This window comes from Spermophilus citellus (genome assembly GCF_964194105.1).
Source record: "Spermophilus citellus genome assembly, chromosome: 5".
Taxonomy (NCBI): Eukaryota; Metazoa; Chordata; class Mammalia; order Rodentia; family Sciuridae; genus Spermophilus; species Spermophilus citellus.
The window spans coordinates 128458339-128530427 of NC_138186.1; the positions used below are offsets into that span (position 1 = coordinate 128458339).

The 72089-nt window shown below is 36.4% G+C and overlaps 1 protein-coding gene across 2 annotated transcripts; it reads left to right on the top strand.

The window, feature by feature from the left end:
- Positions 1-16723: 16723 nt before the first annotated feature.
- On the top strand, positions 16724-28651 carry LOC308649777 (gap junction alpha-1 protein). Of its 2 annotated transcripts, none has more exons than XM_081295605.1 (2): positions 16724-16923; positions 26806-28651. In XM_081295605.1, the coding sequence occupies exon 2, from the start codon at positions 26822-26824 to the stop codon at positions 27968-27970; it is 1149 nt and encodes a 382-aa protein (XP_081151731.1). In that variant the 5' UTR covers positions 16724-16923; positions 26806-26821; the 3' UTR covers positions 27971-28651. The 2 variants fall into 2 exon arrangements, with proteins under 2 accessions (XP_081151731.1, XP_081151732.1); XM_081295606.1 differs by lacking the exon at positions 16724-16923 and adding an exon at positions 18637-18827.
- The last annotated feature ends 43438 nt before the right edge of the window (positions 28652-72089 follow it).

Below are 72089 nucleotides of genomic sequence, written 5' to 3' on the forward strand. Positions count from 1 at the left end.
GCCCTTATCTTAACCAATATACAGTGACAGATTTCCAAATGTCCCAAGAAATAAACAGAATTGTCCCAGTTGTAAAATAATTCTGTCCTACACAAATGTTATAAATTATTGCCTGCTAAAACAAACACATATTATAGAAAAATAACAGAATCCACTATCACAACAATTTAATATTTTTAAAATATAATTAGAAATTGTCTTCCTTATGAAAATCCATATAGATGAAATGTATTGCCAATAGAAAAGAAAATTAACTACAAGCAACATTGAGATGAGCCAAGGGTTAGAAATAGAAATCAAGGGCTTTTAAGTTGTTATTTTAACTAATTTTAATCAAGTAAAACAAAATATGTATATGTTCACAATTGTATAAATCTCAGTCAAGAAATAAAAATAATTAGGAAAAAGAAAAAAAAAAGAGCAAAATGGAAATTCTGAAGTCAAAGCCCGGAAAAATACAATATGTAATTAAAAGAAGAAGAAGAGGAGAAGGAGAAGGAGGAGGAGGAGGAAAGAAAGAAAGAAAGACAGAAAACAGTAGAAAGGAGATAAGCACTATAGATGGTGAGACATACCTATAATCCCAGCAACTCAGGAGGATCACAAGCTGTTAATGTGATTAAATAAATTCAGTCTGAGCAACCCTGTCTCAAATTTTAAAAAATAAAAAGAGCTGGAGATATAGCTCAGTGGTAGAGCAAAACAGGGTTTAACACCCACCTACCACCATCAAAAATTAAAACAAACAAACAAAAAATTAACCAAGTTAATTCAAAGAAGGATCAAAAGAAATTCTGAATACAATTAATAGAGAAAAAGATAACAAAAAACGAACAGAGCCTCAGGAACCTGTAGGTAATTAGCAAAGGGTTCTATAAATATAATGGTTTTAGATGGAAGTGAAAAAGAGAACATGGTAGGAAAAATATTTAAATTGAAGACATAATGGACAAAATTTTCACTATTGAAAACCAAAGATAATGATCAAATCTTGAGCAGGTATGGTAGTGCTCCCCTATAATCCTAGCAACTTGGGAGGCTGAGGCAAGAGGATCACAAGTTTGAGGCCATCTTGGGCAAGTCAGTGGGACTCTATCTCAAAATAAAAAGGGCCAAAGATGAAGCTCAGTTGTAGAGTGTTCCTGGTTCAATCACCAGTACCACCAAAGAAAAAAAAGATCAAATCTTGAAAGTAGCAGCCTTACTTTATATTTAAGATAGTAATAATGTGATTAACAGCTCGCTTCTCAGAAACTATGAGGCCAGAAGATACGATACATTGTATCCAACATTGTTTAATGAGAAATGTTAACCAGCCAGGTGTGGTGGTAAACACCTGTTATCTCAACTCCTCAGGAGGCTGAGATGGGAACATTCATAAGATTGAGGCAAACCTTGGAAATTTAGCAAGACCCTGGCTCAAAGTAAATATTTTTAAAAGGGGTGGGAATGTAGCTCAGTGGGAGAGCAGTTGCCTAGCATGTGCCAGCTTCTGTGTTGGATCCCAGCACTGAGAAAGGTAGACGAATTAGACAATTTCTTTGAAATATACAAATTAACAAAACTGATCACGAAGGGAAAACTTTCATAGCCCTATACTTTCTACAGAAACTGATTTCACAATTAAAATCCTTCCCACAAAAATAACGTTAGGCCCAGATGGCTTTACTGGTAAATTCTATGAAGAATTTAAAGAAGAGGTAATATTGATCCTACATAAACTACTTTCAGAAAATGGGTGAAAGAAACACTTCCCAAACCATTTTAAAAGGATTATATTTTATGATACTAAGACGAGACAAAGAAAACTTTAGACCAATATCCCTTAAAAAAAATATATATATGACTGGAGTATATCTTAGTGGTAGAGTGCATGCTTGCTATACCAAGGATATGGGCTCAATCCTTGGCACAAAAAGAAAACATAGAGGCAACTATTCCTAACAAAACTGTATTAATCAAGTCCAGTAGGGAAAAAAAAAAGATTAACACATCATGGGATTCATTCAGGGAATGGAAGGCTAATTCATCATGTGACAAATATTCAAAGTATTTCACTGTATCATTAGACTTAAGAAGAAAACCCCCTGGGTATCTAGGTAGATTTTAAAAAATCATTTTAGAACATGCAAAGTCTATCTCGATAAAAACTCAGCATACTAGGAATAAAAAAGAATTTCTTCAACCTGACAATACTGAGGAAAATATATATGGCTGACATTATACTCAACGATGAAAAGCCCAATGTCTTTTACCTATCAGGCACAAGCAAGGATGCTTGCCTCATCAATTTCGTTCAGCACTATACTGGACTTCCTAACCAGTACAAAAAAAAAAGAATAAAAAGCATAAGATTGAAAAAAAATAAAATTATCTTTATTTGCCAACAATGTGATAATGTATATAGACAGATCTGGTGGAGTCTACAAAATAGTTACTAATAGTGCAAAGTCGAAGGATACAAAAATGATACATAATAAAAATCAACTTGTTTTAAAATTTATTTTATTTCTTTTTTAGCATTATAGTTACACATAATATTGGGGTTCATTTTGATGTAATCATACAAGTGTGGAGTGTAATTTGCTCTACTTCAGTCCCAGTATTTCTCCTTTCTCTCCATTTCCCTTCCTCTATCTTTTTGGTCTTTCTTCTATTTATTTATAGTTTTTTGAATTAGTGTTTTATAGATAAACTAAGGATCACTTGAGTTCTGGAGTATGGGGTTCCCCTGGACAACATAGGAAGACCCCATCCATCTCTAAGCAAACAAAAACCAATAAGGTGATCTGGAGCTTGAAAACTGCAAAATATTAAAGAAAACCTGAAAAAAATACATCATATGCAAATATTAAAGGAGTCAGTAAAGATATTGATGCTTCCCATATCCATAATTCTACAGCATCCTTATGAAAATCTCAGGTTCTAATTTCTGTTTAAAAAAAAACTGTGTGTGTATGTATGTATGTTTATGAAAAGCAAGAGGTTAATTTTGTTTTATTTTGCTTGCAGTATTGGAGCTTGAACCCAGGGTCTTGCACATGCTAAGCAAGTACTTTGCTACTAAGCTAACATCCCCAACCCTAATTTGAGAAGAATCTGACTAAATTGCATAAGTTATCTTTGAACTTGCAATCCTCCTGCCTCAGCTCACAAGTAATTGGGTTATAGTCATGAGCCACCACGATCAGCTAAAAGTTACTTTTTAAAACATGGATATATATTTCAAGTCAAGTATAGTCAACACAAGCTTGAAGAATTATAAAACTGAAAGACTTATGGTACCATGTGTCATAGTATATTATAAAGACATAGTAATTAAGAAAGCAAGTTATAGCATACTATAGTGACGTGGCCACATAGCAATTCACAATAGCTCAGCTATGAAATAAACTTAAGTCCCCTTCAACAGATGAATGGATGGATGAACAAAATATAGTACATGTCCACAACAGAATATTACTCAGCCATAAAAAAGAATTAAATTATGGCATTTGCCTTTAAATGGATGGAACTGAGACTATCATGCTAAGCGAAATAAGCCAATCCCCCCCAAAACAAAGGCTGAATGTTCTCTCTGATACGTGGATGCTAACACTCAATATGTGGGGGAGTGGAGGTTCACCAGACTGGATGGGGGGAAGTGGGGAAAGGGAGGGGGGATGGCAATGAGAAAGATAGTAGAATGAATCAGACATAATGTTCCTATGTTTATGTATAAATACACGACCAGTGTAACTCCACATCATGAACAACCACAAAAATGGGAAGTTATACTCCATGTATGTATGATGTAAAAATACATTCTACTGTCAGTATCATTAAAAACAACAAAATTTTTAAAGAAATTAAGTAAGTTATTGGGGTAAGGTAGATGTTGTGACTAATGGAACAGAATAGAGTTCCCAAATAGACCTACATACACATATACAGTCATATAATCTGTGCCCAAGAAAATATAACAATACAATGGGGAAAAAAAGGTCTTTGTAAAATGTTGGACCAACCAAGTTTCTCTATCTACAAAAATGAATCTTAACCAATTTCTATGCGTATATATGTGAGTGTGTGCATAATACCAATTTTGTTCTGGGCATGGTGGTATACTCCTATAGTCACAGTTACTCAGGAGGTGGAGATAGGACAATCACAAGTTCCATGTCAGCTTAGACAACTTAGTAAGACTTTGTCTCACAATAAGAAATAAAAGTGTTGGGTTAGCTGGGCATGGGTGGCGCAGGTCTGTAAGGCTGAGGCAGGAGGATCTCAGTTCAAAGCCAGTCTCAGCAATTTAGCCAGGCCCTAAGCAACTCCATAAGACCCTGTCTCTAAATAAAATACAAAAAGGTGCTGGGGATGTGGCTCAGTGGTTAAGTGCCCTTGGGCTCAAGTCCTAGTACCAAAAAAATAAAAATAAAAAATAAAAGGGCTGGGTTTATAGTCTAGTGGTAGAGCACTCCTGGGTTCAAACCCCACTACCACACACAAAAAACAATCAATTTTATACATGTTGCAGATCTAAATTTAAATGTGAAAGATAAAATAATAATAATAATAATAAGCTCTTGGCAGAAAACATGGGAGAATATCTTCTGGATTTTGGAGCAGATAGAGATTTCTTAAAAAGAGTATAGAAAGTGCTAATTACCAAGGAAAAGCATATCATTTAGAATAGACTAAATATGGTACTTTTGCTTATCAAAAAAAGTTAATCAATAAAATAAAACGTCAACCAAAGGAATAAAAGATATTCACAACACACATTCGGACGAAGGACTGAGCCAGGATAAAGAACTCTTCAAATCAATGAAAAATGGCAGACAACTCAGAGGACTCATACTAGAATGTTCAGATAATTATGATTCACAAAATTTCCCCTTTGGAAATTACTTAAAATCCCACTAACAGTAGAGAAGATAAATAAATCTTGTCATATCCACAAAAGGATGCATTATACAACATTAATAATGAATGATCTTTGCCTGACTATAGCAACACGAATGAACGTGAAAGAAATCAGACACTCAGAAGTATATACTATAAAATTTAATCTGAAGCCAGGCATGATGGCTCACACCTGTAATAATCCCAGTGGCTTGGAAGCCTGAAGCAGTAACATGGCAAGTTCAAAGCCAATGTCAGCAATTTAGCAAAACCCTGTCTCAAAATAAATAAATAAATAAATAAATAAATAAATAAATAAATAAATAAATAAATAAATAAAAAGGGTTGAGGGTGTGACTCAGTAGTTAAGCATCCCTGGGTTCAATTCCTGGTACTAAAAAAAAATAATAATTCAATTTGAAGATGCGGGGAGGGGAGACTCCAGGATAATTATTACCCTATGGGGAAATTAGAAGGTTACAAGGATGTTACTATAATGTTCCATTTTGTGTGCTAGAAAATGTTCAAATCACATACTTTGAAGCTAGGCATAGTGGCCCACATCTGTAATTCTAGTAACATGGGAGGCTGAGACAGGAGGATGGCAAATTCAAGGCCAGCCTGGGCAACTTAGCAAGACCCAGTCTCAAAATAAAAATAAATGAATAAATAATTGAAAGGACTCAGGATGTAGCTCAGTGGTACAATCTCTCTGAGTTAAGTCCCTAGTACTGCAAAAATGAAACATATACAACACACACACACATACACACATTTTGAATACGTTCCTCTTTCTGTATACTTCAGAAAATTGGCATTAAAAAAAAATGAGAGAAGGAATTTTCCAAAGCAAAAGTGAGCAGCAAGTCAGTGGACCTAGCTCCTTTCCTTTCTAGATTCCACAGAAGAGTAGAGGGGCTGAACAGAAAGTCCACCACAGAAGGGCATTGGGTTTGGGTCTTCTGTTTGGCAAGGGCCTCAGATTTGAAGTTTTGAGATAATTTCAAAATAAGATTATACATGTAGTTGACAAACAGACATTTGTGGAATATGTTTATCAAAAATTTTAAACACTGATGTGTATGCAGCTCATGGTAGAGCACTTGCTTATCCTACACAAGACTGTAGGTTCAATCCCCAGAACCACAAAAAAAAGGACAACTTTAAATTAATATTAGGAGTAAGATAATCACTTTGACTTATAATGAACTATTATGTAATTTTATATACTTTTAATCATATAATTTGTTATCTATATATCAAAATTAGAAAGCTTTGCAAAAATTTTAATTAAACTTGATAGCCACTTAATATAAATATTAAAGTAGACTACGCATTTTATAATCAGGCCTCGGTCTGTCTTTTTTTTTTTTTTTTAACGTATATTCGAAGCCATCCACCACCCAAAAATAGAAGTGAATCTGACTTAAACTCGAAGAGGCTGAGTTTATCAGGATTGCATGCACTCAACATCACAGAAATACTAAAATAAATAATAGGCTTTCCGTAACAGTTTCTTGAATTGAAATTCAAAATTGCCATTTTCATTGCCTAATTAAGGTTCAAAATGAAGATTGATTTTTATGTCCTAGCTTGTTTACTGGTAAATTCATTAAAATGTCTGTTAAAGCTGGCTACATTTTAGATTTAGTCTCTACACAGACAATATGCTGCCTTTCCATGGGTGAATATAATCAAAGGATTTGATTCACACTCTGCAATCTTTTCCCCACTGGATAAACTGTCTCATAAAAGGGTAAATTATTGAAAGACTTTACATAGAAACCCTATGAAACAAGAATCACATCACTGAGCATTTTCATGGCTTCTATTAATACTTCAGAAATATTTAAAATATTCTATTATCCACAGTAATCATAACTTGCTTTGTTTCACTTCCTGCATTTTAATATTTTAAATTGCAACATTTAAAATGCACTAGTATTTCAAGGATGAAAATCAAAGAGCTACTAAAATTAGGCTGCAGATTAACTCAGTGGTGGAGTGCGTGCTTAGCATGTGCTAAAACTACTAAAACTACTGGACATTTTAAGGTAATTAAGAAAAATCAGTTACTGGAATGAATCTCAATAGTACATGACTCTAAGAGATTAAAAAGTTGTCTGAACCTTCCAAACATATAAAATCTGCTATTTTGGAAATTCTATGAAATGAGATTATCAGAAGAACACCAAATACCAGCTGTCTCTGCTGCTAGCAAGGAGGGTGAGAAGTTGAGTGAGAACTTGGGGAGCTAATAATTAATTTTCTAAAGTACTGAACAATCACTGTAAAGCAGGGCCCAGTTTCCCATTATTGTGTTTTTTAACTTAATTTAAAACATTTCCACAAAAGCATAGTACTATAAATCTATGTTGGATAGTTTAAGCTACACATAGGGTAGCTTGATATTTCCAACAAAAACTTCATGGTTTGAGGGTGGGTAGCAAATGTCATATCAGAAAGGTCACCTCAGAGAATCTGTGAGTGCTTGTGTATCCATGCCTCTGAAGCACCCTTTCTTATTAATTAGTATCCTGAACATCCGATATGGATTTTCATCAGTGAAATTAGTGGTTTGTTAATTACCGCAAGGATGTTAGAAATAAATTCTCCTTGTTGAAATCAGTGGTATTCGACATCTGTAGGATGGCTATAATTTGGAGACCTTAGCATAAACAATATTAGGAAACCAGTGACTTTGACCCTCAAATGGGCCTCTATCCAGCTATTGGTTTGGGGGATCTGTGGTAGCTAAAGCCATCTATTGCAGTGCAAGTGCTGTCTCTGGAACAATGTCACTTCTACATAAAAGAACTTTATATGAAAGGTGGTAGCTTCATCATCTAAAATGAACAAAGTTAAGGTTTCATAAAGAAAAAGAAAAAAAGAAATAAAATGTTATAAGTAATATAAAACAAGTTGCATGAAATAGTGCTGGATGACTAAGTTTAAATAGTAATCTGTGATAGTTAGCTTGAATGGCCACAGAGTGCCAGGTTAAGTATTGTTTCTGGGTCTGCCTAAATGTATTTAGGTATTTCTAGATAATCTGTAGCCTAATTTTAGTAGCTCCAGAGGTGGCCCTTTCCAATGTGGTAGATATCATTCCTTCTGTTGAGAGCTTGAGTAGATTTTGTTTCCTGCCTTCCTGCTGGGTTGGGACATCTCGCCTCATCTTCTCTGTGTCCTGGGTCTAAGGCCTCTAGACTTGGACTGAACTGGCTTCCCTAGGTCTTCAGCTTGCAGATGGCAGATTGTGAGACTTCTCAGCTTCCATAATTACATGAGCAGATTCCCTCAGGTGAATGCATTAATTTTTTAGTAACATTTTAATTTTAAAATCTTTTCAAAAACCTCCCCTGACTCATGAATTAATATGCGTTGTTCAGATATTTATATTCCCTAAACTTAAATTTAGCCTTCTCTAGGAGTAGGCTTCTGGGCTCCTGGTGACTTAACTCTAGTCAGAGCTGGTGCTTCCAGGAGCCCTTCAGTCTTGATGTTGGGTATGATTGTGTTTCAGGAGAGCAGGGTCTGTTCACTCCATAGTGTCAGTGACTTGGAAAAAGTCTACCGGCAGCAAGCAGCTTCTATTCTTTTCCACCTGCACAATGTAGGTGCCATTACCGTTGCAGCCTATGTTCATATATCCAGGTGCTTGTGGAGCCTACGACTTTTCTCTTTTTTATTTCTGTTGCCATGATTTTTCCAGGGCTTTTCACTGCTCAGAGTAGCTGCAGTCATCAGGCCACTCTCAGGCCAGTAAACTATCAGGGACCTCTTGGTTCAAACTTCTCACAATCTCTTGAGGAAATAAAGTTTCAGTGGACCGGGATGTAGCACAAAGGGAGAGCGCTTACCTAACATCATTTGCTTGGTCCTGGGTTTATTATCATTTTTAATCTGTTTCACTTATTTATTTTCACTTGGCTGAATTTTTATTTTATCACTATTCATTTCATTCTCTAGGAGTCACTGTTGTCAAATACATGCATTTACACACACACACACACACACACACACACACACACACTACTGGTTCTGTTTGGCCAGGTCATAGCATAAACCCCTCAGTCTGTTATTCCCATCAGAAATTATATCCTTAGTCTTTTTCTTTTTTTCTTATTTTGTGGTACTGAAGATTGAACCCTTGGTGCACTGTCACTGAGCTACACTCCCCCGCCCTTTTATTTTTTATTTTGAGACAGGGTCTCACCAAATTGCCCTGGCTGGCCTTGAGAATCTGTGATTCTCCTGTCTGCTCCTTCCAAGTTACTGGGAACCTCAGTTCCATCCCTGGTACCACCAAAAAAATGTCACAAGAAACTCTGAGTACATCAGTCTGCTATAATAATTCTGGACTTTTATTTTATTATCAACAACCATCTGACACTAAAGTACTACTTGTTTTGAGTTGCTAGCAACAAGTAAACTGAAGGCTGTGGAAGGCCTATTAGGATTTTCAACTTTCGTGATTCCCAGATTTATGAGGACTGGAATATTTTTAATACATATAGGATTTACAGTTATTATGATAAATGATTTCTTGGAGATAATTATGTTGTTTCACAATACCCCAAATAAAAGTTCTATTAAATTTGGTGGTGTTCACAAAGGACAAATACTGTATAAAGCTGTCCATAGGTTCCTCTTCCTGTGCACCAAATGGACTTAGACATACAACAGAAAGGCATTTTAATGACTTTGTAAGTGGTACTATAACCAAGCATTGTAAATATTTCATTTGGGAATTTTTATCTCAGCTGACTTTGGAAGCAGCAACGCTGGGTCTTTCCTTCCCTTTCTTTCTTTTTCTTTTCTTTTGTTTGTTTGTTTGTTGGGCTTTTTCTTTTCAACAAGACTTTATTTTAACGTTACATTTGTTAAAATGTTTGTAAAAATTTTGCATATAAAAAATCACTTTTACTTATAGAATGTTCTCTACATTTTCTGTTTCCAAAGCATTGAGAACGATGCCAAGGACAAGATGATGGTGAATGATGATGGTGAAGAGATAACTGTTTTGCTGAATGGTTATCAAATAATTAATGTTTACTTTATCTGTTCTAAAATAAAGTAGTAAAGAAGCTCCCATTTGTTAATGGTCCTCAGCAAACTTATATTCCTTACATAGTCAAACCGTATTCAGACTGTCAATAGTACAAATATCTTGTCTCTCTTTTTAAAAAAATACTTTTATTTTTAATTGACAGAGTAATTGTACATTTTTGGAATACAGTGTGACATTTCAATACTAGTATACAATGGACAATAATCAGGTCATGATCTAGTTGTTCTCTACTTAGTGGTAACTAGTTGTTGTCTTTCTTCATGTAATCAAAAGTAATATACATGCAAAATCAAAACTTTCAGATCCTAGCTTCTAGTTTTTGCTCCTGGCCAAATTTTTACATAGAGTCTTAAAAATAGCACCCCCCTGTGGAACCATAGAGGAAAAGAAGCATATTCCCTTTTTAAAAAAACTGAACTAACATTCTCTTTTTCCTCTATGACTTGTTAGCTTCTTCAAAATTCTGTCAATATAAAAGCTCAATGAAATTCAACCTGATACTGTTCTTCAGTGCATAACTAAAAAATCCTCACTAGCGTCTACCATAGGTCCTGATACATAATATTTACTGAATGAATAAATAAATGAAAAATTCACAAGTGATAGTAAAAAAAATTAACGAAGCTTTATTAAAAAGGTGAAATCAAAAACACAAAATGGTAAACAATTTACCAGTTACTTCTTACAAGTTTTATTTTTCACTCTGTACAGAAGGTGGAGCCAAAGACACATTTATCCACTAACCAAGGGTTTTCTATTCAAGAAAGCCAAGCAAAACAACAAATTCTATCCTTTACAAATACTTTCTTATGTACCTTGCAGTAAGATTAACTTGGAGATAAATGTGGCTACAAGAATTTGTTAAAATTTTACCCCAGTGAAGTGAACTTTTGATCCTTAAATCGTTTTCAAAGATGTCAGAATGCTTAATAAATGAGAAGTAAATTTTTTGGGAAGTGCCTGCTCTTATCAGACTTTAGAAATTTATCTGTTGAGAAAGAATTCTAGTATAAATTTGTGTTATTATCTTCATTACTCTGACAGAAATATGGCTGATTAACAGTCCACATTAAGAGTACATCTTCTGCCAGGTGTGGTGGCCTGTGCCTGTAATCCCAGTAACTTGGCAGGCTAAGGCATGAGGATGGAAAGTTTAAGCTACCCCCAGCAATTCAGTGAGACTCTGTCTCAAAATAATAATTTTTAAAAAGAAAGAAAAAAGATAGGGAGCTGGGATGTAGCTCAATGGTAGAGTGGCCCCTGGGTTCAATCTCCAGGAAGAGGGGCTGGAGACTAACACATTTTTTGCCTAGTTTGAAAAATTTGGGTAAAGCATTTCTAAATTTACATACTATTGAGCTCCAAATTCACTTCTACTTATCCCTCCCTAGCAAACCAAGAAACAGTAATCCTTCCTATGTGATGCATAGGAAGGATTATTGTGATGCTAACAAAAGGAAATCTATAAGATAATGCCATCTTATCCCCTTACAAAATCATCTTAGACCTCCCATAATCTTAGATAATCCTTTTTTTTAAATTGCTTTTATTTTTTAAATACACGACAGCAGAATGCATCACAATTCTTATTACACATATAGAACACAATTTTTCATATCTCTGTTTGTATATAAATACAACTATGTAATGTTTTAGATAATCATTTTTGTTTTTTACAGATGCACTTGAATTCAGCCAGCTATTGCTAAAGTTTCAATTCTTACTTTCATTCCATAGTCAGATAACTCCCCCCATTTTGAGAAACTACCTTCAAACTCTAGTTTCCAATACTTTATCAGCACTACTGGTTCTTTACGGTCTGCATTTCACTCTTGTTTTAAGTAAATAACCCGCCTTTCAAAGTTAATGACTCCCCAGGTGGGCAAGAGATATTTTCCTTACAAATAAGCCCACCTGTAGCCCTCTTAAATACATTTCCCTTTCACAGACCTTCCCTCTTACTTCACTCTTTGTCTTTGCCTGCATTAAATGAGGAAATCCCGGAAAGCTTTGTGCTTTGTCTTTCTGGCACATGGCCTACAACCCATCTTTTAGTAATCTTATCTGTACCTGTGGCTTCAAATATCAATTCTTTGAGATTAATCATAAATCCTATAACTCCACAGCCATGTTTCAAATGTCAGCCACATATCTTTACCTAGATGTTTCTGTTCTTCATATCAAGATACTCCAAATTGAAATGATTATATCTCTGCCAGCATATTGGTCCCTCCCCCCAACTTCCTTTTTTTTTGTGTTAGCAAAATTTTTCCCGTGTCAAAACTCCAAAGTCAGTTTCCACATCCTCCTCTCCCTTATCCTCACATTAAATCTGTCATCAAGTTCTAATAATTCTACCTTCCTTTCCTTTCTTACTGCTAGCACCTTAGTTTAAGTTCTTATACCTCACTTCTCTTTCATCACAACACTCTTCTTACCAGTTTCCAATCTAATTTTTTTTTTTAAAGATGATCTCACTATGTTGCCCAGGCTGGCCTCAAACTCCTTGGCTCAAGTGATTCTCCCCCATTTGCCTCCCTAGATGGGACTGTAACAGATCACCCCACCCCTCTATGAGGCACTCCTCTTGACATGAATTGCATTTTATGTTCATACCTTTCATTATAGTGAGATTGATCCAACAGAGTTTCTGTAAAATGGGCACTTAATATCCTGAAACATTATTCCATCATCTCTTAAAGTTCCAGAGATTGGTATTTTGAAACAAAGGTGAAAAATGAAGTTGGTTCCCATATTAAGAAATAAAATTCTGAGCCATGTACAGTAGTACAATTTTATAATCCCAGCTACAAACGAGGCTGAAACAGCATGATTGCAAGTTCAAGGCCAACCTGGGGAATTTAGCAAGATCCTGTCTCAAATTTATTTATTTATTTTCTCAGTGGTAGAGTACTTGTCTAGAATGTTTGGCTTGCTGGATTTAATCCCTGACACTGGAAAAAAGAAAAAAAAAAAATTCTGAAAACTAATCTACCCTGCACTTTTCTAACACTGATGCACTTCTCAAATCACATAGCAACATGCAAAAAACAGCCTTTAAGGCCTGGCCCATGGTGGGGCCTAATGAAGCCTAAGAAAGGCCTGAACAAGACAGGAACTGTGATTGTCCCTTATTTCTCCAAGAGCAGTACCTGGCTAGCAAATTAGGCTGCATCCATTCCTTCTACATAGACAAGGCCTGGAATCCTGAAAAGACACACTTCTGTGAAGTGGTGTTTATAGTAATGAAATGGCATTTCCATTTGTGAAAATATGAGAAAAATACATTGTTTAAAACTATTCCACAAATGTAAAACATTCCAACAGAGATAAACTTCTAATGCCAGAGAAGTCAGATACTTTTTAAAATATTGTATTATTGGTCAAAATATAACTTACCAACACTGCTAGAGTTCAAGGCATAGAAGTTGCTACTGGTCTTCAGAGACCATGCTAGGTAGGTGTCCATGAGAGGAAATTGTGCCCTCAGTGTTCCAACAGGGACACTCTTCCTAGTAACTCAGCTGCCCTTGAGTATTATCATTTCTAGGTTCATATATTAACACCATTTTTTTTTTAATCTCATAAAATGTCTCATGTTAGCAAATGAAGTTAAGGTAAAATCATATTGAGAATTTTGGGAAAATGACCATAAGAAAATAATTTATTAAATAAAAGATATAGTACATTAAAATGCGAATTAAAAAATACAAATTATTTAATTAGAGGCTCATGCTATCACTCCCCCTTTAGCTCTGAAAATGTTTCAGATGATATCCAGGAATAATATAATTTGGCATAAATAGATTCTTTAGTTCTAATTCCAGTTGGTCATAGGTCATGGCTATAAAAATAAAAGGGAGCAGGATATCTAAACATCAATATCCATCTGTAGATCTAACAAAACAAAATTATAGAAATGAAATTCCCATTTAAAGAATTTTTTTTTTTGCTTTAAAAACCATGTTATAAAATAATCAATCACTGTTTCTCATGCAGATAATTCTGGATCAACATCATAAGTATGTATGTATTATTAGTAATAATTACACTTGACAAATATTATATAAAAATAAAGTAAAAATTATGTAAATCATATAAAGTTTTTTTTTTCTGAAAAAGTGAGGAAGAATGTTGGGGAAAAGTTGATTAATGGGTACTAAGTCATAACTAGCTGGGAGTCAGAAGTTTTGGGAGTTTTGATATGCTGTTGCATAGTAGGGTTACATGAACTAATATTCAAATGCTTGAGGCAATAAATAATGCCTAATTAAAACATGACATATCATACATCACATGATACCCTATAAATATGTATAATTTTTGTTTTATGTATCAATTCAAAATGGATATAAATAAAATCTAAAAAAGAAAAAAGTGCTTTACAATATGACAAGTAAAAAAAATTGTTTGAACTACTGTAGGTCCTTGCATTTTTATACAGATTTTAAGAGTTAGCTCATGATTTCTGTTAAAATGATCTTGTCAAGATTTTGATTGATACTGTATGAATACATAGATCAATGTGCATCTTAATAATATTGAGCTGTTCAACATCTAAGTGTTCTTTCTTTTTTCTTAGAACTTTAATTTTTATAAACATTGTTTTATAGTTTTAAGTGTAGAAGTTTTGCCTATTTTCTTTTTTGCACTGAACAAAAGGTTGGTTTTGCCTACTGTTGTTAAATTCATTTGTAACTATTTATGGTTTTAATGGTATTATAAACAATGTTGCTTTTCAAATTCATTTTCCAAATTTTCATTGTCAATAAAATGTAACAAATTAATTTTTTATATTTATTTTTTAGTTGTAGTTGGATACAATACCTTTATTTCACTTATTTGTTTTTATGTGGTGCTGAGGATCGAACCCAGGGTCTCCCATGTGTGAGGTGAGTGCTCTACCACTGAGCTACAACCTCAGGCCCCCAAATTAATTTTTTATTTAAAAAGAGGAGAAAAAAATTTATTGTAATAATAAAATCATGTTTTTTCACGTGTGTTTTCAATTGCATGAAATAATTTTTAGTTAAGACAAACAACAGACTAATCTGAAGGAAAGAACAATAAAAATACAAGACCAAAACAGCACCTATGGGACGCTGAGCCTGAAGACTTGAAATCAGGTTACAATTTCTACTTCTATAACTTCATTTTTTCCTCCTTAAAGAAAAGCATATCCTGGGCTGGGGATGTGGCTCAAGCGGTAGCGCGCTCGCCTGGCACGCCTTCGGCCCGGTTCGATCCTCAGCACCACATACCAACAAAGATGTTATGTCCGCCGAGAACTAAAAAATAAATATTAAAAAAAAAAATCTCTCTCTCTCCTCTCTCACTCTCTCTTTAAAAAAAAAAAAAGAAAGAAAGAAAAGCATATCCTTGGAATTCAGATTATCACAAAAAAACAAAAACAAAACAAAACAAAAACGAGAGGGCAACTTAGTTAGTTTTAAAACTATAACATTTCAAAAGAAATCTTATTTTTTATTTCAGTGAAAGTATGTTTAGGAAAAGGTATTTACCAGGTAATGTATGCTATCCTTCTTTTTTTCTGGTATTTCAGTTAGTGGGAAAGGTTTAGTAATATGAAGGCTGAATGAGTTTGCTTTGTTTCCAGAGAACAATGGCCAAGAGATTCCTCTGCCCCACCTCAGGAGCATCACTGAAGCCTGTTTATGGGGAATCCTCCTAACACAGCCCTTTTCTATGGCATCTGGGGAGCCCTCAGAAGAGCTGCCCACTCAGAATGAGGCCACCTGACTCAGGCCATTATAAACTCCAATACAGGGACCTGAAGAGAGAGAGCCAAGTGATGCAGAAGCACAGAGTCATTACATGTTCAGCTCTGCTGCCATTAGGCTGAAAACTCTCCAGTGGGCTGTGAGGGAAGGTGATCTTAGGAAGGCTGAATGTTTCTGGGACCCACTTAATGATGACTCAACTTATAAGGCAATTATAGCCTGTATCTTATTTAAAAAAAAAAATTCCAACATCTCACTACAGATTGAAATGTTAGTGAGTTGGCATGAACAGAGGTGAGATACAAATTTTCATTTCCCTGGAGATCACGTAGAGATCATATATCAAGATTTCATAGTCAGTACATATCCACATACATATATATTTAGTTCATATATATAAAACATTACATATGTTATGCATAATAGATAATATTTCATTTCCTTTTGCTAAATGGAAAAGGTAAAAATGCAAAGCAGTCAATAAATTGAGGGATGAATTGTGGATAGACATACTACTATTTGTTTTTGAAATCTCTCATCTCCACCATTCCCTTTGTTAATTGTCCCTACTAAGAGGAAAGGAATTAGATCATCACATAAGATATTCACACCCACCTCAAACTTCACACACCTTGCTCAACATTAAACAAGTTTGCACTGTCTATACTTCTCCCCCACTTTTATTTTCTGTAATTTTATTTTAGAAAGTGTGCCATTATAAAAGATATGCTTTTTCATTGTCCTAGGACTTTGGATGAAACAAATACTAAAATCAGCAGTTTTTATCTGTAAGGAGTAACTCCAAGAGACATTCATGTCTCTAATGCAATTTTATTTTTTTCTGGTCAGCAAATTTAAGCCAGGACTTGATCCTGACCTGGCTACTCCTCTTTGCCTCCTCTTGCCTCACGTTCACCAGCTTCTTTTCCAACCTCCTCCCGCCTTTCCTTCTACCCCTCCCCTTCCTTCTAGCCCCTCCTCCTAGTTGAGTCAGTGGCTTGAAACTTTTTAAAAGCTCTGTGCTCCAAGTTAGAAAAAAGCTTTTACGAGGTATCAGCACTTTTCTTTCATTGGGGGGAAGGCGTGAGGAAAGTACCAAACAGCAGCAGACTTTTAAACTTTAAATAGCCAGGTCTGAGTGCCTGAACTTGCCTTTTCATTTTACTTCATCCTACACGGAGTTCAATCACTTGGAGTGCCTACTTCACTTCTTTAAGCGAAAGAGTAAGTTAAAGAAAAAACCACTTTACCTATTAGTTTCTTTTTCTCCTAGTAAAACTTCTAGAGTTTCTAAGTGTCTAAAATGTAAATATGATTTATGTTTTGAAATGAAATCTAAGTGCCTATCTATAGTCAATGCTAAATTGAATGTAGGGAGTTTGTACTTTTGGTTGTTTCAAAAGTTTCTATTGATAATGCAACAGGTAAAAGTTTTGAGCCTTTCTAATTAGAATAAGAATTAATTTACTGGATACTTGATTCTTCCTTTTAAAAGCATAATTTTATTTACTTTTTCATAATCGATCATAGTCTAGGTGCTCTGTAGTTTGTTGGGGGTTGGGGGTGAGGGGTGCTGGGGCCTGGATTGGGGGTTTCACTGACAAAAAAAAAAAGGTGCAAATTTGCTTAGCGTTCTCCTTATAGTATTCTGTACTTCGTGCTTTTTCATATGGAAATCTTGATAGGTGTTCTGTAGCCTTGCAAAGCAAACTTCTTTTGTAACCAAGTGCTTTGTTAAAACATTGTGGCTACTTGACTTCCACGTGGTTCCCTCCTAAAATTTTTCTCACTAAACAAAAAGATATATAACCCACTCTTAATATTAGGACTTTAAAATTATTAGTGAATAGTTACTTTGTGTTAGCCATCACTGTGGAAAGATTTGAGACCCTAAAGAGAGCCAACATTTTTTTTACTTCACCACGTTGGCAACTCATGAGATGAGAAACCTTGAATGGGTGGTGGTTACATTACAGGAAGGGAACAGATGTTTAGAAAAGAGTGTCTGCTAGGATGCATTTCCAAAAATCATCTCCTAAAACGGGAGCTCCGCGAATGAATAGGAAAAAGAAATGTATTTTAAACTATTTTAATGGAAGCTACCTCTCCGGCTCACCCCCCTCGCTCACTCTTGCTTCAGCCTGTCCGAACCTGTAACAGACTTCGGAACTCTGGCGCAATTGTCTTGGAGTTGGAACTGCCAGGGTGGTAGGCAGTAGACAAAGAATACGCTAATGTGTTGCTTAAAAGGTTCATTATTTTTTAAATGTTTGGCTTGATAACAACATCCTGCTAGCCAGAAAGGCAACCTTGCATTTTTTGGTGCCCGGAGAGAAATTTCTGTTCTTTTTAAATCTACAGACTAAAGTAATTAGATTCTTGGTGTGACCCAGTCGTTGAAGTATTTACACCAGAGAATGCTGAAAAGCCAATAATAATGCCAGCCTTGGTGCGGCGCGAGGCCGGGCGCGTCCTGCCATCTTAGCATCCGCTGGGCTGCGCCTGGCTCCTTCACTGTCCCGAGCCTCAGGGCTTTTTGAAATGTTTCCCTTCAATCTTTACAAGTCAAATTGAGTGCAGGTCTGAGTTCCGCCGCTGGAAGGAACCGGGATTGGGAGGGGAGAGGGAAGGGAGGAGGGATGGGCTAGTTGCCAAATGGTTAAAAGAGCAAATGATTGACTTAATTAAAGTTGTCAATCTAATTTCCCACCCTTATCAGCCCCGTCCCACCCGCAGTCTGTTTTCTTTGGGTTTTTCTTTCTCTCTTAGTCGAATGAATCCTTCCATATAAACCTTGGTAAGGAAACCTGAACACCTTTGGGAGTTACCGTGCTGGTAAACTGCACTTGTAACTTTTCTGGAAGTTCTTAAAACTTCCCAAGAATGAGGCGGGGCGGGGACGGAGGAGGGAGGGCAAGAAAGACCCTGGATGAAATGGGGCGAGAGCTAATGACGTCCTGAGGCAAATCAGTCCGTGATTGGAAAACTCAAACCTTGATTCCCAGCAGCGGATCGCCCACACGGGCTTCTCAGACCTAGCTGACCTTGGCAGGAGCATCTCCGATAAAGCTTACGGAAAAGCGTATTCACGGTCACCCAGAGCGAGGTGCTTCGGTTTCCCTCTAGAGGTACGAAGTGGGGATGGGAAGAGAGTTGTAAGATACTGTAACAGCTGAAAGCCGACGTGGCTTTATTTGGAGGTGGGCTTAAAATTTCCTTTTGCTCCCAAATCAAGGTAGTAATGTCTAGAAAAATGCTGAATCTCACTCTCTGAAAAAAAAAAATGGGCACAGTTAAAAAAAATACTCCGTCCACCTTGTCCGATGAGGAAGCCTAGTTTTTTACTTTTATGCAAGAATTCCTGAAAAGAAAAGCCTTTAGTACTGCAGAGGAGATCTCATTAAACTAACCCACTCCCAAGAATAAAATAAGCCAATTAAGATAGAAAATACCTCTGGGGGAAGAATAATTAATTCTTCTGAGTAGGCCAAATTGAGTGAAAATTGTACCATTCACAATACATTTGTGTCCTGGCACTGTGTTGAATTCTGAATTATTGAACTGTTTTTCCCCAATGTGTGAAATCCTTCCCAAAGTCAGGGTACAGTGGCCACCTGTCTTTTTCCAGGAAAATACAGTTGTAAAGTTTTGCTCCTCTTTACTGTTAAAATGTTCCATATTTTTCTAATACTTTTTGAAGTGTATCACCACAGCTGTCCCATCCACTCAGTTCCTCGCCCTTTATGGCTGAGATCCCTACAATACTGAACCTCCAATGAGAACCAGGGTTCCAAAGATATTTGGCAGCAATAATTTAAAACGGGTGTGTTTTCGGATATTAAGGATTGCTTTCTTCCTCACTTAGATGTTTCCAATTCCTGCAAAGAGAAAGTCAGAGAGTTCCTGTTACCTTGCATTCTGTCACTTCTTTTATAATATCCAGAGGTATAGCTTAGTATGAGGCTGAGAGCCTTTGTATACCCCAAGGGAAGGGAATGATAGGAAAGTCACCAGTGATTAATACCTGCTACTCCACCTTTCCTGATCTGACTTCCCTTCAAGATTCTCATGTGTTGGAATGGATGTGTTGAAGCTTATCTAGTTCAGCTGTAGAAAGAAAAAAACTAATCACCTTGAGTTTATCATTAATGTAATATAGATACTTTAGGAAAAAAATCTCTACAGATGCTTTAAAAAACAACTAATGTGTGCGTTCTTGGGAAAACTGCTTTAATTCTCCACTTCCCTTCATTATCTTAATTCACCATTTAGCTGTATGTGTATAGACTAATTTTTGCCAAAATTCAAACCATGGTTAATTTTTTAGAAAATGTACGTTTGTTCATCATTTTAGTTTAGATACAAAGGTTAGAAAATAAATGAGCAATATCTAAGGATCTTTTAAAGAACAATAGGTAAACTTTATTGAGGTTTTACTAAGAGCTTCACTTGCATGCATTCTCATTCAGTGCTGACTGATAATAAACTTGTGATGATCTTAAGGATGTGCTTATGTGATTACAAAATAATAATAAGATTGTTGATTAAAAGGCACCAATTTGGAGGTGAAAGTGAGGGTAGGGACAATAGAAACATCAAGAACTGATAGAAATAAGCTGTTGTAGTTTTTTTTTGTTGTTGTTTTTTAAAGGTACTGGATCACAATTGAAGTGCAAAGCTTTGAGCCTAAGGGTTCTGACAGTGTTTTTCTTTGGCACACCTAAGTTGATCTTAAGAAACTTTTTTTGGTGGGGGAGTTGAGTGATAGCTGTTGAGCTAGGAAAGCTCTCAATAGAGCTCTCCACTCCTTGGATAGAATCTCTCCACCACCATCTCACCTCATTCCGTGAAAGCTGATAATGGAATGACTGTGAAAAGGAGGGATACAAGTTAGGGAAAGAAACTTTTTTGGTTTGTTCTAGTGTGTTGCTGCTTCCTACCACCATTACTACAAGTAAAATTGGAAGTTCAGTGCCACAATCCCATCACACACCTCTGGGAATGTAAAGATAACTGATCTTTACACAGAGGAATGGGAGAATAATCAGGGAATCATGCGGCAGAACTTTCAACTGAATAGATGTTTCCATCAGATACATTTGATAGGCCAGAGAACTAGGCTTACTATCCAGGTATAAGGAAGCAAAGGTGGGGTGTTGTCAAATGAACTGGGAATGTTTTCTGTGATATCTGATTCAAATAACTCTCTGCCTAGACTCAGTTAATGTTATATTAACTGGGTTTAATTTCAATTCTGTTCTTCCCTTTCCAGAGTCCTAACCTTCCCTCATATTTGTCATTCTTGAAGTAAACACAATTATAAATAGGCTGTTTCTTCTTGCAATAGTGTTCTTGGCTACAATAAAATCATGTGTTATTATCAAATTTAGAATATCCCTGAATTAGGGGGATAACAGTACAGGGTGATTTTTGTTGTTGTTGTTTTGTTCATTTTTATTTTTTTGCTCTGTTTTAATTTTTATGTCCTAACAGTGAATCTGAATAAACATCCACGATACCTAGTGCAGTTCTTCACGTATACTAACTATAACTAGAATCTCTATCTCATAAATTTAGAAAGCTCTTTCCTTACTTCATTCCTATTGCCTGTTCAGGAACAATTTGAAGCCTGTTGTTTCAACAAATGATGCTCTTGTATTGTAGCAATTGTCCCTTGAAAATTTAGCAGTGTAATAAAAGATGCTGACAATAATCTTTTCTTCTAAAGTCCTCTTTAATGAATCAGAAGTTTGAGGTGTATTACCATATTTAAGAGACTCCCAAAGAATTAAAAAAAAAAAATAAGGAGACCTGGGGGTCTTTTTCTTTGCACAGTGCAGGCCCCAGGAGATTAGTTCTCTTTGTTGTTGTTGTTGTTGTTGGACAGCCCTGTTTAACTCATTCAGGATAGATTCATGCAGCATCTCTTACTTTTTTAAGCACTGGAAATGCAGCACTGAACAAACTCCCTCCCTTCCAGAGCTCACATTCCACTCAGTAAGACTTTATGAAAGGAGACAAACAATAAGCAAATATATGCTATTTTGAGTAGAGGTCAGAGCTACTCTAAAGTGGGACAAGGGGAATAGGAAGTGACAGGATTGTGGAAAGGACGCTTCTATTTTCATATTTGGTGGTCAGGAAATTTGGCTATGAAGTTGGGCCTGAAATGAGGGAAGAAGTAAGCTGTAAGATCAGCATCTTTGATGGTTCTTCTGTGTTTTTCCTTTTGGATTGTCTGTTTGAGAATAGGTGGGCAATCACAGTGACCAAGGTAGTGACATGAAAATTGAAAAGAGGTGTAGTAATGGCTGAGATCGGGCAAAGACAAGCAAAAACAATTATAAGAATGGGTCATAGTGCCGTTACTTTTGGAAGGTAGATCCTCCCTGATGGGCAGGATATGGATTATATTAATCATGTGTGCATCTGAATATTATCAAAGGGAATAGCTGCTGTGGTGTTAGTGGAGAGAAATAGTCACATCTGAGCTTACTTTACTATTTGGGGTAAAATTGGGGGTTCATAACCCACTTCAATCTAATGTATGAAATATGACATGTCAAGAGCTTTGTAATGTTGTGAACAACCAATAAAAAAATAAATAAAATGAAATAAAAAGAAGACGTTTACTACTAGGAACAAGGGGTCTTTACTATCAAAGGTAAAAGAAAAGCATTAGGAGAGTTTGCATTGGAGGGTGTGGGGCATAAAACTTTTGATTTTAATATATGAGAAACTCATAGATCTGGTTGCAGTGGCCCATACCTATAATCCCAATGGCTCAGGAGGCTGAAGCAGGAGGATCTTAAGTTTGGGGCCAGCCTGAGCAAACTAGTAGGACCCTATCTCAAAAATTTAAAAAGCTGGGGATAAATCTAAGTGGTAAAGTGCCCCTGGCTCAATCCCCTAGATGGAAGGAAGAAAGGAAGGGAAAGAAATGCAACCCTGCCTTAGTTATTAATAATACTATATATTTTATTTGTGTCTCCACTCACCATTATGGTTGTCTCTTTTTTAAAATTAAAAGTAAAATATTTTCTAATAATATGATGAGGGTGTAACAGAGTTGTAAAGTGCTTGCCTAGTATGTGTAAAGTCCTGTGTTCAATCCCAGCACCACACAAAATTTAAAAAAATATATATTATTAGGATATTAGTGACATGAAAACACTTGGCTACAGCCTTTGTTTTTGAGGCTCTAGCAAAAGGGACAGACAAAAGTAACTAAAAACTGAAGTTTAATTTTTAAGAAATTTCCTTTGGATTAAAGAGATTGAATCACTGTCCTCTCATCGAGTGGCAGATAAAGATGCAGGGAGTGAGAGACCCAGTGCCCAGAGAACCACTGTTCTTAGTGCTTTGACTTGTTAGATGCGCTGTCTGTTCTACTTCTCTGAAATTTGCCTCAGTCTTAAATATTTTGAACAGGAATAAATAAAATAAAATGCTGGGAAATCACTCTTTGCTTCTCTGTAATCTTCAGAATCACCTGGGACATTTGTTCAAAAAAATAACAAAAAATTAAAAGCTGATTTCCCAGGCCCCACCCTCCAGAAGTCTAGCTTCATCCAACTGGTGAGGGCCAGGAATGTTATGTGCCAAGTGATTGTCATGCAGTTCAGGAACCACTGTGAAGGGACAAGGTCCTTAGGGAGGTCATACTGGGTGACTGTAGCTTTGAGCAGCTGGTCTATGGGGCCATAAAGAGCAAATGAAAATGCGACCTAACATGGCATACAGAAGTCATGGTGTTATCCAGCTGATGTCAAGAATCTGCTACTACTAGCTAAGGGTGGTGGCCGCACCTGTAAATCCAGCTCCACTATACCTGAAGCTGAGGCAGAATCACAAGTTCAAGAGTAGCCTGGGAACTTTAGTAAGATTTCCATCTCGCAAAAAAAGACCTAATGAGAACTGTACACAACCCCTTAGATCATGATCTACAAATAAAGCTGCATCATAGGAACGCAGAGGCGTAGGCATGAATATACAGGATATGTTCAGCTGCCCAGATTCCTGAATGAAATAAAGAATGGTGTGCCTGTCTCCTGGTGAATATTCTTGCAATATATAGTCTGTAAACCAGTGCCAGGGATTCTGTAAACATAAGCATGCTTTTCCCTTATAATGAAAGAACATTAATGTTTCAACTAACAGTTGGAAAATTAAAATATTAAACCGGGGTTAAGGGATGGAATAACTAGTTGAAAGGATACTTGGTTCCTGGCCAAGTGAACAGCTACCAGTAAAAAGCTTGCTATTTTTGTTACCTCCTTGGGAGTTGCAAGATGAACCATCACATGAAACATTTGATGGTCTCTATGGTAGTGGTAATGACAGGTGTCTACATGTTACAGAATACAAGGTGTCCAATTGGATAATTCATATCTTATTCAGATGAAAGAGTATAACTCATTAATGCAAATGACTACTGTGTGGGTGTGTAAAGAAAAGACAACATTGCAATTAAATTGATGGTATAGTTTAAAAGAACAAATACCCAGTGAACTAGTTCACACTCTATAGCATAGTGGAATCTTAGAATTGTGTGAAAGTCAAGTTTCATTTTACATAGAATGTGAAGAACTCAGGGGTGAACTGCCACAGGCATCTACACAATCATTTTACTTTGAATAATGAGACACTGACTAAAATGAAAACTGCTGTTGTGCCCAGCTGTATTTCTAACCATGTTTAGTTTGCCTTGAGATCTATTATTGTCTGAATATTGTGAGATGTATGCAAATAGCTTATCATTTTATACTTAATTGTTTTTGCTATTTCCCCCCCCCCAACAATTAGAATATCTAAACAAAAGCAGATGACACTGGCAAAATATTGTAATTCTTTACGAACCGAATTGGAGCCAATTTACACATCATCACATAGAAACTGTCTATTGATATGGCTCCAAAAATTCTGTTGTGTTTGTTTGACCCTTGTGGCCTGTACTTCTTCACTCCCAGTCTAGTATTTTCTGCTAAATTGTAGGCTTTTTCTTTTACATTTTCTCACATAAAACTGACCATCAAGACTAAATTATTCCTCTCACTTCAAGCCTTCCCTTGGCTATTTAACCCTTTGTTGACCTGAGAAGCCTTTGTTCTTGTCTGACTACTCTTTGTACATGAATTTCACTCTCTGGTTTGCCACATCAGAATACAAAATGGCCCTTCCTAAAAGTAGAAGGAAAGCTCCCTCTTTTATGATCATTGGGAAAGCATTATTTCTGTAACCTGCCCGCCCACTTCACACTTGTATTTCCTCATGTGTGTACCAATCCCTGGGCTGTCATATTATCAGATACCCATCTACTACTAGCTGGTATACACTTTGGCTTTATGGATCAACCGTCTCCTCTTTGTTTCATCCAGGAAACCCTGGGTCAGATTTTCAGATTTCCATTTCATTTTTTCATGATCTTCATAGCTATGACATACAAGCATTAGAAAGAAGTGTAATATTGGATGGTGAGGGGAAAACACCCCTGTATTTCATTTACTTCTTACTTACAGGAGAATATGACTCCAAGTTCAAAACTAGATGAGAAACCCCTTTATATTCAGATAGCAAACACATTTGTAAGAAGCCTACATAATTCTACTTTAGTTGCACTTGTCAATTCATTATTACTGAATGCTTAGAATGTCTTTGTTTTGCTTGTCTTTAATTATTAAATAATCTTTGTTTACTTTATTCCTTTCTAAACCCTCCAATCACTACTCTGATGAAAATTAACCAATCTTCTCTGTGGTAGCTTGACAGGTCATATTTTCTCATTTTTCAGCTCTTGTTAGATTGGCCATATCAAAGCATGGAAACTTTTCTGGCTTTAGTGCAGTCTTACTGTCTACTATGCTTATAACTTTTTTGTTTGTCTTTTGAAATGGGTTCTTGCTATGCTGACCAGGCTGGTTTCAAATTTGAGGTCCTCCGACCTCAGCCTCCTGAGTAGCTGATATTTCAGGTGTTATATTTATATAATTTAAATGCCATTGCAATGTATTAAAGGGCTTTGACTTAAGGACTATAAGTCTTCTGGCTGTACAAGTGGCTGAATATATCTTACAGCCTTTCAGCTTCCTCTTTTTTCACTTCACAGTCTATAAGTAGTATGGAGACAAACTGACAGATTGATTTTTTTTTTTTCCTGGTATTCAGGGTTGAACCCAGAGGTACTTTATTGATATCTCACATCTTAACTCCTTTTAGAACTTTGCTTAGTTACTGAGGCTGGCTTCAAACTTGAGATCCTCTTGCCTCAGCCTCCCAAGTCACTGGAATTATAGGCATGTACCATGATACCACGATGCCTGGCCAAATTGAACTTTTACCTAGAAATGTGATGCACATTTAGTTTTTGTTTTTGAAAGTAGGTTCCTGTTTATAATGAGATACTGTCCAAATGGTGTATTTCAGCATAACATTTTTTTTTTCTGGTAGAAGACAGACTTGAAATATATGTTATTGCATAAGGAGAGAGAAAAGTATAAATAACCATGATACAGACTATGCACTAATTACTCTTAATGTACCATGAAGACACATTGCAGAATAAAATTAGGAATAAAGTGATTCATCCTAGCATCAAAGTTTGGGGATCGAGGTTGTGCATGTGTGTGTGTTCCTGAGTGTTCTTGCCTGAGTTTTTAGATACCTATATTTTGAATAACACATCAGCATTTTGCTTAGGCATGCATCCAGACACAAGCCTAGGAGACAAGAACTGTCGTCATTTATCAAATAAAATAAGCAGAGGCACTTAGCACAGACAGCTTCTCAGGTCACATGGCAATTTGGTAGTTGAGCAAGTAATACATCTTCTGCAAGTTAAGATTGCAGTTCAGCCTCTGTACATAGGTTCTGTTGCTTCTCAGATCAAATTTTATCTTAAAAAAAAAAAGTGTGAGACTCTGTGAGTGGAAGTGTGCTAGGAAGAACTTTGTTTTTCTTTAGTTTTTGATGGAGGCTAAAAGGAAACAATTTGCAATATTTCAGCTGCCAGCTAAAAAAAAGATACCATCTATTAAGCTAATAATTTACAATCTGTAATCATTGAATTTACAATCTGTAATCATTGTCTCCTGGTTTTTTTTTTTTCAGGAGGTATCCAGGCATCATGGGTGACTGGAGTGCCTTAGGCAAACTCCTTGACAAGGTCCAAGCCTACTCCACTGCTGGAGGGAAGGTGTGGCTGTCTGTTCTCTTCATTTTTCGAATCCTGCTACTGGGGACAGCAGTTGAATCAGCTTGGGGTGATGAGCAGTCTGCCTTTCGTTGCAATACCCAACAACCTGGTTGTGAAAACGTCTGCTACGACAAATCTTTCCCAATCTCTCATGTGCGCTTCTGGGTCCTGCAGATCATATTTGTGTCCGTACCCACACTCTTGTACCTGGCTCATGTGTTCTATGTGATGAGAAAAGAAGAGAAACTGAACAAGAAGGAGGAGGAGCTCAAAGTTGCCCAAACTGATGGGGTAAACGTGGAGATGCACTTGAAGCAGATTGAAATAAAGAAGTTCAAGTATGGCATTGAGGAGCACGGTAAAGTGAAGATGCGAGGAGGGCTGCTGAGAACCTACATCATCAGTATCCTCTTCAAGTCTGTCTTTGAGGTGGCCTTCTTGCTGATCCAGTGGTACATCTATGGATTCAGCTTGAGTGCTGTCTACACTTGCAAAAGAGATCCCTGCCCACATCAAGTGGACTGCTTCCTCTCTCGCCCCACAGAGAAAACCATCTTCATCATCTTCATGCTGGTGGTGTCCTTGGTGTCTCTTGCCTTGAATATCATCGAACTCTTCTATGTCTTCTTCAAGGGCGTTAAGGATCGTGTGAAGGGAAGGAGTGATCCTTACCACGCTACCACTGGCCCACTGAGCCCCTCAAAAGACTGTGGATCTCCAAAATATGCTTATTTCAATGGCTGCTCTTCACCAACCGCTCCCCTGTCACCTATGTCTCCTCCTGGGTACAAGCTGGTTACTGGTGACAGAAACAATTCTTCATGCCGTAATTATAACAAGCAAGCAAGTGAGCAAAACTGGGCTAATTACAGCGCAGAACAAAACCGAATGGGGCAGGCAGGAAGTACCATCTCTAACTCCCACGCCCAGCCTTTCGATTTCCCGGATGACAACCAGAATTCTAAAAAAATCGCTGCTGGACATGAACTACAGCCACTAGCCATCGTGGACCAGCGACCTTCAAGCAGAGCCAGCAGCCGTGCCAGCAGCCGACCTCGGCCTGATGACCTGGAGATCTAGATACAGGCTTGAGCATCAAAATTCCACTAACTGTGGAGAAGAAAAAAGGTGCTGTAGAAAGGGCACCCTAGGTGTTAATTTTGTTCCAGTTGGAGGTGGTACTCAACAGCCTTAGTCATGAGGCTTAGAAAACAACAAAGACTTTAGAATATGTAGGTTCATCAGGGGGTGTCTGGGATAGGTGGGTGGAGAGGGAGGGGATAAGGGAGGTACACATGGATATTTAACGTAGTGAATTCAAAGAACTTAATTTCTAAAGCAGAGTTGCATTAGGTGATACATAGGTAAGGGCTTTTTCTCCCCAACGTACACCCCTAAGAATGGTTCTGTGTATGTGAAAGAGTGGGTGATCATTGTGGCTAAATATTTTTTAAATTTTTGTTGTACCAAGAAACTGAAATAGCTTTGGCCAGGAATAAATACTTCCTGAACATTTTATTTCTTTGCAACAAGAAAAAGACAGAAGATTGTTCTTATGTCCCTGCTAAAACATTCCATTGTTAAAACTTGCACTTTGAAGGTAAACTTTCAATCCTCCAGGTGTCAAAGGACTTGTGCTACTACTTTTTTTTTTTTTTTATTCTTGGTAACAACTGAAAGTTCAGACAAGGCCCACAGAAAAAGGTGTTCCATGCATTTGCCATGCATACAGGAGTATTTTTTTTTTTTTGCATCCACTTTCATCATATCATTGCCGTCACTTTTCTTCATTCCTCAACTACTATTCACATTCATTTAATGGTTTCTGTAAACATTTTTAAAACAGTTGGGATGTCACTTAGCATTTTCTTTGATTTAGTGTCAGGGAAGCAAGCCATGCTCAATATTTAACAATCACTTGTATGTGTGTGGAAGAGTGTGTTTAATTTCTCATGTATTGGTACAAGCAGATTAAGTATAAACTCACAAACACAGATTTGAAAATAATGCACACACAGTGTTCAAATTTGAACCTTTCTCATGGATTTTGTGGTGTGGGCCAATATGGTGTTTACATTATATAATTCCTGCTGTGCAAATAAAGCACATTTTTTTTCCTAAAATGTTTTTTCCCCATGTATTCTATTATGGATACTGGTTTTGTTAATTATGATTTTTTTTCCTTTCTTTTTCTTTCTTTCTTTTTTTTTTTTAGAATGTAGCAATAATGCTATTACTGAAATGAATGATTTCCTTTTTCTGAAATATAATCATTGATGCTTGAATGATAGAATTTTAGTACTGTAAACAAGCTTTAGTCATTAATGTGAGAGAATTAGAAGAAATGCTTAGAGTGGACTATTAAGTGTGCCTAAATGAATTTTGCAGTAACTGGTATTCTTGATTTTTGTCCTACTTAATACACATTAATTCAGAACTTGTATTCTCTTATGAGGTTGACAGTCTTTTGGAGTGACCAGCAACTTTGATGTTTGCACTAAGATTTTATTTGGAATGCAAGAGAGGTTGAAAGAGGTTCAGTAGTGCACATGAAACTAATTTATTTGAACTATATGCTGAAGACATCTACCAGTTTCTTCAAATGCCTTTTTAAACTCATCACAGATGATTGGTGAAAATGCTGAATATCATCATACTATTCTTCTTGCACATCAGCTACACAAACAGTTTTGTACAATGAAAATACTAATGTGTTTGACATTCCATGTTAAACTACTGTCATGTTCAGCTTCATTGCATTTAATGTAGACCTGGTCCATCAGATCTTGTGTTCTGGAGAGTGTTCTTTATTCAATAAAGTTTTAATTTAGTATAAAGACACCCTGAATATCCTGTGTGATTTTTTTTTTAATGCTGGTTTTATCTATTCATTACTATCAAAGATTTCTCTTGGTTATAAGAATTTGGGCAAAGGGGCTGGGGATGTGGCCTAAGGTAGAATACTTGCCTTGCTTTTACCAGGCCCTGAGTTGAATCCCCAGTACAACCCAAAAAGGACTTGGCAAATAAAATTCACATTGACATTCTCCAGGATCTTTAAAAGAACAATATTCCTCCATTAGCTATGATCAGTACAATATTAATTATAAACATTTTTTACTATTTGGCTGAGACGATAAATATAAAAGAATTGAAGTTGCAATGCAACTTTTTTGTTGCAGGGTAAGGGCAATTCTGGGGATGGAACCCAGGGCCTCACACATTCTAAGCATGGTCTCTACCACTGAGTTACACTACCAGGTGGACATGACTTTAATGGATGTGTAATAATGTTTAAAATAGGGTAATGTTGACTAATTTAGTAGATAATATACAATTAAAGTACAAAAACTTAAGGATGCTGACATTTTAAAGTTATCAAAAAGAGGTTCAGTCTGAGTGTAGTTAATAGCCAGCTGCAAAATAATGAAATAGATCATGGAAATTTTATTACAAGATTTTGTGAAAATATAGAAAATAAGATTTAAAAAACATTGAAGGAAAAATCATCCACCAACAGTAATTCTGGGCAATTGATGATGTAGTTTTACTGAGTTGTTAACATTCATTACCTGCCATAAAATAAAATTTGTGATTTAACAATTGAATGGAGCACATACATTTTAAGAATTTTGTGTTTTCTTTCTTTGCAGTATGGGGGATGGAACCCAGGGACACTCTACTACCACAGTACACTCTACTACCAAGCCCTTTTTATTTTTCATTTTGAAATAGGGTCTTCCCAAGTTGCTGAGGCTGGCCTTAAACTTCTGATCCTTCTGCCTCAGCTTCCCAAGTCACTGGGGTTACAGGCATGAGCCACCTCACCTGGCTAAATTTCATAATTTCAAAATAACCCAGCTCAGTTCAGTTGTTTCTTTACTATGTTTAGATGAGCAAAGTTTATGTGACTTTTCTAAATTCAAGAGAATTAACTAACTCATGACCAGTATCCCAGTCTATTATTTGATAAAGGTAACATGAACATTTTTTTTTACTCTCATTTGACCAATGAGTGCTCTGTGTGTGTGTGTGTTTGCATTTACCATGGGGAATGGTAGATTGAATGTATGTGTGTTTCCTGTACTCAAGCTGCAGAAGGTGTGGTTGGACAATGATAGGCTGCTGAGCTTTACAGTGGTAGGATGGAGGTATAAAATGCATCCGTGATGAGGAGGGAGCAAGTTCATCTTTCAGAAATAGGTCATCCTCAAGATATCCCAACTGTAGGCTTTTCACTATTTAAAAAAGTACATGCATATGTATATGTGTGCATATTAAGGGTACACATGTATGTATATGTAAATATGTGTATTAAAATACCTATTAAAAACGTATACACATGCCTGTAATCCCAGCAGCTCAGGAGGCTGAGGGAGGAGGATTGCAATTTCAAAGCCAGCCTCAGCAAGGCCCTGTCTCAAAAAGGGTTGAATGTGGTTCACTGGTTAACCCAATTCCTGGTACTATAAACCAAACAAACAAAAATGTGTGTGTGTGTGTAAATACAGTTTAATAGAACTTAAAATGTCCTGTCTTAATCCCCAGCACTGCACACACACACACACACAATATACGTAATATTAAATATATATATGTATTACTTAATATATAATATATAAAAATTATGTGTATAATAGTACATAAACATGTGTTTAACATGTTCAGAATTTTTATACATGTTCAACCACAGTTCCTGCAAGAAACACACAATGTGAATCTTTCCAAAAGCTATAAAAATTATGTTCAATTCTTCATTTTATTTATCTTAATTGGCTGGCTGCTGTTACCAACTAAATATTAATTTGAACTGTCATAAAATTATGGGAAAGTTAAATAGTTGTAGTCTAAAAGTATTTATTAAACACTTTTTGCATAAATTTCTTGTTTTAAAAGTTGGATATTTTGAATCTTCTGGAAACTGGAATAGTAGGACTTCCTGTGGTGACGAGTGTTTTATGCTATTCAATATAGAAGCCACTAACCACAGGTGGCTATGAAATCTGAAGAAATAAATTGCTTTTTCTTTCACTTTAATTTAAATGCCCACATTTGGCTAGTGGGTACTGAATTGGACAGCATAGTTTTAGAGTCTAGTGGAATATTTTACTAACATGGGGTGGAAATGGAAGAGAGGATGTTCATGTTGGAAAAAAGAAAAAGAAAACCTGGAAACTTCAAGATTCTTTTCAATCTTACAATTTTTTTATTTAATTTTTTAATGTCTGGTATTGGGGAGTGAACCAAGGGTGCTGTACCACTGAGCCACATGCATAGCCATATATATATATATATATATATATATATATATATATATATGTGTGTGTGTGTGTGTGTGTGTGTGTGTGTGTGTGTGTATTTTTTTTTTTTTTTTTAAAGTCAGGGTCTTGCTAAATCTCTGAGGCTCAAGGCTAACCTGGAATTTTCTATCCTCCTGTCTTAGCCTCCCAAGGAGCTGGGATTACTGGCAGGTATCACCAGATTAGACATATAATCTAATCTAACAGTGTTTCTTAGGAAATTCTTTTCTTTTTTTTTGAACTGGGGGTCAAACCCAGGGCTTTGCAAATGTGATGCTTTGCCACTGAGCAGCATAGCATCCCAGTCCAGGAAATTCTTATTTTAAACAAAACTTATCCCTTCATGTGAAATTTCCTTGTTTTTCACTAGACAATCAACTATGGTATATTACTATTTTTTACTCAGAATTTTACACAAAGTTTTCTGCCTATTTTCAAAAAATGGCATTCTAGATTTAGATTCTAGAAAGAAGTCCAGTGCCTTTTTTGTTGCTGTGTTTTTTACTGCATTCTCAACCTAGCCTCTGGAAGTTTTGATCAAGCTTCTGGGGCCAAGGGCTGTTCCTTTACCTTATTTTGTGAAACTTGCTGAATATTCTCACCTGACCAAGTTGCGAGTTCCTGGCCCATACACTGCTTCTTCCCCAAATTCCAAACTTCAAATTCCAACATGTCAAAACATCTATGCTTTGTACTTAGAGGGAGGGCAAAATAATGAAGTTTGGGGGCTTGTTAAAGTCTTAGAGTTCTCTCTATAAACAACACAACAACCGTGTAGAAGCATGTTTATAATTTTACAGGCTCCACGATTCTTTTACCTTTTCTTGGTTGGGCAAATATAGCTGAGCCCTTGACATGTCAGAATTTGCAGCTGGCAATTTTCAGACTCAAGAGGAGACATGGAACAAACACCACAGAAACACAGTTTCAAGAAGACCAGAAACAGAACAGTATTGTTCTGTTTTTTATACCATGTATTGTGTAGGAAAGAAGGCTAATTTGAAGGAAAAATTTTACATTTGTATTGTCTTCTTTAAAAGTGTTGAAATTTTAAGTTAAGATTATTTTTCTGTTTTCCAGATGTTACTTTGAAATGACCAAATGCTTATTTGGGCTATGACGTGTAGCGTAATTTCAATGCCCACACTTTCCTGTTGAATACAAAAACAGTCTTGGGAGGCACCCACTTGAGAAGGCAAACCCTAGACTCACATCTTATTTAACACACTGAGACACCTGCCCCCATGAGCTATGGAACAATATGGAGCCTGTTCTGTTTTTTGTGCTAGTCCTTGTCACATGTCACTCTTTATATACTGTTCATCAGAATCAGTAGGGACAGTAAAATAGTTTTTAGTAGGGTTGTTAGCAGAAACCATAGGATTATCTTATTTTAAAACTAAATAGTGAGTTTTGTTAGACTGATGTCTGATTTCAAAAATTGAAGTCAGATTTAATTATTTGATAGTGGGGATTGAACTAAGGCTCTTAAATACTGAGCCACATCCCCAGCCAGTTTTAAATTTTTTTATTTTGAGACAAGGTTTTGCTAAACTGCTGAGGGTGGCTTTGATTTTTCAATCCTCCTGCCTCAGCCTACAACCCACTGGGATTAGGGTGTGTGTTTCAGATATGCAGGGATATTTATTAATCCTGAGCCTAGTTAACTAAAATTTAAACTACAAAACTTCCCCACAAGAATCTAAAGTAACCTTAAGCCCAAATCATTAGGGAATGGTTACAATTGAGGTTAACTCAAAAGAACTACAGAGGGTGAGGGTAAAAAATGTCAAGATGTGTCAAAACAGGATTTATGGCCTCAACTCCAGTGGAGTCACAGAGTCTGAATGGCCATTGCTTTTGACAATTTTGATGTAGTTGTGGCTCAAATTCAAGTTTTCCTGAACTCAGAGCAACTAAAATTTTAAGTTGCCCTTAAAATTCCCTAGGATGTTAATTTCTAATCATCTAAGCTACTTTCTATATCAAAACTTATTTAGAGATAGACACTATTAGAGAATTAATGAAAGATAATACTTGTTCTGAGGCAATTTTTCATGTATTAGCTGTGTTTGTCAATGATTGCCTTTTGCAGGAACCACCTTTCCCTTATGCATTTCATATTTCAGTGAGAGTGAAGTAATTTGAAAATTAAATACAACTACATCCAGCATCTTATCATCTATAATTCCATGTACATTAAAACTGTAACAGAGCAGGATGTGGGGTTACACACCCAATAACCCCGGCTACTCAGAAGCAAAATCAGGAGGATTGCAAACATGAGGACAGCCTGGGCAATTTAGTGAGACCCTGACTCAAAATAAAACAAAAAGGACTGGGGCTATGCTATAGCTCAGTGGCAAAGTGCTTGTATAGCATGTGACAGGCCCTGGATTCAATCCACATTACTGATTTAAAAAAAAAAAAAAAACAAAAAAAAAAAAAAAAAAAAAAACTTTAATAGAGCTTTATCTGTTGCATTACGTTCTGTATATTTGAAATATCTCATAATTTATAATTTTATAAATTGAAATTTTAAAATGAAAAAAGCAGATACAATAAGTTATAACATGATTGAAGTTATCTGTTCCAGTTTAGAGATTTCAATCCTTCCCTAGTTTATCTTGCTAAAATTTTTCTGATTATGACAGCTTAAAAACATAAGCTTTTGCTCTCACATTTTGTTCATAACTGAAGTTTAGCTCTATAATTCCTTTCCTACTCTAAATATACAATTGAAGCTAAAACGGATTAAATGAGATAAGCTTCTGTCAAATTTCTCCCCTTCTTTTTCTTACATTTAGAACAATTATTTTTTTGTTAGATTCTGTTTTCTCATTCATGGCATTAAAGACTTCTCTTTGCCACGCATATGTATTTACATTTTACTCTTCTAAATATTTATATTTTCATAAATAAGTATCAAGTGAAATATTTCAATATAACTCTGGAGTCATAGACCACACAATATAACCTCCTAATTAAAGAGTGCCGTTGGAAACCATTAAAAAAATTGTTTAATTTTTATCTTTACTCGGGCCCTTACTTGTCTGGAGGACTTGCAGTGCTTTATAATTAAAGAGTATGAGAACTGCAGGTGATAGTTATCTAAAACTCCAAACATAGCAAATGTGGGAATGAGGGTGCCACTTGGCATTGAACCAGTGATTTTTAGTCAGCTTTAAAGTGAAACTCTGCCTTTAACTTGATGTTTCTACAGGACAACTGTCGATGACAATGTGTGAGAGAAACAGCTAAGAAGCTATACTACTATATGACAAGTAACTGAATTAGAGAAAAATCTCAGTGTAGAAATCGATTCATATAAAAGGACTCCAAATTTGTAAGAAGGAAAAGAAATAGTTCTGGCAGAAAAGAGAAAAATGTAATTTCCTGGTTATCAAATGAAAGCATTCATAGCTTTTGTTTGTTTACCAGCAGCATGTCTGTTTTGGAAATAAATTAGTAAAAGAAAAAAATTTTCTCTTGTGATTTCCTGACATTCCAACAGGGCTAAGCACAAAGGTGTGGGTGACCAAGACAACCCGATGATCTGCGTAGGTATTTAGTTGGCTTCTCGTTTTACATTTCAAAAGTATTTTTAACAACCTTCTTGATTAAAAAGCAGGCAGTGTTTTATTGCATTAAGGCTGCAAATGTCGTCATGAATTAAAAACATGAATGTCTTCAGCTTTTCCCCCCAATCCCAGGACTTCTGGGGAATTTCCAACACTTGTACATGAAATGTTGCTTCTTGAAAAGTGTACGTAGAACTCAGATAATCAATAACAGTGTGCTCTGTAATAAAAGGAAATTTCAAGCAAACATATTAAGTAGATGAGAAATTTGCAAGAAAAGGGTGCCTGAAAAAATTGTTGCTGTGCTAAATAACACTTGGTTTTGTACTCATTCGTACCCACTACACGTCTAAAAGATGCTGCATAAAACAAATCTTGTGTCCTTTCTTGTTATTTTTGGTATCCCCCCACCCACCCATAAACACAACCATATGTCAGGGCAAAGCTCTGGAGATAGTTTGGACATGGTGTTCTAACTTTTATTTTTACCATTCAGTGCCATTTATAGCAAGTAACATTTATTTTTCATCAATGATCAGATTTTGCATATTTTTAGTTGCTTGTGGGCTAAAAATTTGAAAAGCAGAATACTTTTCCTATCATGCTTTTCAATACACTTAATGTCGAACATGAATTTGCTGAGACTCTATCTTGGATTTTCTTTTCTTTATTTTCTCCCTCCTTTCCTGCCTTTCTTCTTTCCTTTTTTTTTTTTTTTTTTTTTAAACTTATGGTCCTAGGAATTTTTGAAGCTGGCAGCAGCACAGGTAAAGCTGAACTTAACTATGTTAGGAAATGAGTGTTATTTATTCACCATGTGATCTTGAGCAAGATGTATAAACTTTGAGCCTGTCCCCCACTGTAAACAAAAATAAAAATCCATTCCTGCAAGATGGTGTGGTGATTAAATGAGGTATGAGTGAAGAGCTCAGGGACATGAAGTAAGCCCTTGATAAATGGGAGGCTTTAGGTAATGGTTACAATTGCTCTCAAGGGAAATGAACAAAGGGAAAGTTATCCTGCCAGGAAAAAAAAAAAAAAAATCCAGTCAACAGTCAAGTTCTGAATGTCAAAACATTACCTCTGTGTTTTCTACTTCTACAAAAATTTTAGGAAGGAAACCAAAGAAATGCCAGTTTGCATAGTGAGAAGGTCATTGGGAAACAAACCTAATCATCTGACAGTGCATTAAACAATACATAAGGATTGGGAAAGAACATGAAAAGGAAATAAGATTTAGAGCACTTTAAATAAATTTAGTTCCTATAATGGATAGACACAGACAGGAAGTGGCCTTCAGAACTCTAAGAATTCATAGATTAAAATCAACCTATGAACCAGGCCCAGTGGCCCATGGTGATGCACATGTCTATACTCCCAGCTGCTTGGGAGACTGAGGCAGGATTGTTTGAAGACAAGATCTGGAGACCAACCTGGGCAGCACAGGGAGACTCTGTCTTTAAATCAAGCAACAAACAGACAAAAGAATTTGGATGAATTCAGGTCAGAACTACAGATTTGCAGCCCTCCATTGTCATAAAAAGTAATCCAACAGCAACTGAGCTCCCATTCAGGAGTGTGCAGTCTTAATGCACAGCAATGAGAAAACAGAATGGCCCAATCTATTTCTCATTATAAATGTACACAGTGCTTTTCTTGGTTTTTATTTATCTGCCTTATATTTGAAAGCAACATTAGGTCTGCCTTCTAGAAAAGCAATCTTCTCTTGGTAAATTGACATTTGCCCTGCCAAAATTTAGAACTATACCTTGGCTTGCACTGATTTTACTAGGATAATACTGTGTTGTGACACCTTTTCTGGATTGTCAAGATGAACTCTAGGGAATACCCCTCATCCACACAGTGGCAATGGCTGCAAATGCTCCCCCTCCTTTTTTCCTTCTTGCCCTTAACACTTCCTCTGCTTCATTCTTTATTTTCTCTTTCCTTCCTTCTCTCTTTCTCCATTTTTCTTCCTCCTCCTTTCCTTCTCCTTTCTTCTTCCTTATTTCTTTTCTTTCTCACTTTCTTTTTTTTCTTTTCTTTTAGTTATAAAAGCAACACCCTGTTGCTATAAAAATGCAAACAAAGGTAGAAATATGTAAAAAAAAAAAAAAAAGAGCAAAGGATCCTTTCAACCCTGGCCCTGTAGATAGCCAAGTTATTTGTAGATACTAGTTAAAATTAAATTGAGAGAGCTAGGTATAGTGGCACCCACCTGTAATTCCAGCTACTTAGGAGGCTGTGGCATTCTCACAAGTTCAAGACTTTAGCAATTTAATAAGACTCTATCTCAAAATATAAAATAAAAATTGAGGGAATATAGTTTAGTGGTAGAGTGTACCTGGGCTTGATCCCCAGTACTGCCAGATTGAATAAAACTAAATTAAAAGATGAAACTTTAGCTCTTTGAATGCTCCTTTCCTTTCTTTGACATATCACTTATGCTTCATTTGCATGCTCTATAATCAGCATGAGTTGTGACTGACATTATTTGGTTCATGATAGAAAAGTCTTGATCATGATGGTAGTTTTTGCTTCAGAGTAATTTGAAGTCTTATCTTTCATAATCGCCAAGAATTTTGCTGAGGGAAGATCAGGAGATTATTAGAAACTTCTAATTCATCTGCACTCAGCAATTCCTTTTCATTTTCTGCCTAGCTAGCTGTTTAAAACAGAGCTGTAATTGAAAGACAAGATAAATTTCAATATGTCAAACTGTATCAGCATGATCAAGAAGTAGCTCAGATTGCCTAACTTTGATACAGTTCTTTGCTAATAAACGTTACTAGTCCACATCATAGAGCATGCTTGTTTTCTAAACATTATTTATTCATTTATTTTGTGGTGCTAGTGATCAAACCTAGGGCCTCACATATACTAGACAAATGCTCTATCACTGAACTAAACCTCCAGCCCTAAATAATTTTTTAACATTATAAAATAAATGAATATTTATTATGAAAAATTTGAAAGAAACTTTAAGATGAACAAAAAATAAGAAGAAAAATTTTGTCCAATCCCCAAATTAAAAAAAAGAATGACAAAATATAGAGGTTTTTTTCTCAATATTTTTAAATATATAAATTTTTGCCTTAATATTAAAAGTATAGTGCACACCTGTAATCCGAGTACCTCAGGAGGCCGAGGTCAGGGGGCCTCAAGTTCAAAGACAGCCTTGGCAATTTAATAAGGCCTTAAGTAACTTACTAAGACCCTGTGTCAAAATAAAAATAAATAAATAAAAAGAACTGGGGATGTGTTTCAGTGGTTAATGCCCCTTGGGCTCAATCCCTTGTACAAAAAGTAAAAATAAAAAAAATAGAGAACAAAAAAGTGGAACATAGTGCACAAAGTGACACCTGTAATTCCAGCCACTTGGGAGGCTTTGCCTGGAGGATTGTAAACTCCAGGCAACTCAGGCAATTTATAGAAATCCTGTCTCAAAATAAAAAATAAAAAGGGCTGGGGATGTAGCCCTGTGTTCAATCTCCAGTCTGGAAATATATATATAGTACTGAAAGCTTTTATATGAAAATCTACATTCTTTTTTTTTTCTTCTTTTTTTTTTTTTCTGGTATCAAACCTACAGTCTTAAGTATTCTAGGCAAGCACTATGCCACTGAGCTATCTCCACAGCACTGTGAGTTAAAATTTTGAAACATTTATGTTTTTGCTATGGATTTCTTAGATTTATTTTTTTGGCGGAGTGAGGGATGGTGGTAGATACTGGAGATTAAACCCGGGGGTACTCTATCACTGAGCTATATCCCCATCTCTTTTTATTTGTAGATTTTATTTTGAGGCAGAGGCTTGCCAAGTTGCCCAGGATGTTCTTGAACATGTGATCCTCCTACTTCAGCCTCCCAAGTTGCTGGGACTATAGGTGTGTGCCTCTGAGCCTGAATGGAATTTGTTAGGTTTCTTTTTAGCCAAATTTTGATCATTACATCAAGATTAGAAGGCTCTATCTTTCCCCCCAAGAGTTTTGGTATTCAACTACAATTTTGTTCTAGCTGTTCATTATGTGCTTTTGTTTTTATTTGACTCTGTTACCCTTGCATCTCTGGAGTACAGTATAGTTAATTCATACATTGTTTTGTTTTATTTATTTTTTCCTCAGCAGTTGACCAATTGCTTCAGTATATTATTTTCTCACCAACAACGGTTCTTTTATTAAGATGAAAACTACCCTTGTTGATCTTATGAAATATTCTGCAAACAAGGCCAGCTGATGGCATGATGAGTAACAGATTTACCAAGTTGTCAGACAAGAAGAGCAAATAAAAGGTGAAGTCAGTGTGTTGGGTAGGAGAGAGATGCCTAACTAGGGAGCTTGGGAGGGGACTGTGCAGGGGGTGAGTGGGTTGTGAATGGGAACAATCTCCTCTATAGCCATGGTGCTCTAAGAGAGAGAGCAGGAACTCTCTGGTAGGCCACTGAACCAGATGCAACAGTTTTCAAACTACCTGCCACTTAGGTATTCCATGCACTTCCTTAGGAAAGGATAAAGAACTAGGAGATTATTGCCTTTTCCTCTATCTTCTACCAGATAAAATCTCTTCCTGCTGTCTGTCCTTCCTCTTTCTCTTCTTTTGACTCTTTTTTTTCAATATGAGTTTTTTTTTTTTTTTGGTGCTGGGGATTGAATCAGGGCTTTGTGCATGTGAAGCAAGCACTCTACTGAGCTATATCCCAGTCTAGGATTTTTTTTTTTTTAATATTTGTTTTTGTAATTTTAGGTGGACACAATATCTTTATTTTATATTCATGTGGTGCTGCGGATGGAACCCAGTGCCTTATGCATGGTAGGCGAGCGCTCTACCACTGAGCTACAACCCTAGCCCCCCTGGGATTTTTTTTTTTTTTTTTAAGAAATGATTCCAGTGCTTTATTTAATTTTTTTTTTTTTTTTTAAAATCCAGGGGCGCTTAACCTCTAAGCCACATCCCCAGACCCTTTTTTTATTTTGAGACACAGTTTCACTAAGTTGCTTAGGGCCTTGCTAAATTACGGAGGCTGGCTTTGAACTTGTGGTCCTCCTGCCTTAGCTTCCCAAGTAGCTGGGGTCACAGGCATGTGCCACTATGACTGACATCTATTATTTGCATTTTTGATGGCTGCCATTCTAACTGGAATGAGATGAAATCTCTGTAGTTTTGATTTGCACTTCCCTGATTGCTAAAGATGTCGAATATTTTTCCATGTATTAGTTGGTTAATTGTATTTGTTCTTTTGAGAAATGTCTGTTTAGTTCATTTTCCCAATTATTGTTTGGGGTATTTTGGTGGTAAGTTTTGGAGTTCTTTATATGTTCTAGACATTAATCATTTGCCATCAAAGTACATTGCAAAGATTTTCTCATATATTGTGAGTTCTCAAAGTTTTTAGTTTTTTCCTTTGCTTTTAATTTCATATCATCCCATTTATTAATTCTGGAGCTTAAAGAATCCTATTGAGGAAGTCATTGCCTGTACTTAAATGTGGGACGGTTTTAAAGACACTTCTTTAAAAAAAATGTAATTAATTTTTGAGACAGAGGTCTGGCTACATTGCCCAAACTGCACTTGAATTTACAATCTTCCTATCTCAGCCTCCTGAGTAGCTGGGATTATAGGCCTGTGCCGCCAAATTCTGCACGATACTTTCTTAATATCAACTAATTTTCCATATTCAGATTTTCCTGATAGCTCAGGAGTATCTTTTTAAAATTAATTTGTATCTGAAAAGTGAAGTCATATGTTGAGTTTTGTTGGGTCTCTTTGTTTTGACAATCTCTTCTCATCCTTTCTATGACATTGATTTTATGGGCCAACACAATTTTTCAAATTATCTATCTGTTTCTCATTGATTTTTGATGGTTCCTATATTATAATTTACATATGTGGAGTCAGTTGTGGTCCACTGACTCTTTTACTGAACTGTGTCTAATATAATGTCATAATGGACTTGTTAAAGTTATTTTAATTTCAAAATAGATTTTATTGTCTAGAAGGGTATTTTAGAACTAGATCTATTACTTGAAAATCTGTTTTTATTAAATGTTCTTATTTATTCTTGCAGATGTTGCCTTAGTTCCTTTCAATTTTATAAAAATAAAAATGTTTATAAACTTAAAAAACTTAAATAAACTAATGATTTCTTTTTTTTTCTTTTACCAAGTATTAAACCAGGGATACTTAATCTGAGCTACATCCCCAGTCCATTTTTATTTTTTATTTTGAGTCAGGGTCTCACTAAGTTCCTTAAGATCTTGCTAAATTGCTGATGCTAGCTTTGAACATGCCATTCTCCTATCTCAGCCTCAAGAGCCAGTGGGATTATAGCCATGTGCCACCATGCCCAGCATAAACTGATAATTTCTAGATTAATGTATTGTTTCAAGCCCTCTTCACACTAAAAGTTTCTGAAAACAGCTGGGTATGTTGGCCCATGCTTATACTCCCAGCAACTCCAGAAGTTGAGCCAGGAAGATCACAAATTCTAGGCCAGTCTCAGCAACTTAGTGAGGCACTAAGGAACTTAACCAGAGCCTGTCTCAAAATAAAAAATAAAAAATGTGGCTCAGTAGTTAAGTGCCCAAGGTTTAATCCTTGCTACTGCCCCCTCACTCCACCCAAAGTTTCTGAAAACATCTAAAACTCTGGTCTACTCAATATCTTAATGTATTTTAAAAAATTAGTTTAAAGAAACAATTTTATAGTGAGGCATCTGGACATAATGCAAAAGGAATGAAGAGCTGTGAAGAAGAATTGGGCGTCTCTGGTTTGAAAATCACATGAGAACATTTTTCTGTACGGTTTTCTGGTTGAGTCCAGGCAAAAGTGAGAAGATCGTAACCTAGAGATAAAAATGCTTATGAAATCAAGGTAAGGGTTCAAAAACATTTTACAGATTTAGTAATTTTTTGATCAAGAAGGAGCAGACCAGGAAGGAAAGGTGAGAAATTAAGTGTATGCATTTTCATTCATGCCGTAAAAAACAATTGCCTTGAGATTCAGCCCCATTGCAAAGAACTTCAGATGAGCAATTATTTTAATCTTATCCTCTATCTTGATATACTAAATCCATGATACACTGATATCTGTATATATTTTGAGGATGAGATTTCTAGCTTTTGCAACTTGCTTAACTTGTTTATGATGAGAGATTTTGACATCTGGGGATGCTTAGGGGTAACTGGCTGGTTTCTCAACACAGGGCTGTAGGACAATGTGTATCAAGGTGAAAAGTAAATTAAAGATAAATTAGCTAGATTTTCTGAAGATACTAAAATCTGGGACCCCAAAATATGACCGTCAGAAGCACAACTAACCCTATTCTTAGTAGAAAAACCTCCTGCATTTTGTTAGTTCAAATAAATTAACAAGATGAATATAGGCTATCAGATCACCAGATAATTTCTAGAGTTTTTTTCAGCCAAGAATAAGAACTTGCTCAATAGAATCAACAGGAAATCTGGAACCTGTCATTTTAGTTAGTTGCTCACAAGGCCTGTGTTTCTCATACTTTAGTTTACCAAGTATTGGCACTTCTCAGGTCACAAATATGATAATGCAAATATCTTCTGCATGTCATGACTGATTGCTCACCCTCTTCCCAGTCCACCTATTTGTCCAGCACCAAACACCTGGAGAATGGTACATCTTGACATCTAGGTGGGAGGTAGTGGTGGTGGTTAGGTGTCATCTCTTTTCTAACACATACTTTCTTCCTTCTCATTTCACCTATTGTATTCTCTAACAATGGCAATGATTTTTAGCAGGTGTGATAAGGCACGCCTGTAATCCCAGCAACTCCAGAGACTGAGAGAGGAGGATGGCAAGCTTGAGACAGGCCTGGTCAATTTAATGTGACCCTGTCTCAAACGTGAAAAAATAGATGGGGCTGGGTATGTAGCTCAGTGGTAAAGCTGCCTTGGATTCAATCTCCAGACTCCCCCACACCTACAACAATGACAATGATTTTTACTCAGACATGATTCTACTTTGCACTTTAATTATTAACATTCTATTTAGTGAATGCCCCTGATAGACTGAATATTCTTTAAACATTATTTTTCTTGGACAATATTATTTAAGAAATATTGTAATCTTGCCCAGTGTGATGGTGCACACCTGTGATGCCAGCTGAGTGACTTGGAGGCTGAGGCAGGAGGATTGCAAGTTCAAAGATAAACTCAGCAACTTAGAGAGGCCCTCAGCAACTTAGTGAGACCCTATCTCAATATAGAAAATAAAAAGGGCTGGTGATATAGATCAGTGGTAAAGCATCCCTGATCCCCCCTCACCCGCTGCCAAAAAAAAAAAAAAAAAAAAGAAAGAAAGAAGACATATAACCAATCTTATGTAAGAAGCATGCATCATTTGTGACTTGTCAAATCAATCACAGTAAAAAAGCAACTAGTACCCTAAAAAAATCTGAGAATTTACATAAAATTCTAAGCTATTCATTCAACATTTATTAGCTATGCCTTCTTTCTCTTAAATTGATCCATTGAGTTAAAAGAAGGATGAAGTCAGCAGCATACTATGAAATTTCTCAGGTTTATTTGTTCTTGTTTTACATAGATTATAATTTTTATTCTGTGTAGCATAAAACAATATACATAGATTTGGTTCATAAGTTTTTGGTTTTTACTTCAGGAAATAAAAAAAAAGACAAAGTTGATAAATCCTTGAGCTCCTACTCTAAAAAGTTGAATTGAACCCAGTAATCACATTCATGTAAGGTCATCATCTCGCAAAACAACAAGACTTATCTCTAGGAATTAGAATTTACCTAGATGAGTTCTTCCTGCTTTTAGAAAATCAACAGTTTTATAGAATACTGTGGCTTTTATAATTTGGGATAATTCTGCAAAGCAAGTTTCTGCCTCCATAATACAAAGAAATAAGAATAATTTTCCATATGTTATCCAGTATAAAAAATGTTTAGTCTTATTTGCCTTTATCAGGAGGTAAAAGGATTCACTGCTATATTGGTATGAATTATTTTGATCCTAAGTAGGTCCTGAACACATAAGTTTAGCTTGTGCTTATCTGTTTGGGATTTCCCTGGAAAAACACTGATCAAAATGCATTAAATTGGCTGAAATCCATAGGCTAAAGAAAAACAAATTCAATAATTGAATGTAAAAAGTTTACCAATTTTGTCCTATTTTCACAACTTCTTTGCGTGTTGAGGTCTATCTGTCATGAACATGAATCAATCTGATATTTTAACATTCCTCAATGCCATTGTTCTGTAGGTGTTTCATTTTGCAATAAATATGTCCTTCTGTCCAACTTTAGTTGTTCTTCCCAAGATTTCATCATCATGATGAATTTTATTATCTGTGGCAAGTTGAACAAATACTTGATTTTGAGACCAGACAGAATTCTTCAGCTCTCACTGGCAGTCATCAGCATCACTTATGATGAACTGTCCTTAGCTTCTTGAGAGCTTTCAAATGTAAAAATGTTACAAGCTGAGCAAAGACTCTTGGCTTTCTTAGTATTGTTGACTCTCTTTAAAAAATTAACTCTCTCTTGCAGGGCACGGTGACGCAGGCCAGTAATCCCAGTGGCTTTAGAGGCTGAGACAGGAGAATTGCAAGTTCAAAGCCAGCCTCAGCAACTACAAGGCACTAAGCAACTCAGTGAGACCCTGTCTCTAAATAAAATACAAAAAGGGCTGGGGATGTGGCTCAGTGGTCGAACACCCCTGAGTTCAATCCCTGGTACCAAAAAAAAAAAAAAAAAAAATTAACTCTTTGTTTTTAAATGTTTGCATGACTTCTTTTTCTGAAGTAATGATCTCACATGAAGTTTGTTGTTCTAAAATTCTGTTCTCCATAAGCATCTTTAGATGTCTAGATTTAGAGCTTTAAATATGGGAAGGTATTTGTTTTGAAAAATTGAAGATATGCTGGATGCAGTTGTCTGTACTTATTGCTCCAGTTACTCAGGAGGCTGAGGCAGGAGGATGGCAAGTTCATGGTCAGCCTGGGCAATTTAAGGAGGCTCTATCTCTTAATAGCTCAGTATCAAGCACTTGCTTAGCATGTGTGAGACCTTGGGTTCAAATCCCAGTATTGCAACAAAACAAATCCCTGAAGGTATGAAGGCAAAGGCTTGTTTGGATAATTACTCAAGGTGGGTGGAAACCTGGGCATACACACAAGTGAGAAGAAGATGCCTCTGCCATTCACAGCTGGGCTTCTTGCTTTTCCTGGGCACTTCAAAAGCCCTGTATGTCCTGAAGAATTAGGGCACCACACCTGTAGAGGAAACAGTATCTGCTCTAATTTCATAAAACCTCCTGGCATCATAAAATCACCCCTGTGATTACACCTCCAGACTGCTTGTCACCTTCCTGAGTTTATCTGGCTTGCAGCTGTTTTTTTCTCTCATTATTTATTTATTTATTTTTAGTTGTTAATGGACCTTTATTTTATTTATTTGTATGTGGTGCTGAGAATTGAACCCAGTGCCTCCGGCATGCTAGGCAAGCGCTCTACCACTGTGCCACAACCCAGCCCCTTTCTCTTGTTTTTTAATGATTTCTCTCAGAAAATATCACATGACCTTTTTTTTTTTTTTAATTTGAGTTGTACATTAAAAGATATCAATTGGCTTTGCAATGTTAATCTTTTAACATGTCTGCAGTTATAGGCTCCAGAAGTGCAACTTCTAAAAGCTCTTTAAACATGCCCAAATCTCTTCCATAAAAATAAAATAAAAGTAATTTCGGCTCAGGAGGTTGGGATTAAGCACCCCAGTTCAATGCCCAGTACCAAAACCCAAAAAAACAAAAACAAAAACAACAGTAATTTCTCTCACCTGTTTTTTTTGTCAAGCAGCAACCTGTCTATCTCTTCTTGTTTATAGCCAAACTTCTAGATAGAATCTTATGTACACTCTGTTGAAACATGCCTTGAAATCTTGCTTTTGCTGACTGTTCATGAGAAAATACTCTCACTGTGGTCGCCTGCAGTGAATTCATTGTCAGATTCGAAAGACTTACTTTTTGCCTTGCCTGTTCCCTTGCAGAGTGTATGCTGCTATCAAGGATGGATTCCTTCGGACCCAGAACAGTCTCTTGGAAAATACTCGGATATGTCACAGGAATGCAAAACACATCTTCTTTAAGATAAAGTTAAATCATGTTTCCTCCAAATCTGCTTCTCAGCTGGGGTTCTGTAGCGTATGAAAGATACCACTATCAGGGCTGGGGATGTGGCTCAAGCGGTAGCGCGCTCGTCTGGCATGTGTGCGCCCCGGGTTCGATCCTCAGCGCCACATACAAACAACGATGTTGTGTCTGCCGATAACTAAAAAATAAATATTAAAAAATTCTCTAAAAAAAAAAAAAGATATCACTATCTATGAAATGGGTGGGTACATGTTAGCTTTTAATATTTGCATTTTCAATGTTTTACACTGTACAGATATATGGTTTGGGGGATGTAAGATTATTTTGTGGAATATAAGGCAAAAAAAAAAAAAAACCCTGCATATTTCTATTAATTAAAGGAGGTAAAATTTATAACCTTTTTTCAATCAAATTCCACTTGAGCCAGGCACAGTGGCCTGCGCCTGTAATATTAGCAACTTAGGAGGTTGAGGCAGGAGGATCTCAAGTTCAAGGCCAGTGTGGGCAAATTAGCAAGTCCCTGTCTCAATATAGAAAAAGAATGTTAAGTGCTGGGGATGTAGCTCAGTGGTAGAGCACCGCTTGTTCAATCCCCAAACTGGAAAAAAAAAAAAAAAAAATTCCACATGAGAGATTTCTGTGTGACAAAAAGTAGTTTATTTGTGGTACCTGGAAAGACTGAGCTATTTCAAGTCTTTGGAAATTAGGGAAGTAAGTTTCTGAGAGTAAAACTTGTAAAATCTATAGTGTTGAACAAGATTTGTTATCTTTGAAAGTAAACAAAAGAGTTAAATTTCTAACCAAAGGCCTTGGAAACACCAAAAACTCTAACAAAGCATTAGTTTGGTAAACTAAAACCTAGTCAATTGTAAAATATAAGGAAAAGATCAAACTGAAAGAGATATTTAGCTAGAAAACAAAAACAAAATTGCATTGGATCAGATATTGATGTTGTACCTGTGAATGTTTCAGGCAATGATCTCCATTTGGTACAAAGTAAGGCTCAGATGCTCTGGATTTGATGCTCCTCAGTGTTTTAATTGTATAATTGATCCCCTTTTATATTCAACAATTTAATCACAAGTCGATTTTCCGTGGAGGCCATTCTACATGAAAACAATATAGATATGCACTTGTTAATTACAAAATATAAGCAAATACACAAATAGATTGGTCCTGCAATTATAGCTCAGTTTCTTTTGAGTTGGCTAAGTCAGAATCCAGATTCTGAATTTCAAATTTACCTATAACTTCTAGGGTCAGACTCAAAAGTATGAAAAGAGAGAATATTTTTAGTTGAGAAATCTTACATTTTTGTAATTGATTAACCTTTGGTCAGTATTTTGCTGGAAACTCTAGAAATAAATATTTGCAATTAAAAGTTACCTTATTTTTCCTTTGCCAGTTTTATAAGAACATCACCTTTCATGTGTAACTTCTATCAATTTTAAATCTTAGCATTTTCTTTCTATATTACCAATTGGTAACTAAATTTATACACTTGGCATTTGTTACTCATCTGGGAATGATGCCAATTCTTCTCACCCCACCATTGCGAATTTCCAGGATGATCTCACCCCATTCCATCATTCAACAAGAATTATAAGGTAAGAATGAAGCCCGAACATGCCACTTCAGAATGCACCCTCTGGTCTGATTCTAATCTCTTGACTCTTCTCAACATTTGAGCTTGTGTTTCTCATCAATAATTTTAAAAATTATTTTATATTGATTTATATATTTATTGGTAATGGGAATTGAATCCAGAGGTATTTACCCCTGAGCTAAGTCCATAGCCTTTTTATTTTTTATTTTGAGACAGAGGCTCACTACATTGCTGAGGCCTACCTTAAACTTGCAATCCTCCTGAGCCATTCACCACTGTGCACAGCTCAGCATTGAATTTTTTAGAAAATATTTTTAGTTGTGGATGCATACAATAGCTTTATTTTGTTTATTTAGCTTTCTTTTTTTTTTTTTTTAGAATTTCTTTTTTTAATGTTTATTTTTTAGTTCTCGGCAGACACAACATCTTTGTTTGTATTTAGCTTTCTTTATGTGGTTCTGGAGATCAAGCCCAGTGTCTTATGCATTCTAGGCAAGTGCTCTACCACTGAGCCACAACCCCTGCCCAGCATTGATTTTTCAAAGTTATAAAACTGAGATTTAAATTTTCTTCTTAAACATTTTAACCTTTGCCTTGAGTGATGGTGTGTGTAATCCCACCTACTTAGACTGATGTAGGAGACCTTCGAGTTCAAGGCCAGCCTGGGAAATTTAGTGAGATTCTCTCTCAAAATACAAAAAAAAAAAAAAAAAAAAAGAAAAAACCAACATATAAATCAGTCACATTTTTATCATTTGCCAGTCACAGTTTTTGAAATTTTCTGCTCTTACATTTAGTAAATTTTCTTGCATTTTTTTTTTTTTTTTTTGCATTGGCCATGTAATCCAGGGCCTCTCACATGTTCTACTGCTGAGTTCCATCCTCAGCCCTCTTACATTTAATAATTAAAAATAGTGGGCCTGGAGATATGGCTCAGGGGGAGTGACAGCCTAGCATGCACAAGGCCTTGGGTTCAGTCCCCAACACCAAAAAAGAAAAAAAGTATGAGTTGTAGTGGGGTAGCACTATGGAGATAAGAAATATAAGCTCCCTGAAAGACTGAAAATTTTGTCATATTTGTCTGTTTCACTGTGTTTGTATATTCATCCTCATGGATGAATGGATGTATATTTATCCTCATCCCATTTGCTATATTCTCCATCATGTAATGTAGATTTTTTTGTGTGATTTTGTGAGAGATACTTAGGAAAAATCTTGTCTATTTTGCCTCTTTCCTCCTACCTTGTTCTCCCACAAACCAAAATTGTAACAGCTACTCGAAATATTTTCTTGATTTTTTTCTTATGTGCCAGGTGCTATACACAGTGTGTGTGTGTGTGTGTGTGTGTGTGTGTGTATACCTATATACCTATCACTTAAATACTTAAATATATATTATATAATATATGCAACTATATATTTAACCTTAATACAACCACAATTCCTATTCTGTTTCTCACTCTTAGAGAAACAAAAAGTTAGAAAATTCCTTTGCTGAGCATTACACAAAGTCATTGTCTTCAGCATGGCCTGCTAGACTATACTTTGTATATGGAACATACGGTACGTAGAACTTTTTCTTTTTCTCTTTCTTCTCCCCCCCCCCACTTCCTTTTCCATTTATTTTTTACTTTTTGGAGATGGGGTCACACAGCATTACATGTTGCCCTGGGTGGGCTCTAACACCTGGACTCAAGTTATCCTCTACCTCAGCCTCCTGCGTAGGTGGAACTGCAAGTGCCAGGCTGGTATGTAGAACTTCCAGCATTCTTGATAAATTGTCCTTTTAATTGAGTTGCCCTAACCTGCTCCAACATTATTTCTAGCCTTTATTATTTAGTATCTGGGATGGAGATATATATATTTCTATATTACCAATTAGTAACTATATTTACACACATGGTATTTGTTACTCATCTGGGAAAGATGCTGATTCTTCTAACTCCACCAATGCAAATTTCCAGGATGATTTCACCCCATTGCACCATTCAACAAAAATTATAGGGTAAGAATGAAGCCCAAACATGCCACTTCAGAATGCACCCTCTATATTTTATACACACACACACACACACACACACACACACACACATAATATATGATGTGTGTATAAAATATATAAAATTTTACCATTTATTGATGGACTTATGTGTTGGTCATGAAATGAGTATATTGACAGCATCTTTATTGACAAATTAAATATTTTCCTTGCTATAATTTTTCTTGGAGTGCTTAACACTTATTGAGGGAGGTGGGATAGAGGGAAGTTAAATTTAAAACGTTCCTTTATTTTTTAATAATTTTATATTGCTGGTAGTAGTATATGATAATTCATGCATTTTCTCTATTAGTTTTAAAATAATACTGTTACAAAAATTTTACTTATCTACCCAACTTTCTAAAGATATGGATAATATATACGGTTGCATATGGGATCCACTTTAAGAAACTAATAATTGGGATAGTTTATATTTTTTATTACTTTTTAGAAAAATAAATAACAGAATAAGTAGAGTTATTGCAAATTCTTGAATATTTTGGTAAATTTTTATCTTCTGCTTTCTCACTTCGATTGCTTTGTTTCATTTAATTTTACATCATTACCAAATATAACAATGGACTAATAACTTTTTTAATGATAGCAATTTAGCAAACTTCAGAATTACTTCCCTGTTTCTATGACTAACAAGTCATATGACTAACAAATTCTCTGTCTAGGATAATTTTGTCTGTCTCATTCTTCAGTTTCCAAACTGAAATAATTTCGGTTTGGAAGTTAATTGTGGGAATGAAAATAGGATTGATGTTGGTCTTTCTGAGAATCAATGATCTGTGATTACAGGACCCCCGCCCCCACCAGAAAAAAAAAAGCAGTTGGGGGAGATAAGTGTGTATATAGAGTAAGTGTTAATTATGTTAATTAACATTAAGGCAATCTCATTAGTTTGCATAAAGGGAAGTTTTTATGAGGTAGGTGCTTAATCTTGTGATAGAGAGTGGGTGTATTCAAGTGTGGTCTTGTCTACACAATCTGGAAATTTCACCTCCTTGATTTTTTTTTTTTTTTTGGTACTGGGGATTGAAACCAGGGGCACTCAACCACTGAGCCACATCTCCAGCCCCATTTTGTATTTTATTTACAGACAGGGTCTCAATGAGTTGCTTAGGGCCTTGCTTTTGCTGAGACTGGCTTTTAACTCAGGGTCCTCCTCCTCAGCCACTGGGATTACAGGCATGTACCACCTCGCCAGGCTCACTTCCCTGCTTTTTAAAACCCACCCTTTGATAATTTCAATCAACTAGACCACTGCTAGTAATAGTTCTTCAATGACATCCTTTCACTTTGAGATTTGTCTACACAGTACTTCTGCCTCCTTCCTAGAGCTGCTGAAGTTTAGAGGATAAAAAGCAGCCTTTTTTTTTCTTTTTTAAATATCTTTTTAGTTGTAGGTGGACACATACTTTTATTTATTTATTTTTATGTGGTGCTGAGGGCTGAACCCAGTGCCTCACATATGCTAGGCAAGCGCTTTATCACTGAGCCATGACTCCAGCCCCAAAGCAGCCTTTCTTTTTCTTTAGTTTACATCTTTAAGAACTCGAGCCAGGTGGGATAGGTTTGCCTGTAATTTCAGGGACATAAGAGACTGAGGCAGGAGGATCTTAAATTTGAGGCTAGCCCCAGCAATTTATCAAGTCTGGCTCAAAATTTAAAAATAAAAAGAACTGAGGATGTAGCTCAATGGTAAAGTGCCTATGGGTTCAATGTCCAGTACCCCCCAAAATAAAAATACACGATGCAGTGGCAGCACACACCTGTAATCCCAGGGACTTGGGAGGTTGAGGCAGGAGATTTGCCAGTTGGAGGCCAGACTCAGCAATTTATCAAGGTTCTAAGATACTTATCAATACCCTGTCTCAAAATAAAAAATAGAAAGAGCTGGGGATGTAACCCAGTGGTAAAGCACCCTGGGTTTAATCCTAGTACCAAAATAAAATTAGAATAAAAAGTCTATCAATTGCTCTGAGTAAACAAAAGGGATGTTTTAGACCAGTAGTTGTGTAAACCTTTTTCTTCTTCTTTTTTTTTTTTTTCAGTAGATAGCAGTAGGAAAAAGTGAAGGCTTTTTGCTTGTAAAAACATTTACTGTCTCCTAGCAATCTGCAGTGATGCTATGCAAGTCTGACAATAGATAAATGTTTTCCAATGTCATAAAACTTTACAGTAATACAGGAAAGTTACTTAACTGTTTGCCTCAGGAGTTGATGTTCTGATTCTCAAGTTTGAGAAGATCTTGATTATAAGCTAACTTCATAGTATCATCCATTGTTGACAGCAATAGAGACAAGCTGTTTTGTCCAAACTCTGTATTTTTCATACAGGAAAACTGAGATGCTGAGAGATTAAATGGCTTTCCAAAGTCATGCAGTTATCTTAGTTACAGGGCGGGGACTAAAATATTCATCCTTGTCAGTTTAAATCCACTATGCTTTTTCCACTATGGCATATTCTCTAACCTGATAGGCTGAGGGCTGAAGCTAAATCAGACAGTGGGCTGGAAGAGTAACTCATTGGTAGAGTGCTTACCTAGTGATCATGGCCCTGGGTTGGATCCCTAGCACCGAAACATTAATTAACTAATCAATTAAATAAAGTATGTGGGAAGCTGTGCAAATACTATGCCATTGAAAACAAAGCAAAATAAAAAGTCCCCAAGAATCATAGGATGTTTGAGAAGTAAGTTTATTTTTAAGGCATACATAATGGGGTTTGATAACGTATAGTCAGTACAGATGTATTATTCTAATGAAATTACCTACTTTTCAACTGGAATGTGGGCATGGTTAAGGTGAGACTGCTACAGTTGGTGGGTATATGTGATCATGCGGTGTGTAAATAGAGTTTGGATAAGGCCAGGGAGGAACACTCAGGCCTATAGGACCCAGGAATCAAGAGGACAGGTAGTAGATAAACTGAAGAACAAATGGTGATTTCAAAAAGGGGCACGAGACAAGACAAAATGGCCTTGCTACAGGACAGTAGCTCCCACACAGTAGTTCTGTGGACATTCCAGTGTTTGATCCGAAATGAAAACGGCTGCGGCTTTGCCAACCTCAGTGTCTTTTGTAAAATCATTTTCAGTTTTCCTGAATTAACTTTTTAATATTTAGTAGGTGTTCCTTTTCGTGTGTAAAAATGCTGTCTTAAACTGTATAAGGAAAAAAAGTTTATTTCATATGATAAGAAACATGTTGGTTGAGAATTGGAATTAAGATTTAGGTCTTAAATTCAGGTTTCTTACACAGGGTTACAATTTGTTGTATCATAGGTGAGGTCTGGATACAAGACAGAAATAGCGCAGTCTACACAGTGGCATTTAAAAAGGGCACTCCCCCCTGGGGATTGAACCTAGGGGCACTTGACCACTGAGTCACATCCCACATCCCCAGCCCTTTTTTTGTATTTTCTTTAGAGACAGGGTCTCACTGAGTTGCTCAGGGCCTTGCTAAGTTGCTGACACTGGCTTTGAACTTTCAATCCTCCTGCCTCAGCCTCCTAAACTGCTGGGATTACAGGTGTGCGCCACTGAGCACCACAGCATTTTTTTTCTTAAAACAAATCAGAACATGGGTATTACCCTCATAATGATGATCTGTTTTTCTCTTAAGTCTTACTTTCTTGTTCTATATATTGCTATAAATACTCAAATTGAAATAAAAAGTTTTTGCCCTAAAATAAATAAAAAATAAAGAAGGGCCATACACACTAAGCTCCAGCTGATAGAATGCAAAAATGTGAGCTTGATGTTGTCAGACATTTTTATTTTTCAAAAATTTGATAGATGGATTCTTCTTTAGTTGTATGTGTTCTAAATTAAATCAGTCTGTAAGCAGGCCTAGAAAATAAAAATATAAGACAAATTTGTTTTCCTGTATTTTATTTGGCAAAGCTAACTACAAATCGACCACCTCTTTGCAAACTCTAAGGAAATAGTTGGTATGTTGATTGTTGTGTACTGTTCCCACCTCCAAGGCTTCACATAGGGTACCACATATTGTTTAAAGATTTTAGACCAAACATGGTTGCCCTCTTTTCACAAAGCAGTAGATTATTTGAATGTTATATTTAGAGGTAACAAATTCCACATTAGTATGTAAGAACAAAATATCTGAGTTTCCTTTAATTCCCTAAAGAATATAGCAGGAATTGAATAGAGATAATTTTATGTTTAGCTTCTAGTGAAGATTAATGTTTTTAATGTAATAAATGTATATGAGAAGATTTTTCTGGGAAGAAAAAATGCCTATGTATTATTCCAGGCAAACACTATAATAATAGAGGCAGAATGCTCAGCCTTCTTGAAGCTTTGCTCTGTCTGTTCACAAAATCAGATAGGCTGAGAACAAGCTGCAAGGCATGCACCAGAGTTATAATTAACATGAACTGGAGAAAGAGTCAGTGGCTCTGCTTCATGTTGAATTCCGTTTGATCTTAATTGAAAGGAGGCTCAGAGTTACAGGAAACAGATCCTTGCATTGAAAAGGCCATGGTAATGTGTTTAGAATTTCCCAAGAAACAGAAAGGGATCTTGAGAGTACAGACATTTGAAGGGGAAGCTAAGCTCTTAACACCTCCCAGAAGCAAAATGCTCTGCCCTGCTTTGAAGGCCTTGGCTCTGCGGTTGATTTTCTCCTCCTCTAATTTTATTTTGAAGTGAGTTGTTCTCTACAACACTATGTCAATTTGTTTTCTATTAATTTTCTTCTAGTGCTTAGTTACCTGTCACAGCCTACCCATTTCTTTGAACTTATTTTTTTTTAATAGTTAAACTGTTTCAAATAAAGTATTGAAGTAGGAACAGGTGGAATGAAGCAATGAAAAGTAAAAGTCGACTCATGGAATCTTTACTTTTAGCTTCCCAAGCACTGCTTTCAAAGAATATAAAATTTGAAGGGAGCAAGGGAAAAAAACAAACCAAACCAAACCAAAACAAAAAAACAAAAAACAAAACAAAATAAAATAAAACAAAACCAAAACAGAAACCATAGCACCATAAACACATAAGTGTGAGCACATTCTCTTGAGAGAGACAGGTAATACCTGTTGCTGAAAGCTCAGTAGTTGTCCCCATGCCAATCCAATAAGGAGGATGCGGTTTTGAGAAAAAGGAGAAAGAAGGTTTGTTGCTTTGCTAGCAAGGGAGAAACACAGGGGACTCCTGTCCCAAGGGCTGTGATTCTGCCCATCATTAGGAAAAGAGGGTTTTTAAAGAGGTGACTCAGAGAAAATGAGATTAGGATGGAAAGATCAGGAAGGAGAATATCAGGGAAAAGAAGATCAGAAAGAAGTTCAGAGAAAAGAAGATCAGGGAGGAGAAGGTTGGGAAAAAGAAAAAAAAAACATGTAAGTTTCAAAGCATCAAGTGAGCCCTGTTACATACCCATGGAAGTGGATTTTTTTCCTGTGGCTTTGAATGCTGACTAATATTTTGCTAGATTAATAAGGGAAGGAAAGTCACTGTGTGCAGAAGGGACAACTTGTGCAGGGGAATATAATTATATGGTGTGTCTGGGGAACAGCAAGCAGTTTTGAACCATGCATAGAGAATATTCTAGAAAGCAGAGGGGAAGAGAGGAGGCCTGCTGTCCAGAGACAGGCTGTAGAGGTCATTTGATTTACATGAAGAGGTCATTAGGTAGATTGTATTTTAGAAAAAGATGTGGCCTCAAAGCATGGATGGGTAGAAAGAGGTAGGACACAGGGAGTGGAGGGTGGGACATGTAGCTGGTGTTATGATTATAGAGCAAGTCAGATCTGATCATGGTGTAACTGGGGTTGGGAAGCAGTGATTAGAAGGCTAGAAGCAGACAGCAAGAAACAGAGAAGTTTCAGCATGAGGATAGACCCAGGAATTAAGTGAGAAGGTGGTATACACCAGACTTCTCCATTTCAGTGCCTTTTCCTTTTGTATTTCATGTGTAATCTGTGCAGTGATACTCTGTTATGTCTGATTTGCTCCCTAATGACCTGTGGCTCAGTGATGTATTTAATATATATCAGTCATCCTTGACTGGCCACCCAATGTTTTAAACGTTAAGAAATTGCTCACGAATATTAGTATACCCAGGTTCTTGTTAACAAAATTGGAAAATGAGATAACATTGCACTTGCTTTCCGGGGTTACAATAACTGCTAGGAATTGAGCAGAGACAGTCCCCTCAAAACAGTTGTGGGGAGGTTATGATTTTCAGTTTGCCTGTGTTTTCCTGTGGTTGATTGCTGCCCTGATTCACTTACTTGTTTCTTCACTTACTTGTTTCTTACTTGATTCTGTTTCTCCCTTTTGTTAAATAAAAATTCAAGGAGGTCATTGTTTTGTTTTGCTTTTTCAGTGTTTATGATCAAACAAGGGCCTCACCTGTGCTAGTAAATGTTCTACCCCTCAGCTGCTCTCCCAGCTCTTTTTATTTTTTATTTTGAGACAGGGTCTTACTAAGTTGCTTAGGGACTCACTAAACTGCTGAGGCTGTCCTTGAACATGGGATCCTCAGCCTTTAGAGTTACTGGGATTACAGGTGTAAGCTACCATGTTCAGCAAGGACATTGTTTTGAACTAAGGTTATGCACTAGTCTCCAACAGAATGAGCTAAAAATAAAAATGGAGTTACTTGTACTAAAGTTCCCTGTCATTAAACTGAATAAGCTGTTTATCTGACCTTCCAAGAAATCAGGATTAAAGAGATAACAGCTTCCAAACAGCTCAGTATTCAATTGGCATTATGAGGTTCCCTCAGCTGTAATCCTTAAACAAAAAAGGTAGCCTGAAGTTAATAATCGACTATTTTCTTATTGTTCTGTCTCCTTGTCCCCATTTTACAAAGAAAGTAACTTTGCTAGGTGTGGTGGAGCATGCTTATAATCCCAGTGGCTCTGGATGCTGAGTCGGGAGGATCGTGAGTTCAAAGCCAGTCTCAGCAATGTTGAGGCACTGAGAAACTCAGTGAGACCCTATCACTAAATAAAATACAAAATGGGGCTGGGGATGTGGCTCAGTGGTGAAGTGTCTCTGAGTTCAATCCCCGGTATCCTCCCCCCCCCCCCCTGAAAAAAAAGAAAGTAACTGAAATGTCTGATCTGCTTTTAAAAAATGTATTTTGGTTTTCTTCAGTATCCCCTCTTCTTTTTTTTTTTTTTTTGGTGGGGGTACTGAGGATTGAACCTGGAATTCTTTATCACTGAACTACAGTCCCAGTTCTTTTTTCTTTTCTTTTTGTTATAATTAGTTATACATGACAGTAGAATGCACTTCCATTCATTGTACACAAATGGAGCACAACTTTTCATTTCTCTGGTTGTATATCATACATAGTCACAACACTTGTGCAATCATACATGTACCTAGGGTAATGATGACCTTTTCAGTCCCAGGTCTTTTTATTTTATTTATTTTTATTTTAAGACTGGGTCTCCCTAAATTATTCAAGCTGGCCTTGAACTTGAGATGTTCCTGCCTCAAGTATATCACCTCAAGTCTACCATCTCAGATTACAGGTATACACCACTGTGCCCAGCTTCTTTAGTCCTTCCTGTCAAGAAACTCAATCTCTTTCATTCATCAGAACATTTATTCTATCATATGGAATAAACTATTTCCTGATTCTAGAATAAAAAATAAACCACATTAAAATTATTAAACTGGAGTACACACCTGTAGACAGACTCAGCTACTCAGAAAACTGAGATTGTGTTTAAGGCCAGTCCAGGCAAATTAGTGGGATTCCCCCCATCCCAACTTCAAAACAAAATAAAGAGTGTTTGCCTAACATGTTCAAGGACAGGAGTTCATTCCCTAGTACCAAAAATTTAAAAACAACAACAACAAAATGATCATTAAGTAAATTGTTGTGATTCTGTTCTTGGACATCTATAAAAATTTGAGTTTTCTATCCTTGTTCCATAATTTTGAATCTGGGGACCTTATGGCTGATGATGATGAGGGATATGGAGGATGGGAGAAGCAGTATGGGGGAAACATTAACCTTTGGTTTTAGATTGTGGGTTTTTTTTTTTTTTTTTTTTTTTTTTTGGTACCAGGGGTTGAACCAGGGGTACTTAACCACTGCACCATATTTCCCAGCTCTTTTTATATTTTATTTTGAGACAAGTTGCTTAGGGCTTCACTAAGTTGCTGAGGCTGGCTTTGAACTTGCCATCCTCCTACCTCAGCCTCCTCAGTTGCTGAAATTACAAGGGTGCATCACCACGCTCATTTTATACTAATATTTATAGTACAACATGGTCATTTGCTTACAATTTGTCTCCCTTCCTAGTATATCATTTATCCGTTATTCCCTTCATGTAGCACATATTAATTATTCAAATTTTATTGAATGAATAAATTAATGCATAATTCATGTGAAAGAAGACATTCAGCTGAGTATGGTGGCACATGCTTGTCATCCCAGCAATTTAAGAGGCTAAGGCAGGAGAATGGAAGTTCAAGGCCAGCCTGGCAATTTAGGGAGACCCTGTCCCAAAATAAAAAATGAAAAGGCTGGGATTGTAGCTCAGTGGTTGATTGCCTGTGGATTCAATTCTCAGTACCTAACCCATGACCCTATCCACCCCTCCAAAGAAGGCATTCACTTGTCAAGACGTATTTGAGGAGGAAAATATTAACAAGCCATAGCACTCCAAGGATTGAGAAAGGGAAGGTTGATATGATCTGTAGACTGCAGAATGTGGTGTAATAGGATGAGTTGCCTCCGCACCAGCTTGTCTGTGGTGAAATAGGTTACTAAGGGAGAAACATGGCAGGGAAGGTGGGAAGGTGGCCGGAAGAATCTGTCAGTGAGGGATCAGTGGCATGGGCCATGCAGTGAGGTTTATGGGCAGGAAGTGGTATCATGAGGTCAGGATTTGATGATTCACAGTCACAGGCAGAAGCAGAGTGTTGGAGCCCAGCAACTTCAGTTTTGGGGCAGACAGGACTGAGAATCTTGGTAGTCTCAGGAGCCCAACAGGGTAGGATTTATTTCAGGTCCCAGAAACAGTGTTGTTGGATGGTGATCATAGGCGTTTCACTCAGTTGTCTGGGGTTGGGATTAACTTGTTCCCTGGATTCAAACATTCCAATGGTAATAACAGCAGCCTACAGTAATTTGAAAGCCTCCACTTAGATTGTAATTCGAAACTACACTTTTAGGTTGTTAACATTGAGTCAGTCTGCAGCAAGTTGGAGAGGCAGACCCCAGAAAATATAGGAGCTAGTAGGAGAAGGGGATTTGGTCAGCCTGGACTACAATACTTTTCGAATTATCTTGCATATCAGAATGACTGAAGGAATTTGTCAGATATTTGAGTTCAATCCCCTGATTCACAGGGCTGTGGAGAAAACAAGCTGTCTATCTAACAAGCAAATCAACTAATTGAAGGACTACATTAAGAGAGTCCTTGTTTAAATTTGGGGGCACAGTTCTCTGGCTGGAGAATTGCTTCTTGTGAAGGGGCTTCTTTCTGACTTCTACAATCAAAAGTGGCAAAATTGATCTCTGATTAATAGCCATTTTCCCTCAGGGTATTTATGTTTGAAAGCAACATCTTGTTAGACACGATGTACAACTTTTTATACTCTTGGCTATATAACTACATATCTATCAAAATATTATATTATGCCCCAAATAGCCTTAAATTGTACCTTTTAAGGAAAACAATGCTATGAAATTAGCAACCAACAAAGAACATTCCATTATTGTCCAAAGGAAAAGATTCCTTTCAGGGTGTGTGTGAGGGTGTGTATGTGTATACATTCTTCATCTGTCCTTTCTTCATTATTTTGTTGTTTTTGAAAAGCTAATCATTTTGCTCAATGTTAAAATCTAAACTCTGGAAGCTACATGAAATTATTTAGCAAAAACATTATCTGAGTTCACATTTATTTATTTATTTATACTGGGGATTTGACCCAGGGGTACTTTACCACTGGGCTAAATCCCTGGCCATTTTTCTTTTTTATTTTGAGACAGGATCTCACTAAGTTGCAAAGGCTGGCCTGAACTTGCAATCCTCCTGCCTCAGCCTGCAGAGTCATTGAGATTACAGGTACAGGCATGTACCTATACATGTACAATGGTACAGGCATGTACCACTGTTCCTGGCTATTTAAAATAATAATAATAATAATAATAATAATAATAATAATAATAATAATAATTTAATTTTGCTGTAGTGGAGATTGAGCCCAGTATGCTCTGAGCTAGATCCTCATTCCTTTTTTTTTTACTTTTTATTTTGAGACAGGGTTTTGTTAAATTGCTGAGGCCAGCCTTGAATTTGTGATACTCCTGTTTAGTAGTTGGGATTGCTGGCGTGCACCACCACACCCGTTTTGGGTTCACTTTTAAATTTAGCAATCCTTTTAGGACCTTAGGTCAATAGATTCTTTCAGTTATCACAGAGTACTGCTTCAAAAGGATGAAGTCTGTAAATTGCATCGGGGCTATGAAGATAAGTAATACCCTGTTGGGCAGTGGCACACTATTCTAATCCAAGCCACTCTGGAGGCTGAGAAAGAAGGATCCCAAGTTCTAATTGTTCCAGCCTGAACAACTTGGTTAGACATCCACTTCAAAAAAAAAAAAAAAGGTAAATAAATAAGACTACTCAAATTTTAGATGAGATTTAAAGGGACTACTTATGAACACTAGCTCTAAAAGGTACAATAATCAAATTGTGTTTAAGGTCTATTGGTAGCCTAGTAATTAACCTTGTACCCCTTAGAAGATAAGAACATAGTGGTGTTAGACAGCAATAGGCTCAAATCTTATAGATCACGTCTTACTGGCTTTGTGATTGAGTGCCTCAGTCTCAGTTTCTTGATTTGTAAAGTGGGAATGGTTTCTGTGTAGTTGCTATCATGTATAATAAAATAATATTCATGGCTAGCTGAAGTGGCACAGGTCTGTAATCCCAGAGACTCGGGAGGCTAAGGCAGGAGGATCACAAGTTCAAGGCCAGTCTCAGCCACTTAGATCCTATCTCGATATAAAAAAATAAAAAGGCTTAGGAATACAGCTCAGTGGTAAAGCAGCCCTGATTCAATCCTTAGTACAGAAAACAATAATTACAACAATAACAACAATAATGTTGTCAGTAGCACATTGGTGCTTGACATTCATTGAGGATCAGATACTGTGTCTTCCTGTTCACATTCTACAGCAGAATTGTAGGAGCAGGCTGCACCATTGTTTGATACTTTCTATGTCTTATTGTACTTTTAAAATATTATGTAACTTTATGGTGCATTAGCACAAAGAAATAATTTCTTTGTTATTGTAAATTTTGAGTGCTTGTTCTTTTGTTAACTCAGCTATTTTAATGAGAAAATTGATAATTTATGTAAGAGAGTTTACCTTTTTGGATATAAAAAGCATTTTTTTTCTTTTCTTTCTTTCTTTCTTTCTTTTTTTTTTTTTTTTTTTTTTTTTTTACCTACCAGGAATAGAGTCTCCTGAGCGTTTGCTTGTTGTGGTATGAGGACATTAACCAGCAGTGTTTATTTAAAATACCTGGCAAATTTCCTTGAACTTCCCATTTTGAATAGACAGGAGACATAACACAAATGGTTTGTTTTGATACCCTGGATGTCTACATCTTTAAAATACAGGTTCTGAACAGAAAAATTCCCTGGTTCTCTTTTATGACTGCCATATGAGTGTTGTGTTTTAAAATTATTCCTCTCTAATGTTCCATAACATCATTTTCTTAGACTTCCATCTAAAGACTGATTTATGTATCTAAAGATCGAATTGATTTCCATCTACTTTAATTATAAATATAATATTCATAAATTTCTAAGCATAATAAAGGCTCAGGAAAAATGCAATATTGACAATAGAAGATTCATGAAATGTCCTTGAAGTTTCGTTTCTACAAACAATGTAACCTCAAATCATAGATATGAGATATTTCGTTAGTCCAAAATGACCAAGTCACTCCCTAGTTGGACATTCCGTGCTTCACAAAATGCATTCTCTCTTTCAGAACTTTAGAAATAATACAACATTTTGGAAGGTCAATCTTACCTTTTACAGTACCTGATGGAAGGTCTAAGTGGGCAGAAGAGAACCCCATGAAAAGCTGATGGTGATTGATGAGTGACTCATGTATGTGAAAGTTTGAAAAATATAAAGCTACTATGAGCACTAGAGGAAAAAGCTAAAACCTAGAAGGTGATTTCATTATTTTTTCCATGCCTCATTAAATAAGTTACACATTTTTTTCAAATAAGCAAATAAGTACTTTGATGTCACTGATGTATTAAATATTTGTTAAGTGCCCAGAAAATAGGTAATGTGAGAATTTAATAGCTATAATTAAAACAAATATACCAGTGAATACTGACTTAAATCCTTTTTAAACATATGGGGATGGAAATAAATTAAAGGAAAGGGCTGGGGTGTAGCTAAGTGGTAGAGTGCTTGTCAAGAAATGCAAGGTCCTGGGTTGGGGCTATAGCTGAGTGATGGAGTGCTTGCCTAGCATACATGAGACACTAGGCTTGATCCCCAGCACCACATAAATATAAACAAATCAAATAAAGGTATAAAAAATAAAATAACATTATTTTAAAAAAAAAGAAATGCAAGGTCCTGGGTTTGATCTTAAGTGCTGCCACAAATGAGTGTGTGTGTGTGTGTGTGTGTGTGTGTGTCTGTTTATCTATATAAAACAAAGGACTCCCACCCATAGAAACCTATATTGTCTTCCCAAAAGATATGGTCATGAAAGATTTCTATGTTGAGTTACTAGCAGTAAACTAAAATTAAACATTCACCTACCCATTTCTTTTTATTGTCCCCAGTACTGTGGCACTCTACCAGGGTTGCTCTACCACTGATTTACACCCTCAGGCCTATTTATTTATTTATGGTACTGGGGATTGAACTCAGGGGCACTTGACCACTGAGCTACATCCCCAGCACTATTTTGTATTTTATTTAGAGACAAGGTCTCACTGAGTTGCTTAGCACCTTGTGGTTGCTGAGGCTGGCTTTGAACTCAGAAACCTCCTGCCTCAGCCTCCAGAGCCACTGGGATTACAGGTGTGAACCACTGCACCTGGCCCCCTTTTATTTTTTATTTTAAATATTTGTACAGTCTTGATAAATTGCAACCTTCCTGCCTCAGCGTCTGCTACCTGTGCCTGGTCCATTCTTCAAAGTAGATTGTCAGTTATCAAAATTTTACGAAATTATTGATTTTTTTATGATAACTTATGTTTTTTCCTCAAATGGAAGTTAGATAAGAGAAAATAATTGTAAACCACAGCAGAGAAGAATTTTAAGTTAGAATTTAGGTGCTTCAAAGAGATGATATTTCATTTCTGGATTTGTTCATTGAATATATACATATTCATATTTATATATGCATATTCATATTTATATGTGTATTCATACACACAAATTTTTTCCCTCAGTACTGAGGATTGAACCTAGGGGCACTCTATCACTGAGCTACATCCCCAACCCTGCTAAATTGATAAGGCTGACCTTGAATTTGCTATCTTTCTGCCTCAGACTCCTGAGTATCTGGAATTACAGGTGTGCACCACCTCAAACCAATATGTAAGGAACACTTACTTTATGTTCAGCGCTCTGAAAGGTATAGGGGGCTAAGATGATGGGCAAAATAAACAAGAACTCTATTCTCATGGAGCATCCACTGTAGTATTAGAGAAGCAGAATAAATAAGTAGATGTATAGATGAGCCACAATATTTCAAATACTTAAACTGTACAGATTGAAGTAACATGGAGACTCTTTCTTCTTGGTTTATTGCTTTTTGCCCTGGAATGCTTTCAATTTAAATTTATTGGCTAAATGCATCTGTTCCTAAAACTGTAGGTAAGAGAAAAAAGAGATAACGTAAAAATTAAAATGTCATCAATCTGGCTTTAAGAGCAAAAGGAAATGGATACTTGGCTGAAGATTAAGTAAGAAAACAGTGGAGAAATTTTCAACAGTTACAGATTTAGCCAGCAGTTATGCCTGGACTAAGACTGTAAACAATTTGTACTTTTAAGTTCTCCAAATTCTGTCATATTCATTAATCATATTTTACAATTAAAGCATTGCCAAATCCATGCCCTTGAAGGTTTTTCTAAGCTTTCCCCCCTTTTTTTCTCCGTCCTCATAATTATTTAAATTTTATTTTTGTACTTTTTGAAGTTTCTATTTTATATTTATTTTTCCCTATTAGTCCAATTTGACCCCCTGTTCCCCCTGTTGGAGTTAATAAAAGCATGTTTTGGCAGATTATTTGACCTATTTTCAGTCCAAAGACCTCCCCACGCCCCCACCCCATTTGTGGAATTGAGGGTCATATCCATTGCCTTGAGCATGCCAGGCAAGTACTCTATCAGTGAACATAGGCTCTCAGCCCTAGTTTTGCAATTTTACTTTAAGATAGGGTATCAAGGGGCTGGGCAAGCTAGTGTATGCCTGTAATCCCAGTGGCTTGGGAGGCAGAGGCAGGAGGATTACAAGTTCAAAGCCAGCTTCAGCAATTTAGGGAGGCCCTTTCTCAAAAAAAAAAAAAAAAAAAAAAATTTTTTTTTTTTTTTTTAAATGGTTGGGGAAGTTGCTCAGTGGTTAAGAGCTCCTCTATTCAATTCCTGGAACATAACAACAACAACAAAATAGAGAAAAAGATAGTTTCTCATTGAGTTTCTGTGGGGGGCTCAAACTTTGAATTCTCCTGCCTCAGTCTTCAGACTTGTTGGGATTAGAAATGTCCATCATCAGGCCTGGTTAGAATTCTTATCAAACATTTTCAAGCACATTTTTCGTTATGTTCTTACAGATATATAATACGATAGAGGTCTAGAGAATATATCATCAAGGACCAAATAAAACACAAAAATAGTTAAATTTAGTAGATTATAATTTATAGGCTGTTTCCATTAGAGTGATTTATTTTGTTAACATCATGTCTAATAACTTACTTAGCACACATGGAAGTGTTTTGGAAATAAGTTCAGTAAGCATTAGGAGTAAATATGGAATGCTTTATTTTGTCCGTTATTAACTCTAGGGTACATCATGTTTTTTGTTTTTTTTTTTTTTGGTATTGGGTATTGAACCCAGAAGTGGTTATTCTTCTGAGCTATATTTCAAGCTGTTTTTAAAATTTTATTTTGAGACAGGGTCTCACTAAGTTGTCTCGGCTGGCTTGAATTTGCAATTATTTTACCTTAGCCTCTGGAGTAGCTGGAATTACAAGTGTGCATCCTTGCACTCAGCTTCTTTCAGTTTTCTTAAGGGAAAAAGCCAGAGACAGAACAGTTTTGATAAGGTGTACCTTTGTTTCAACAGGAGGAAGGAAACAATATATGAATTGATTTGCATTAAAGACTAGGCGATGGTAGGTAGGACTGTGACAGCACTGGTTGATGTTGAGAATTAGGTGGATGGGGGTAAGTTGTGGGAAAGATCTCACTTTTATCTTCTTTGTTGAATTTTGAATCATGGGAATGTTTTAACTTTTGAAAAACAAGCATACAGGGGCTGGGGATGTGGCTCAAGCGGCAGCGCGCTCGCCTGGCATGCGTGCTGCCCGGGTTCGATCCTCAGCACCACATACAAACAAAGATGTTGCGTCTGCCAAGAACTAAAAAATAAATAAATATTAAAAAAAAAGAAAAACAAGCATACAAAACATTAGAAATAAAGTCACCTTTATTAGCCATAAATTAAATCATTAGTGTGTACTTAAAACTTAAGACACAAATTATCTTCTAAAACGCAGATCTTAAAACTTAATTTTATAGTATGAGATAGAACCGTTAATACATAAATCTTGACTTTGACATTTCCTAAGGCTCTTGAAGAGAACTTCTTATCCTGTATGTTTGACTTTAGAGTGTCTCTCCTGATTTTCCTTTAGGAGTTAATAATTCAAAACGATGGAATTTGTGTGACTATAAAGGTAGAAAACACCCCTTTATATTTAAAATCATTTCCAGATTTTGGGTCTTGCCAAGATTGTACCCATCTCAAGGGGATAACATGTGATTCTCAATCAGCAGGCTCCATCATTAGGAGCTCATGATGGTTCCCAAGTGCATTCATTTCTACCCAGGACACTGTTACCTGAGGACACACAGAAGGAGTCTGGATATATGTAGCAGGAGTCAGACATTTTACTTGCTCCTATCATGACCCTGTACTTACGTAGGAGACCAACGTTCCACATTCACACAATACTACGTGCCCCACCTCCACATAGCAGGGCTGCATGCAGGATTTGGAGGGAAACTGAGGAGATAATATCATGGAGTGAATCTGGTAGTGGGAGAGAAGCAGGCAGCAGAGAAAAGGAATGAATGGGTGGTGCACCATTTTCCTTAAAGCTGAAGGATCTGGCTGAATGAAAGGTATGTTCTTCCACTTACTCTGCATTTTTTTTTGTGTGTGTGTCAACTTTGTTTAAATCTGATGTCCCGGGGACAAGCTAAAGAGTCATAGTTTATCTAAGAGAGACAAAATCTGATGACAGGATATCATTCTAACTTGATGCTGGATTTGTTGACATTTGAGACAAAACCCTGGAACTTTTATTTAAATAGAAGTGTCACCATATTTTAATTTAACTGATAAAGTTAGGATCAGGGTGGAAATGCCGTCTGTGTGGTTGAAACTACAGGCTGTTTCCCAGGAAGTTTGTCTTATAAACTCTGATGATGATCTTGTTTGGAAGAAATAAAACAGGCCCTGAGAGGAGAGTGAAGATTCACACACCAAGTGAGGTGGGGAAGGAACGCAGGCTCCAGACACTCCAAAAACAACAAAATCTCCTTTTTTTTTTTTTTGGAAACAATGTGCTTTGAGGAAAAAAAATGATATTAGGCAAATCCAGTGACTCATATTGCCTCAACAATCTTATTATGTATAGATCTACTTATATAATATTGCCTTTAAAAATGAGAGAGAAGCCAGAGGTGGTAGCACACACCTGTAATCCCAGCAGCTCTGGAGGCTGAGGCAGGAGGATGGCAAGTTCAAAGCCAGCCTTAACAACTCAGTGAGGCACTGAGCAACTTAGCAAAATTCTGTCTCAAAATGAAAAATAAAAAGGGCTGTGGCTGTGGCTGTGACTCAGTGGTTAAGTTCCCCTGGGTTCAATACCTGAAACAAAAGTTGGGGAGAGGGAAAAACAACTTCCCCCCCAAAAAAAATTAAAAAGAAAAAACCCTCAACATATCTTTAGTTTTTGCTCAGAAGTATATAAGTGACATATCATTTTATTTCCACTGAATTAACATGTGCTTCATTTACTTACATACTTCAGATTTTATGAAGGCTATTAGGACAATCGACTTCACCTTTTTGGGTCTTTTCTCTGGTGAAAATTCTACCTCTGGAGACAATGGAGTAGTTACTTATCAAACACAGAGTTGGCTTAATCCCACACTAATCATGCTTCCCAGTGTGGTAACCAGATGAGGAAGTGATGTCAGTGTGGTATGAGAGGACATGCAAATCTGTGGTTAGGTCTGCAGATAACCTTGTGGAGTTCAGGTGCCCAATTTCCAGTATTTGTTTTCCTTACCCTTCTGACATCTTCTTGTCTAGAATATGAGGCATTTACTGATTCTACTTCTGGGAATGCATTTGGAGATCCCACCTGGAAATGACAAAAGTTCACAAAGATAATTAGGGGACTGAAGTTGAGTGCTAGACACTTTGTCAATGGATTCTGTTTGGAAGCAAATCTTGTACTAGAATTAAGGCTGCTATGTTCTGTATATAATAAGATACAGACTCATTGAGCTGAAAGGAACTTTTAAACCTAGTTTAAAACATTTTATAGATGAAGAAAAGAAAACTTGAGCTAATTAATTATGTCACTGTGAAATTTAAGCCTTTAATTTAAATCCTACATTTTGTATCTACATACTCAATGGCTTGCAATGTTTGCTTTTTTGTTTGCTTTTTTGGTGATATGGGGAATTGAACATGGGCACTGTGCCACTGATTTATAACCCCAGCCTCCTGCCCTGTTCTTGGTACCAGGGATAAAACCCAGGTGCTTAACCACTGAGCCACATCCCCAGCCCTTTTTATATTTTACTTTGAGAAAGGTTTCATTAAGTAGCTTAGGACCTTGCTAAATTGCTGAGGCTGACTTTGAACTTACCATCCTCCTGACTCAGGCTCTGGAGCCCCTGGCATGCACCAACGCACCGGGCTCCTTTTTATTTTTTATTTTGAGGTGCCATCACAGTCATAATCAGTTAAGTTCCTCTAAAAAGGGAGGCAAAGAGAAGTTGAATCATGAGAACATCATCCTGTACATGGGGTACTGGTGCTGCTCCAGGACCCCAGGAGGCAAAGGGTTTTGAGATTTCCAGTGCTCCCTTTTTTTTGTTTATTACTACAGCAAACATTCATAGCCTACGTCAAGTTGAGACTCTCTCTTTTTTCTTAACAATTTGAAAAGACTGAACATGCCATCACAAATCTGACTGCTTAAAGTACTGAATGTAGATATGCTCAGAATTTCCCCAGAGCGATGGCAGGATAAGGTATTTTTTGACTTCACATGACAAGGGCTAATGATAGTTCTCTTTCTTGACTCATCTTTTGAACATTACCAACATTTTAACCCCAGATTACAACCTTATTTTACCAGAAGTTCAAGCACTATGAATAAGAACTGCAGAGGCAAGGGCAGAAAAAGCCACAGATATGGTTCTGGCTTGTGATGTCCTAGATTTCCCTTAAGCATATTAACTATTGTAAGATAAAGGTCAGCAAAATTGAAGAGAGGAACCACACAATTGCTGGATTTCAACTCTCATCATGACTTTGAAGGAATGGGGGGAAAATAATATATGTCCATTATTATTTTAGTGGTAGATTTTATTTCACTTCGTTTCTGAACAGCATGAAAAATCTTCTGAATGCTATCAATAGTTACTCCATACTTTCCTTATCATACTGTTTATAACATTTTATTGATTAATCATATATATATTTTTTCTTTTTTCTCTCTGTAAATCATCTGAGGGAACTATGATGCTATTGTTCAGTGCTATATTCCCAACAAAATTAAAATATGGTACCATTCCTCAAAAATAACTAAGAATTTCAAGACAACAGGGTACATGCCTGTGACTCTGGTGCTGCTGGTGTGTAATAAGCACTCAATAAGAATCTATTCACTGAGTGACTTAGTATTCTGAATGAATACATCTTTTGTTCTGAAGACTAAAAATTGTATACTACTGATGATATTAGAGCTATACTACCAGATGCTTTTTCAATAACCACTGTCAAATCTTCCTACCTTTAGTAATAATATTTAATAATAGAGCCGATGGTTTGCAACTGGCTTGACTACTGTCTTCCAATTACTGTGGCTGCATTGAATTTAAACCTTGAAAGACCCAAATTAATATACATCCTCCTCCTCCTCTTCTTCCTCCTCCTGCTCCTCCTCCTTCTCCTCCTCCTCCTCCTCCTTCTCCTCCTCCTCCTCCTCCTTCTCCTCCTTCTTCTTCCTCTAATTCAGGGGTAATTTATAACTGAGCTACATCCCCAGTCATTTTAGTTTTTATTTTGAGGCAGGGTCTTGCTAAATTGCTGAGGGTGGCCTTGCTCTTTCCTCAGCCTCTGGAGTATCTGGAATTACAGGAGTGCACTATTGCAACTGGCTTGACTACTGTCTTCCAATTACTTTGGCTGCATTGAATTTAAACCCTGAGAAACCCAAATTAATATACAAAGAAATATAAGTCTACATCTTTTAAAAATTATTATTATAGATACAGTGCCTTAGTTATATTAAAATAATACAGAATAAGAAAGCACAGTTGCAAAACTACTCTGCCTTGTATCTGGGAAGTTTCAAACCACTGATGTAGACCAGACTACCTTAGAAAGAATAATAGCTTGAAGCTGAAATTTACTCAGTACTTCACAAATCAATGACAAATAAGTTTCTCCACTCAGTCCCCTACAAAGTATTTTTCCTCAATTGGAGGGATACACTTGAACTTTTCCAGAAATGATCTGATTCTGGAGCTGTCAGAGGAAACTTCTTTGGAAATTACCACATCCATCTGTAGTAATAGGCTAAACTGGTTCATGTAGGAAAATGAATTTTTAACAATAAGCTTCATCTTCATTCCTTTGCAGTGAAACACCAAGTAATTTAATAATAGAGCTGATGGTTTGCCTGAGTTAAATCCTATAGGACTTCGTTTTCTCCAGTCAAGTTTCTTATCACATGTCAGTCCCAAGAACCTTTAGATGTGTTCCATGCTATTTTTTTTTTCATCCTTCATATGACTAATTATTATTTTCCTTCCTCAGTTTTCTTTAAAATGTGTCATGGGAGTGGAAACTATGTGGATATTCTAAAACTCAGCCTGCCCTCAGAAGCCTGATAGAAAGAGAACAATCTTTGGAGAAGGAAATTTGTATTTGAATCTCACTTTTACCACTTTTTTTTTTTCCTGTGTTCTTTTGAAAATTTATTTAATCTCTCTGGATCTCAGTTTACTTTCTATAAAGTGGAGAGGATGCTTCCCTGGCAATGCTTGTTTTAAGGTGCATGGTGGGGTTGGTGCAATAGCTTAGCGGTAGAACAACTGCCTAGCATGTGTGAGGCCCTGGGTTCCACCCCCAGCACTGCAAACAAATAAATGAATATAAATAGAAAGGTTCCTGATGATAGAGGCAAGTCGAATGATACCTGATAACTATTTAATACTTGGTAGATGTTATGATGGTGGTGAAGAAGTCTCATTTTTATGTATAAGTTTTATAAAGTTTTTTTTTCTCATTTTCAAAGTAATACACACTCATCATAGAAGAATGCTTTTAAAAACACAAACACACACAGCACATGCATATCTAGATGTCTAAAGAAGCAGAAAAACAAATTATCCCTCATACTAAGCTGTATTTGTATCTTACTATTTTTGTATAAATCTTTTTCTTTAATTGGTTATGATCATACATAATTTTTATTTTTTTGCTTAACATGATGATAAACACTTCCCATATCACTGAAGATTCTTTATAAATGCCAGTTCAGTTGCTGTTAAATAACCCATTGTATGAATGCTCCATTTTTAAATTAGTCTTTGTTTTTTTAAAGGAATGTTTCATTTTTTTAAAAAAAAACTAAACTATAAGACATTTTCATTTTATAGATAAAAACACTGCAAACACTCAGATAATTACTTTTAAATGTTGCAGTTTGCAAAAATGGAGAGCTTTTGACCTACTTTCAGGTAGAGCCTCTGATTTTAAAGCAGCTTTTTTTCAGTGACTTGATCTTGAAGTAGCCTCTTAGAACCAGGAGATAATAAAGCTGACCTTATGCTCTAGGCACACTGCCACACTAGAAAACAAAAACCACCATTTAAGCAAGAAAATCAGTGTTTCTGAGATGCCACATAGTCATTAGCATGTTGACAAAAATAAAAAAGGCAAAGGAGATTTATAGAGAGATTCTTAAACATTCAACCTTTGACTTTTTATTTTCCATAATTTTGTGGTAT

Bases quoted from the DNA above. Each gene is read 5' to 3' on its own strand.
- LOC308649777 (XM_081295605.1), top strand. From the start codon at position 26,822: ATGGGTGACTGGAGTGCCTTAGGCAAACTCCTTGACAAGGTCCAAGCC.